Consider the following 72,089-nt stretch of genomic DNA (forward strand, 5'->3'; position numbering starts at 1 on the left):
TTCAGTTCTCTTGGGTGGTACCTAAGAGTGGAATTGCTGGGTCATGGGGTGACTCTTGTTAATCACTCCCAAGAGCTGCCTGCCTCTTTTCCAAAACTGCTGCACTGGTTTATGTCCCCACCAGCGCCGTGTGAGTGTTTTATTTTCTTCATAACTTCACCAACACTGGCTTTTCGTATTTTGAATTATAAACATCCTGGTGGGAGTGGTATCTCATTGTGGTTTTGTCCTATACGGTAATGAAGACATAGCTAATGCTGTTTCAAAATGACAGGTTCAAATGAAATTGTCAGCTGGATATGAAAATAAATGTTCTAGAAAAGACAGATAGGCAATTAAAAATAAAATAGTGTGACAGTATTAAAATCACATAGGGCAGAACAAATGGGTAAATGTAAAGCACATGACAAAGAGGAATAGTTTATAAAGATAAAACAGAGTGCACATCCCTTTTTATACACATGGCACATAGAGTGAGTGGAGAGAATAATTAGCTGCTCTTATCTTTCTGTTGTGTCAGAGTTTTCCAGGTTGGATGTAAGATGTTTGCATATTTTCAAAGGAACTGAGAGACACGTCCCCAGTAAGTTATTGAAAGTGGCACTTGGGGCTCCTACACATAGACCCATGCTGTGTGTTTTTGAGTGAATGAATAAATAAATGAAATAAATATGTGAATGAAAGCTTGGAGGCAGCTTTGAGGATGGCTCAAAACTGCTATTTACTGCCGGGATCCAGCCTCGGCAGGTACAGGTGTCCCCGAAGGAGGGGTGGCATTGGCGAGATGAATGGGAGAGCCACACAGTGAGTTCTGGTTAGTAGTCAGGCATCTCCATCTTTATTCTGCTTATCGAGCTTCTTATATAGGCAGTTTAATTGGGGTGGGGATTCCAAGCATTCATCATATAATTTCTTTTTGTTCACCACACGTTATTTTAGTTAAACCATAATGGTACAGACTGGTGTCAGGGTTGGGAGACAGGGTCTTGCTTCTTGACTAATCATGTCCCTCAGAAAGCCATGGAAGGTAGCACAGCTATGTGCTTTTTGGTAACTTATTTTGGGGTCTGCAGTAAAACAAGATATAGGTTAATGGAAAATGTGAAGCTATAGGGATGAACTAGATAATAAAGAACTGTAGGAAAACAGGATATAGGTTAATGGAAAACAAAAAGATTTAGGGATGAACTAGATAGTAAGGAACTGCAGGAAAACAGGAGACAGATTAATGGAAAAAGAGAAGCTATCTGGAGAAACCAAGTATATAGGAGGGAAGTAGGAATGAGAAGGCATTACCTTTGTAGGAGGCAGGATATATTTTAATGGCTCAGTTTGTGAAAGCCTTGGACAAACATCAACTTAGATAGGAAACTGTCTATTGCGGTACACACCTAAAGTTCTCCCTTGTTCTAGGTACAGAATAATTTACCTCCTTGGAGTTGCTCCGGTCCTTAAGCCTGAGAGATGTTTGCGGCAGATTAGCAAGGGGCTCTTTATTTGAGAGAGATAACGGGGATCAGAGGAAAAGGTAAGAGACTAACAGACCATGCTTATCTGCAGGGCTATCCCACCCTCAGCAGTCACCGGCAGGGCAGGTGTTAGGCCTGCATTAGTTCAAACCTTAACCTAGAGGTGCAATGCCCCCGACCAGGCCTCATGGCTCCCAACAATTTACTAGTTGATGTACTTGTATAATCATTCAACCTGAGTGCCTTTTCTTTGTGAAAAAGGGTTAATAGTAAACTATGTTTTCAAACAAAGAAGGCTGCTGTGAAGACTACATGAAATTAGTTGATCCATTGTGGGAAAGTGTTCTGCAAACTGTAAAGAAGTCTTTAAGGTTAGATGTTGTTATTACCCTACTCCTTTGGGGTAGAAACAGTGGAAATTGGCTTAAGTTCAAGCCCTTTTCTGTGACTACCTCTTGCATATCTTTTCTTACTGGAGGAGTGCTTCAGTCTGAATCAGTGGCCATTGTTGTTCAAGGGTGAAGTAATAGCTCCTTTTGGAGAAAGTTTATAGTCTCTGTTCTTGAGTAAGTGTTCAAGCATTACTCTTAGGATGGCTTGTCCCACACATGGACTGACTTCCTGCAGGTCTGCTGCCCTGCCCAGTGCTCACTTCTCTGGTAGGATGAGCTCATGGCGTTGCTTAAGGCCTGAGCAGACTTCTAAGACTTCCAAGGTGGACTCATGCAAATTTTTTGAGGTCATTCTTCATATCATGGTCCAGGATATTTGATACATAGGTCCAGAGACTATCTTATACTGCTGACCAGCCACATCATGAATCAAGTATTAAGCATCTGTCATGTGCAGAGTTCCTGTACTAGGCTCAGAGAAGGTACAAAATGAACATGGATCAGCGTTCTTATACTCAAAAGTGTGCATTTTTTAAAAGATTTTATTTATTTATTTGACAAAGGGAGAGAGATCACAAGTAGGCAGAGCAGCAGGCAGAGAGAGGGGGAAGCAGGCTCCCTGCTGAGCAGAGAGCCTGATGTGGGGCTCCATCCCAGGACACTGAGATCATGACCTGGGCTGAAGGCAGAGGCTTAACTCACTGAGCCACCCAGATGCCCCCAAAAGTGTACATTTTTGTTAGATGGGCAAATGATAAAATTTAAATTAGATTTAACTGGTTATTTTGAGCTACTTTTCTGGGGCATTTTCTAGGACTATTTTCTTCCTTTCCTAGAAAGAAAACTTTGCTGCATAATTAGATCAGTTTTTCCCTGTGTATGTCATATCTCAAAGCCTGTTTCCTTTGTTATCTCTTTTGCTTGTCATGGCATGCTGTGACTTTGTGAATCAACAAAATGCTATGATTATTACTACTTTTAACTTGAAGAATTGAAGCAGAGTGAGCTTTCACAAGTTCCTCAAGATTGTGTAGAGATTCTGGAACAGAGCAAGAGGAACAGGGAGAATAGTGTAAAGGTTTTTTTTTTTTTTTTTTTTTCCCTAAAGATTTTTTATTTATTTATTTGACAGAGAGAGATGACAAGTAGGCAGAGAGATCACAAGTAGGCAGAGAGGCAGGCAGGGAGAGTGAGAGGGAAGCAGGCTCCCTGCCAAGCAGAGAGCCCGATGCGGGACTCGATCCCAGGACCCTGAGATCATGACCTGAGCCGAAGGCAGCAGCTTAAACCACTGAGCCACCCAGGCGCTCTAGTGTAAAGGTTTTGAAATCAGACTTCCAAGGAGTAGAATTGCAGCTGGCGGAACAAGTTCTGTAACCCCCAGTGCCTAGATCCCTTAGCTATACATTGGGAATAATACTGTTTGCGCCTCACAGGATTATTGTGAGTATTAATTCAGACCGTGTGTGTGTGTGTGTGTGTATCTCAGTTCTTTGGCCTATGAGAAGTACTTGGCACTTGTTAACCATTTATTAATTAATTGATTATTATTATATTATTATTATTGAGATCTGGTACGAGATTAAACTTTTTTCTGTCTTAAAATAGACATTTATTTTCTTTTCTGTATTATGAAAATGACATGTAAAACACATAAATATGTGCAAGTTAGAGTTAATTCATACAGTTTTAAAGTCTTCATTTTCTATTAGTATTAATGAATTTTCTTGAATACATTTTTGCTTACATTTAGACTCTTTCCTTTGGATGTTTTTCTAAATATAGCATTACTGGATAAAGGATTTGAACATTTATGAACATTTCAGTGAATTTTATCAAATTGTTTTTTTGGTACATTTGGGCCACTTTATGTTCCTACCAGGTGTATGTAAAGAGTATCAGTCTCAGAATGGCATCCGTAGTCAGCAACATTTCACTTTTCTATTCTTACTTATTTTAGTAATAAGAAATTTTATAATACTTTTCATATGTATATTTTGGTCAATGAGACTGACAGTTTTCATGATTTTATTGGCCATTTTTTTTCCTAGTGAGAGATAAAGGCAGATTACAACCCAGGTCTAGTGAGATCTAAAGCCTCTGTCCTTTCCTCACACTTTAATGGCCTTCTAAAGCTCAAGTTATTTAGTGGGTGTATCTTCACTCAGCCCAAGCAGTCTCTGGAAGCCCAGTCTGAGCTCCTGCATCCTGAGTGCGTAGATCATGGGATTGAGTGCGGGGGATGGGGGGGATAAAGTTGTGCAGTACATTAAGGAGTACAGGGATCAGGGGGATCTTTTTCTCTGCAAGGTGTGTGCCAGACAGTACAATGATACCTGTGTAGAAGAAGAAGATGAGGATGAGGTGGGAGCTACAGGTACCCAGAGCTTTTGACATTGCTTCTGGAGTTCAATCGGAGTGCAGAGCGAAGGATTAATACATAAGAAGAGAAAACCAGGGCCATATCACTCCCAATCAGGACCCATGCTAAGGTCAGTTGGTAAAATTTGTTCACAGTAATGTCATCACAAGCCAGACTGGTGACTCCCAAGGTAGAGCACAGGCAGTGATCAGTTTCATTCTTGGAGCAGTGGCGTTGCTGGGCAGCCAGTATAGGTACTGGGGTAGTAAACAGGCCATTCCTGAGCACCATATATCCTGCAGTTTTGATCACAAAAGCTTCAGTGACTATGGAGGGGTACCAAAGGAGGGGGGGCAGATGGCTATATTGTCCACCGCCATGCAGAGGAAGATACCAGATTCCATGCACAAGAAGCAGTGGATGGCATAGGTCTGAGCAAAACACTCAGGGAGACTGATGGCTGTGGCATCAAACCAGAGGATAGCCAGGATCTTTGGCATGATGGTGGTGGCCAGCCCCATGTCCACAACTGCCAGTATGCCCAGAATACATAGGCATCATGTGCAGTGTGGCCTCATGTTGGATGGTGATTATGACAAGGAGATTGGCACAAAGAGCTAAGAAGTACAGCATAGGCGGGGCAGGGAGAGCCAGTGCTGCCACTAGTGAATGCCTGGGAGCCCCACGAGGATGAAGTGGGAAATCCGGAGGCTGGAAAGGTTGGTAAGGCTAGTGGAGGGATCCGTGGTATAGGTGCTCCGTTCTTAGTGTCTGTCCATAAAACTGAAATAAGAAGAAGACTGCATTTGAAAGTTTAGCTCAGGGTCCTCATAAAGCACTCTCCCACCAATGATCCAGTTTCTTTCATGTGTGACTTTTTTTTTCTCCTGGAAATATTCCACAGGGGAGTAATAAAACAAGCCAAAATTTTTCTAAACATAACAATTGGAATAACCATTTATCATTACCCTTGTGTATCTAATAAGCATGTTCAAATATATATATCAAGAATAATCTTCTTACTAATAGATAACAACTATTAGTATTTGGTTTCCTTCCATTTTTCCATTTTATATTTAAGCAGTTTATATCATTACATGAGGATAATGTATCTTGCCTTCGTATTTTAGTATTGTGTTGTAGGACATAAAGTAGGCGCTCAGTAAAAATTTATGACATGGATGAATAAATAAACCACAACTTTCCATTATCATTAAAAGTAAGGTAGAATCTTTTAAAGATTTTTTATTTATTTTGACAGAGAGAGAGATCACAAGTAGGCAGTGAGGCAGGCAGAGAGGAGGAAGCAGGCTCCCTGCAGAGCAGAGAGCCCGATGCGGGGCTCGATCCCAGGACCCTGAGATCATGACCTGAGCCGAAGGCAGCGGCTTAATCCACTGAGCCACCCAGGTGCCCCAAAAGTAAGGTAGAATCTTAATTTGGACGACTGTTTTATATTTCTACATTTGGCTGTACCATAATTGACTCACCACTATCTTATTTTCAGATTATTTCCTTTAAGTAGAATTTTTAAAATGATACAGAAGTGATACATAAAAAGAACATAGCCATCTTAAAATTTTATTTTCTGTAATATTTTGATTTTAAGTATCATACATGTACATGGTTAAAGGTCAAATAAAATAAGAAAATGTAAACAACAGACAGTAAGACTTCTATGCTTGGGTCTCCTAAATCCCTTCCTTTTCACCAGAGGCAGCCAGTAACCCAGTTTCTTAGGAATCCTTCCAGAGATAGTTTTTGCATGAATAAGAATATATGTATATTTTTCTTATAAAAGACAAAAGCAAATGTTAGCATACTAATCATAGACTTTAGCCTTTGTTTCCTTTCCTTTTCTTTCTTACTTATTTTGGAGACTGCTCCATATCACAAACCAGATATGCCTCACTGTTAAGTACATGATTTTCTACCACATGGATATCTGATAATGTAATGAGAACTTCTGACTTTCAGTTTGTTTCCAGTATTTTGTTACTGTAAAAAATTATGTACTAACTGTACTGTTCATATAGCCTTATGAATATGTGTAAGTTTATTTATAGGGTAATTTAAAGGGTAATTTCTGAGTGAATTGGGGGGTGAAATGAAAAACAAAGATTTTGATTGATATTGCCAGATTGTTTTTCAAGAAGTTATTCTGCCCCTGTATGAAAATATGGGTATTTTAAGTGCTTTTGATGTATACTAAAATGTTGCTTCATAGATACACTGTAGCACTTTACGTATACATACATTTGCAAGTTTGCTCGGGACTGTGTTTATGTCACCACGTCCATCTATTTAATCACATCCCAAATTAAGAATTTTATTTTATTTTTTAAAAAGATTTTATTTATTTATTTGACAGAGAGAGAGATCACAAGTAGGCAGAGAGGCAGGCAGAGAGAGGAGGAAGCAGGCTTCACGCTGAGCAGAGAGCCTGATGCAGGGCTCCACCCCAGAACCCTGGGATCATGACCTGGGCTGAAGGCAGAGGCTTAACCCACTAAGCTCCCCAGGCACCCCCCAAATTATGAATTTTAATTTAAAAATCTTTATTAATAGAGTAAGCAAAAATAGATATTTCAATTTTGGTTCAGTTTTCACTTCACTGTTGAGTGACTGTTGACATTTTCTTTTTAAATTTTTTTTTGAACTTTGACATTTTCAAAGATTTATTTTCCACTTATGTGCTTCTTCACTAATTTTCTCTTGTCTTTATGTGCAACTTACAGTATTAAATTAAATAATGTTTTTCAAATGTTCACTGTTTGTATGGATTTCTCTATAACTTTTTTTTTTTTTAAATTTCATTTTATCTAAAGGATGTTACCTCTGTTGAGTTTTCTGGAAATATCTCCTTCAATTCATTTTCCATTAAAGTCTGTCTTTTCTAAAAAATGGTTTACACACATGCATACACAAACTTTTATGTAGTCATAGCAAACTCTACTTTTTATATTTTTTTGTGACTTTTAAACTTTCAGTGATGTAAAATCCATTCTTTTAATAAATATTTACTAGCATATCTTTATGAAAATTTATTTTAATTTAGCTTTTTTAAAAAATTGAAATTTCATGGGTGCTTGAGTGGCATAGTTGAGTGTCTAACTCTTGGTTTTGGCTCAGGTCTGTTCTTAGGGTTGTGAGATTGAGCCACAGGTCAGGCTCCACACTCAATGGGGAGTTTGCTTGAATTTCTTTCTCCTTCTTTCTCTGCCTCTCTCCCCAACCCCATTCTCTCTCTAAAATAAATAAATGAATAAATAAATAATAGAAAATTCACATGGAATGAAAAGTATCTAAATTAATTTCTCCCCGCTAATTTTTTTCCCTTTATGCCATCATTTATTTAGCAATTCAACCTTTTCCAATGAAATAGAAATACAATTTTGCCATGTGGAAAATGTTTTTATACATTGAGGCCTGATTACTAACTCATTTAACAAATAAAAACTGAGGATCTGCCACAGACCAGAACATTCTAGGAACACTATATGATATATTCTTTCATATCTAGGCTTTTTCCAGTTTAGTTATTAATCCACACTGATATCATTGATGATTACTATTTCATATCCCATTTCAGTTCATTTTGGTTTTTCATACAAATTTGCCTGGGACAGTTGCTCTGAAACTACTCATTTTACATTTTAACCTGGTTTTGTGATCACTTCATTTTTTTCATTCTCTAATTGTTCATATTCCTAGGTCTTTTTTTTTTTTCAGCGTAACAGTATTAATTGTTTTTGCACCACACCCAGTGCTCCATGCAATATGTGCCCTTTCTATTACCCACCACCTGGTTCCCCACCTCCCACCCCCCGCCCCTTCAAAACCCTCAGGTTGTTTTTCAGAGTCCATAGTCTCTCATGGTTCATCTCCCCTTCCAATTTCCCTCAACTCCCTTCTCCTCTCCATCTCCCCATGTCCTCCATGTTCTTTGTTATGCTCCACAAATAAGTGAAACCGTATGATACTTGACTCTCTCTGCTTGATTTATTTCACTCAGCATAATCTCTTCCATTCCCATCCATGTTGCTACAAAAGTTGGGTATTCATCCTTTCTGATGGAGGCATAATATTCCATCGTGTATATGGACCACATCTTCCTTATCCATTCATCCGTTGAAGGGCATCTTGGTTCTTTCCACAGTTTGGCGACCGTGGCCATTGCTGCTATAAACATTTCTCCCCAATAATTTTTAAACTATTATCTCAGCATCATTCAATAAATGAGACTTCTTTTTTCCTATTATTCTGAATGTCCTTTTTTGTTCATATATTAAATTTCAGCCTGTATTCAAAGATCACTGCCTCCCAGGACAATCTTTTCTGTTTTTAGTGTCACTACCAATTGAATCATGTATTTACCACATGATAAGGGAGATTCTTAGTAATAACTTCAAAAAATGTTTTAAATTAATGTTAATTTAAATGCCATTTTTGGAATATTATATTTAAAAATACAAATTGATTATGGAAGAGTTGATGTCTTTATCCATTGATTCTCTCCATTCAGAAATCTATATGTTTTTCTTTTTTTGTCATAGAATTTTTTTGGAATTTTTTCTATTATTATTACTTTTGTTTCTCTTTATATTTCCTAACTGGCTACTGTTACCTAAGAAACCTCCTGATGGCTATTGTTTTTTAAGACACTTTCCAAAATATAGCTCTTTTACACTATTGCTTTCCAAAGCTAATTGTATTTTAGGAAATTTTCTTTCATATTTTTTTTGGTAGAATATATTTTCCACAATTAGATAAGTTTGACTATTATAAGTTTTTTTTAATTTACTATTTTATTTTTTTTAAGAATTTATTTATTTATTTGACAGAGAGAGACAGCGAGAGAGGGAACACAAGCAGGGGGAGTGGGAGAGGGAGGAGCAGCCTTCCTGCTGAGCAGGGAGCCCGATGTGGAGCTCGATCCCAGGACCCTGGGATCATGACCAAGCAGAAGGCAGATGCTTAACAACTGAACCACCCAGGCGCCCCTATTTTAAGTTTTTATTTTGCATCATATTAAAATGTTTATACATTTTTAAACAATATAAGGAAACAGCGAGAGTCAACATCTGTGTCTAGGTTTAGACTTGAAGTAGAATATCTCTAGAACTTTCCCTTCAGTGTGTACTGGCTAATGCTTTTCTGATGAATGGTCTTTGTTTTGTTGACTGTTTCCTTTGCTGTGCAGAAGCTTTTCATCTTGATGAAGTCCAAAAAGTTCATTTTCACTTTTATTTCCTTTGCCTTTGGAGACATATCTTGAAAAAAGTTGCTGTGGCTGATATAGAAGAAGTTACTGCCTATGTTCTTCTCTAGGATTCTGATGGATTCCTGTCTCACATTGAGGTCTTTCATCCATTTCGAGTTTATATTTGTGTGTGGTGTAAGAGAATAGTTGAGTTTTATTCTTCTATGTATAGCTGTCCAATTTTCCCAGCACATTTATTGAAGAGACTGTTTTTTTTTACACTGTATATTTTTTCCTGCGTTCTTGAAGATTATTTGACCATAGAGTTGAGGGTCCATATCTGGAATCTCTACTCTGTTCCACTGGTCTATGTGTCTGTTTTTATGCCAGTACCATGCTGTCTTGATGATCACAGCTTTGTAGTAAAGCTTGAAATCGGGTAACATGATGCCACCAGTTTTGCTTTTCTTTTTCAACATTTCCTTAGCAATTCAGGGTCTTTTCTGATTCCATACAAATTTTAGGATTATTTGCTCAACCTCTTTGAAAAATACCAGTGGAATTTTGATTGGAATGGCATTAAAAGTTTAGATTGCTCTAAGCACTATAGACATTTTTTTTATATTTATTTTTATTTGTTTATTTACAGCATAACAGTGTTCATTGTTTTGGCATCACACCCAGTGCTCCATGCAGTACGTGCCCTCCCTATTACCCACCACCTGGTTCCTCAACCTCCCACCCCCCCCCCCACCCCCCTGCCGCCCCTTCATAACCCTCTGGTTGTTTTTCAGAGTCCATAGTCTCTCATGGTTCATCTCCCCTTCCAGTTTCCCTCAACTCCCTCTCCTCTCCATCTCTCCATGTCCTCCATGTTATTTGTTATGCTCCACAAATAAGTGAGACCATATGATACTTGACTCTCTCTGCTTGACTTATTTCGCTCAGCATAATTTCTTCCAGTCCCGTCCATGTTGCTACAAAATTTGGGTATTCGTCCTTTCTGATGGAGGCATAATACTCCATTGTGTATATGGACCACATCTTCCTTATCCATTCATCCGTTGAAGGGCATCTTGGTTCTTTCCACACTTTGGCGACCGTAGCCATTGCTGCAATAAACATTGGGGTACAAATGGCCCTTCTTTTCACTACATCTGTATCTTTGGGGTAAATACCCAGTAGTGCAATTGCAGGGTCATAGGGAAGCTCTATTTTTAATTTCTTGAAGAATCTCCACACTGTTCTCCAAAGTGGCTGCACTAACTTGCATTCCCACCAACAGTGGAAGAGGGTTCCCCTTTCTCCACATCCTCTCCAACACACGTTGTTTCCTGTCTTGCTAATTTTGGCCATTCTAACTGGTGTTAGGTGGTATCTCAATGTTGTTTTAATTTGAATCTCCCTGATGGCTAGTGATAATGAACATTTTTTCATGTGTCTGATAGCCATTTGTATGTCTTCATTGGAGAAGTGTCTGTTCATATCTTCTGCCCATTTTTGGATATGATTATCTGTTTTGTGTGTGTTGAGTTTGAGAAGTTCTTTATAGATCCTGGATATCAACCTTTTGTCTGTACTGTCATTTGCAAATATCTTCTCCCATTCCGTGGGTTGCCTCTTTGTTTTGTTGACTGTTTCCTTTGCTGTGCAGAAGCTTTTGATCTTGATGAAGTCCCAAAAGTTCATTTTTGCTTTTGTTTCCTTGGCCTTTGGAGACATATCTTGAAAGAAGTTGCTGTGGCTGATATCGAAGAGGTTATTGCCTATGTTCTCCTCTAGGATTCTGATAGATTCCTGTCTCACGTTGAGGTCTTTTATCCATTTCGAGTTTATCTTTGTGTATGGTGTAAGAGAATGGTCGAGTTTCATTCTTCTACATATCGCTGTCCAGTTTTCCCAGCACCATTTATTGAAGAGACTGTCTTTTTTCCATTGAATATTTTTTCCTGTTTTGTCGAAGATTATTTCACCATAATGTTGAGGGTCCATATCTGGGCTCTCCACTCTGTTCCACTGGTCTATGTGTCTGTTTTTATGCCAGTACCACGCTGTCTTGGTGATCACAGCTTTGTAGTAAAGCTTGAAATCGGGTAACGTGATGCCACCAGTTTTGTTTTCGTTTTCCAACATTTCCTTAGCAATTCGGGGTCTCTTCTGACTCCATACAAATTTTAGGATTATTTGCTCCAGCTCTTTGAAAAATATCGGTGGAATTTTGATTGGAATGGCATTAAAAGTATAGATTGCTCTAGGCACTATAGACATTTTAACAATGTTTATTTTTCTAATCGAAGAGCATGGAACGGTCTCCCATCTTTTTGTATCTTCAATTTCTTTCATGAGTGTTCCATAGTTCTTCAAGTACAGGTCCTTTCTTTTAAAAAAAAATTACTTATTTATTTTAGAGAGAGAGAGACAGAGCAAGCAGGGGGAGGGGCAAAGTGAGAATGGGGAAGGTAGAGAGAAAGAATCCTGAAGCAGACTCCCTGCTGAGTGGGGATCCCAATGTAGGGCTTGATCCCAGGAGCCTGATATCATGACCTGAGCTGAAACCAAGAGCTGGCAGTTCAACTGACTGAGCCACCCAGGCACCCTCTGTATCATTTATTTCTCCTCTAACCTTTATTATTTCCTTCCTTTAGCTGGTTTTAAGTTTTGTTTGTTATTTTTCTATTTCCTTTTGGTGAAACGTTAAGTTGTTTGAGATTTTTCTTGTTTCTTGAAGTAGGTTTGCACTGCTATAAAATTCCCTCTTAGAACCACTTTTGCTGCATCCCAGAGGTTTTGGATCATTGTGTTTTCATTTTCATTTGTTTCCATGTACTTTTTAGTTTCTTCTTTAATTTCCTGGTTAACCTGTTCATTGTTTAGTAGCATCTTATTTAACCTCCATATATTTGTGGTCTTTGCAGGTTTTTTCTTGTTGACTTCTGGTTTCATGGCATTATGATCAGAAAATATGCATGGTATGATTTCAGTCTTCTTGAATTTGTTGAGGTTTGTTTTGTGGGCTAACGTGATTCGTTTTGGAGAATGTTCCATGTGCACTTGAGAATACATATTCTTCTGTTTTAGAATGGATTGTTCTGAATATATCTGTTAAATCAAACTGTAAAGCATGCATGACAAAGCTTCAGCTAAGTAACTCAAAGTAGGGAACTGTGTCCACCACAGTTTAATTCACAAAAGACCAAAGTGTCCCAGCTGTCATATCCCCACTTCACACTGTCATTGTATGGGGTCTTCTTAGGGGTGGGTGTGACTTTGGGCTTTTGATACCCAAGGGAGTCCCTGAGAATAACAGCTGGAGGATGTCTGCTCTCTTACCAGCTGGCAGAAAGTTCTTCCTTGAAGAGGGATCTGTGTAGTCTGCTTGTGTACCCACACTTCACACTATTCAGTCAAATGGGAAGTTTTTTTTGTATTTCTCTTTCTTGAACATGGTTTCTCAAGTACATCCAGAGATGTTTTTTGTTTTTCACGAATTTTTTTTTATGTTCATGTGGGTAACTTTTAGAAGTCTTTGGATTCTAACCTAGGTATCACTTCTTCTAAGAAGCATTCCCTGATTTTCCAGGTCTTTTTTAGATCCCATTCCTGTGTACTACCATAATGCCCCAAACTTCTCCTTTTATCAGTCTTTGGATAGCATTATAATTGCCATTATGTGTCTCTTCTCTCCATTGCTTTACACTCTGTGAGAGCAGGGGCTATGCCTGTTTTATCTGTTATTTTATTCCTCATATCTCTGAATTGATGGCTGATAATAGAAGTTAACAAATGTTATATTGAATATTTTTTTCTCTCTGCTGCTATAACACCATACTCTCTGTACTCCATTATGTATATTAACATATAGTAAAAATATTAGTATAGAATCCAGCTACATTAATCAACTCTTATTAATTCAACTTCAGTGCTGCATATTTTCAGTGTCCTGAATTTTCTTTTTGTGTCCTATGTTTAATGCTTGTACTTCCCTGTGTTCTTTCCTCAACCTATCTCTTCTTAGTCTACATTATTTTCTTGGGTGATATCCACTACTGAGGTTTTGCCAGTGGACATCAACCCCAAAATCATCATTTAAACTTTTTTAGAGGTGTATTTATATATTAGTTTGTTTTTCACTTTCTTTCTCTTATTGAAGGTTGACCTTATGCATTTGTTCCTTGAAAGGCCCAAAGTTGTTCATGAGGCTGGAAATCAGATACTAAAACTTGTACATATGTAAGTGTTGAGGTTTTTTAGAAAAACAAATTCAGACTGGATGGTGAAGATTAAGAAGAACCTGACACAAGTTCTAAAAGAGGAAGGGTCAGGCCATTGGAAGCTAAAAGCATGTAGCAGAGAAGGTGAATTTAATAATGTCTTAAAGAAATTTTAGAGATACGGTAGTATGGCTGATAGTGACTTTTTGTAAAAGAGCTTATTCTTTTACCTTTCTATATAAGTACTATGGAAGTATATTCTATTCTAAGATTTATGATGTTATTGAGTGATGGGGCTCACATTCTCCAGTTCAGATTATAAAGAAAACTTCTAACCCTTTACAGATTAAAGGGTATCTCCTTATCCATATCACTCAGATTCAGTAGTATAATGAAAATTTGAAAATAAACTGGCTAAGATTTGATGACTATGCATCTTGATCCATGCCTTTATTAGCACAAGAGCTACAGGCAATGGAAAACAGGGAGTCTCTCTTATGAAATAGTAACGGGTAGTTTTATGAAACCCCAGTGCCTGCCCACCAGCAAAATATTTATGAATTTGATACTATCTAATGAGATTATTGCAAGGCAATAATCTCATTTATTCATAGGTTCAAAAAGCCCTACCGATATCTGAAGCTACAATGTGCAGCTTGTTGACTTGACTCACATCACAGTTTATCAAAGAAAAATATCACCTGAACTTTACTGGGAGTAACCATTCTAAATATACTTACTACAGTCCTTCCTCTCAAGCCTCATCCCTCTGCACTGTTCCCTCAATATTGATCTCTTAGCTGATCATCCAAAATTCCACACTTTATGAACCTGAAGTTCCTTTTTGGGCTAGTAAGTCATTCTGGAATATTCTATTCCACTCTTAAACTTTCCTCTTTAATGTTGTCTTATTTGGGAAGCCTTCCCTGATCCCCTCAGGTATAATTAGATGCTCTCTCTCCAAGGTGTTCCCACCTCTCCATGGTGTGGCCACAAATTCTTGTCTATGCCTCTGCTTTGCCTTTGGTGATGCTTCGCCTTAGTTTGACGTATATCTTCCACTTGACCATGTTTAAAATCTCTGAATTGCCTTCCACAACCTTAAGGGGGAACTCAGGAAACATATTTTTTGATACAAATTATTGATCCCAGCCCTCTTGACTATTTGTGAAGCTTTAGCCCATTCCATTCTCTTGATATTTTACACAATTTCTGACTTTAGGCAAAGGTTCAGAGTTTCAGTCAAGCAGTCCATAGTCACACTAATCTAGAGTTCTGGTTCTGAGACTTTTCTTTATTTTCTGGACCTGAGTTTCTGTATCTATTACCAGTGCCTATTAGACTGGACTTTGTATTGTTCTTGCTACTTGTTCTGCCTACTCCTTCATCCTCCACTGTGGTTCTGGGCCAGTATTTTGTGCTTTATAATACCTCTCTCTGCGGTTTCAGAGACATCATGGTATCTTCTGCTCTATGCTCACTGTTATCTAACTTGACTTCTCTGTCAGGAAACTGAGTGTTTCATATTAGGGTTCCTAATGTTGGATCTACCTGAAACGACACCTGCTATGTCTTCTTCTTCCCTCTGGAACTGGTTTGGTACCCTTAGAGTATGGCTCTCAGAAAGGGGTGACCTGGTTTGGGTACTGATCCTTACCAATAAACCTCATGCTGTTGCCTGTGTTGCCCTTTGTCTTTCTGGTAAGGGAGTATCATTCTGAAGACACAGGTCTTACTGAGTCTTGAGCTATAAATTTGCAGAGTTTGTTCTTGTTCCCCTGCCTTTGGCTTTCTAAAACAAATAATTTTTCCCCTGCAGGGACTTTCTTCCTAGACTTGAAGAATCCATCAAAAATCATGCGTGTCACCACAAGTGTTCTCTTGTGTAAGCTGTACACACTCAGTTTTTTGAATCCCTCTTAATCTATCAACTCCCTCTCAATCCAGATCCTTCATAATCTTGAATATCCTCCCATAGATTAACATGGCACCATTTTCAGGAGTGATTTTGGTGGCTGAGATGAGACTCAAATGTCAAGAAATTGGTTAAGTAGGACAGAGTTGTAGGTAATTTCACCTAAGGTGAGATAATATATGGATGGTAGCACCTTCAAAACTTGGCCTACATGGGTACCCACCATTTTTGAGTTTAGGCATTTGATATTATCTTCACTCTTATTCCCTGGCAGGTTATCTTTTTCTCATCTTTTCTGCTTATTCATTCTTCCTCTCATGGTTCCACCTACGTCATGTGGGGAGGGTCATTTAGGTAATATTGTATGTTGGTCCTGGTGTTGGTCCTCCCCATCCCTGCCTTCTTCCTCACTCACCCTAGATCATATCTTGCTTAGGCCAGAAAATCAGGTAGTCCCATTCCCCATGGCAGGAAGCTTTACCTTGTTTCTGGATGTAAGGCCTCTCTTGACATGGCACCCTTGAGTATGCGATCCAAAATATTCCCTGCTGGGGATGTTCCCTGGAGTCCCAGTAAGAAGAAGAAACCTTGTTAAACCTTTGTCTGGAGAAGAGGCGGAAGTACTAATTGGTGTCTTGGTGGTGGGAGCTTCATTTTGGATCCCTATAGGCAATGCCCGAAAAGCTGTCTATTAAATACTCTGTTCTTGGAAATTGACTGGTAGCTTAGCTTCTTCTCATCCTTCTGTAGGTTAAACAGTGCAGCTCTTTGGTGAGTAATGGCCAAACATAGGGCGAAGCAAAAGAGATACATACAGACTTCATTCACAAATTAACTTTTCACCAACCTTTCCAGATCTGGATAATCCGATAGACTGTCTGGGGTAGAAATCATGGTCTTGATATCACTGGGAAAAATTGGAAATACCACCAATATTGATGATGTGTAGATCATCAAAAGTCTATTTGGACCTTTTGTGTTATATGGACCCAGGCAAGGGAGGGGTCAGATGTGTGAGAATTACCTCCTTCCAAGCAGGCAAACATCTTTCTAGTCTTGGCTCAACAAGTAAGCTATTTGTAAGTCTGTTACTCTTTGAAGCTCACAGGGTGAGTCATAGGGAAACATTTATGGAGACATTTCAATCTGTGCCCTGGATTCTTCTGGTTCCAGGACCCCCTACCTTTCTTTTTTTTCTTTTTTTAAAGATTTTATTTATTTATTTGACAGAGAGAGATCACAAGTAGACAGAGAGGCAGGCAGAGAGAGAGAGAAGGAAGCAGGCTCCCTGCTGAGCAGAGAGCCTGAGGCGGGACTCGATCCCAGGACCCCAAGATCATGACCTGAGCCAAAGGCAGCGGCTTAACCCACTGAGCCACCCAGGCGCGCCCCCACGCACCCCCCCCTTTCTTAACCTTCTTCCCTGATGGAAGTAAAAGAGCTGAGCTTACTGCATCAGACCTCTCCTTGAGGCACAAGGGTTATAATGAGGGACACTTGCTAGGTCTTGAGGGGCATTGGAGGTAATTATTTCTTCAACTGTTCTGAAGATAATAGTCATTTTCCACAACGTGGGCTGAGGCTTAAAGATGGGCAGCTTTGAGGATAATGTGAAGCAGATGCTAAGGTGGTCAGAAACACCTTTCTTGACACCATTCAAGCCCTCCTCCCCCACCACCAACACACAGCTGTATTCCCTGGGGGTGCTGTGGGGAACAGTGTGTGGTTAGGAAGGAAGAGGGGAACAATATTGAAGAGGATATGGTATTTTTGACCATGTGGCTTTGGGTCACTACTACATAATAGCCATCCATTGGATGAATATATCATCCTTTGTCAAATCAAATACATTTTTCTGAATCTCTGAAGTTTCTGTTGCTCATAAACAGATTCCTCCAAATGCATTATTTATTTTTTTAATTCAATGAAAATAATATTACTATTTTCAGCTCTTGACAAAGGACTTTCATGTATTATATCTCATTGGATTTTCACAATGATCCTGGGATGGGTTTTAGTATATTCATTATACATCTGAGGAAGCTAAGGCTTGGAAATGGTTAGATGATTTCCTTTAAGTCACAGAGGTGACATATGGCAGAAATAGTACCTAAAATCAGGATCTTGACTCCTGGCCCAGAGTTTATTCCTTGATACCAGAAGTGTGGGTCTGCTCTAATCTCCCATCTTCCCAGTTCTCATGCCTTCTACTGAGGTTACACAGTCTCCTTAGCAATAATCACAGAGTTTCTCTTGGAGAGAATAGCAAAACAGTCTTGGCCATTTTAAGCCGCGCTGTTTCTTCTTTCTTGGATTATACTCCTGGCTGACTTCTGCTCCTTTCCCTCATGCTTTGAGACCACTTATTTCTGTTATTGGAATTGTGAGATCAACCTAGCTGCATCTTTTCTGCCAGGAATGCGAATAACTTATTTTATGCCCCTAAATCTAGGTCTCTCTGTATCCTTGTGTTTTCTTTCATGTGAAAGAACTGTGGCACTGGAGATATTGAGGGATGTTGGAGAGACCTATGCTCTCTAAACTGTTCCTTATCTGCCTTGCTATTTGATCCCTCTATTGCCCACCCTTGGCCACCCAGGTCTGGATGTTCTTCCTTGGCTCTGCAAGCAGTCACTGCTAACACACAGAGAGCGTGATGACTTCCTAGCTCAGGAATTGGGGTTTGGTTTGATGTGAGCTCTTGGTTTGATGTGAGTCTGATTCTGTCACTAAGTGGATCTGTGACTCTTAGATATTTACTTCATTTTAGACCTCAGTTTTCTAACCTACAAAAGAATAGTATTGGGCACAGGATGTATTGCAGATCTGAATAATTTTGTATGCTTTTTGTGATCATGTATGAGAAATGAAACTGTAGGGAATGTCTGCCCATTTTTTCTCTGTTCTCATTAATTTGGCATGATTTAGAGTTCTTTGGCTTTTACATGACAGTTATTACCAAAAGCTTCTGTTTTTTACAGGTGACCACAACTCTGGACTTTGTGTCTACCTCTCTACACCACTACCTTGAAGGAGAGGGAGATACAAGATTGAGATACTGGGGAGAGAAACAAGATAAGCATTTGTGATATAGCTGGAGAATAACAGCAGAAAGAACCTAATCAGTTTTGGAGTCATCAGGGACCATTTATTCTGTGACCTGGCAGTCAAGTCAACTTTGGAGGAGTGTGATGTCTCCAAACTAGGGGAGTTTCCATATGTCAGGATTTTTGGCAGATTCAGATGAAGATTGGTGATATAAGACTAAAGGACCAAGTGAGGTCAGTGCTGATTAAATCCAGTCCAGAATTCATCATTTGGGAATGTGAGCCTGATGGGAGGGATTTTTATTTAACCTTAGTTTTTGGGCATCTTCTTGAATCTGGTTATGTCATAGATATATTGGGATATTCAATTCTGGAACCTGGTTTCTGAACTTCTTCACAAATGCACTCCCCATGGGACCAAGCTGACTTGCCTCTTCTGTGTTTGAAGATCTTGCAGAAATATTAACAAAACTGAAAAATTTTTTTGAGTATTTACTGAGACCTATGGGGGTAGAGTGATGGTGACAGTATTGTTAGTGGGACCATATATCTGGAGCTCGCAATCACTGAATTTAACTTGCCTCCTTTCTTTGCAGTAGCTCTTCACTCTTCTAAGTGAGATGATCATCATGATTCTTTCCAATAATTCTCATCACTTCCCACATACTTTCTTCTTGGCTGGCATACCAGGACTGACTGCTGCCCACATTTGGATCTCACTTCCCTTTTGCTTCATGTTCTTCCTGGCAGTGACTGGGAATTGTGTCCTGCTTTTTCTTATCTGGACTAAGCGCAGCCTTCACCAGCCCATGTTTTTCTTTCTTGCCATGCTTTCCTTTGTTGACCTCGTTCTCTCCCTCTCCACTCTGCCCAAGATGCTGGCCATCTTCTGGTTTGGCGCTATAGCTATCAGCTCCCACTCCTGTCTTTTTCAGATGTTCTTCATTCATGCATTCTCTGCAATGGAGTCAGGAGTGCTGGTGGCCATGGCTGTGGATCGTTTTGTGGCCATCTGTAACCCACTACATTATGCAACCATTCTTACCCCAGTTGTTGTTGCTAAGATTGGAGGCCTGGTGGTGCTGCGAGGTGTGGGGTTGACCATCTCCTTTCCAAGCTTGGCCCGTCGGCTGCCCTACTGTGGTTCTCACACAATTGCCTATACCTACTGTGAGCATATGGCAGTAGTAAAGTTAGCCTGTGGGGCCACCACTGTGGATAACCTCTATGCCTTTGCTGTAGCAGTCTTCCTTGGTGTGGGGGATGTGGCCTTTATTGCTTACTCCTATGGGCAGATTGTGAGGACTGTGATTCGTTTTCCGTCACCTGAGGCACGTGCTAAAGCCGGCAGCACATGTACAGCTCATGTCTGTGTCATCCTCTTTTTCTATGGACCAGGCTTTCTTTCTGTGGTCATGCAGCGCTTTGGGCCACCCACAGCCTCTGCCGCTAAGGTCATCCTTGCCAATCTCTACTTGCTCTTTCCTCCTGCACTAGACCCCATTGTCTATGGAGTCAAGACAAAACAGATCGGGGAGCTACTGTTTAAAATGCTAAGGCCCAAGCAGATTGACCCGAACTGAGTATAGTTCTCATCAGCTGGATCTGAGGGCAATGGTGGTCCTCCCCTGTGGGGTGGGAGCCCCACAGCCCAGGTCATTTACCTGGCAGGGCCAGTCAAGAGAAAAGCAAATAAAGTTTTCTTGAATGTTTGGAAGTTGGGAAATCTCTTCTGAGGTCATATATAGTGTTTAGATATTGGGATGGAAAACAGAAGTAGTGGGTGGGGTATCTCAAGCAAGTAATTTTTTGAATACATCTTCCTTCTAAGAGTTTATGACTTGTGTTGACAAGATGAATGTATCAGGGAATTGAGAAACAATGAGGACTTCTATGAACCTGGAAAAAGTGACTTGGAAGATCAGGGAGAGATGAACTGGGTGCCTATTTGTACATATGAGAACATGGGCCACTTCCCACCATCATGACCCTGACACATAGGCAGTGTGTGGGAGCCAATAGGTAGGCCTTCTCTATCAGTAAAACTGTGGCATCATAGAAATAAGGGTGGCAAACTATGGAAATTCTTTAGAGTTTCAGGTTCATGGGAGAAACTCTTTAAAATATTCATGTTCCATCTGATTCTAGAAGTGCTTTAGTTCATGTGCTTTCATCCTGTTTTTGAGATGGATGACCTTCTCTGACTCTATTATGTATTTTTAACCTCTGAGAGTAATGATAATTTTTCTTTCATTTCACTTTTAGTCTCGAGTGCAGAACCTTGAGTTAAATTTATTGCATGCAATAATTATTGTTTATTTAGTCTTCATTTGTAATTCTTTTGGCCATTTTCTTCTAATTCTTACTATTGGCACTCACTTTTTAATGTTTCTCATATTTTCTTAAGTATTTGCATATCCTTTTTTGTTTGTTTTTTTGTGTGTGTGTTTTTTAATATTTTTTAAAAGATTTTATTTATTTATTTGACAGACAGAGATCACAAGCAGGCAGAGAGGCAGACAAAGAGAGAGGAGGAAGCAGGCTCCCTGCCAAGCAGAGAGCCCAATGCAGGGCTCGATCCCAGGATCCTGGGATCATGACCTGAGCTGAAGGCAGAGGCTTTAACCCACTGAGCCACCCAGGCGTCCCTTTTGTGTGTGTTTTTTAAATTTTTATTTTTTTAATTTAATTTTATTTTTTCAGTGTTCCAAGATTCATTGTCTATGTACCACATCCAGTGCTCCATGCAATACATGCCCTCCTTTATACTTTGCAATGTATGTAGTGTTGATTAAGTGTTATGTATTTCTAATATACATAAATATGCTTCTCTAGTTCCTCAAGTCTATGCTTCCTCCACACATGGGTAGTCTGGGATCTTCCTAATGGGAATGACCTCCTTGTCTTTATCCTTGCTTTTCTTACTCATGCTCTCTCTCTCTAAAATAAATAAATAAATAAATCTTTAAAAATGATATATATATATATATATATATATATATATATATATAATGATTGGTTGAAGTATCTGTCCTCCAACTCTACTAAGTGGTGAATTGCACTGTATGTATCCTTAGCATAGCACTTGGTACAAGATAGGCACTCAATAAATGTTTACTTAATAAATAAATTTTATTATTTTAATGGACTGTGTTATTGTCAACATATTTCCTCATCAGTCACATTGACATATTTGTATTTTGGATTAAATGAATACATAAATCTCAAATTGTGATATAGGCACTCAATAACTTTTTATTGAAGAAATGAAATAAGTTGTCACAAAATCAGCATTGCAGTTTCATTTAAAAAAAAATTTCAACTGGTGATATTTTAGACACAGTGCAGAAGCCCTGGAGAACGTGATTACTCTCATAAGGTAATCTCACTGCTTGGTAAAACATAGAACAAGCAGAAAAATAGCACTTATCTTCCTCCTTATCTTCATTTGCTCTTCTTTTCTTCAATATTTTCTTCCTCATCCTGAGTATTTTCTAGGCTCTCAGTGTGATGATGAAATGAACTTGAAAATATAGAAGCTATGATAAAATGTGATAGTGCTGTGATGGATGTTGGTTCTAAGTCACTGAGACTAATTCTGCATAGGAGGTAAGAGTCAGCAAAGGGACATGGGTTGGATTAGGTTAAAGAGATGCTATGAATGACCAGGGTTTATAAGAATATGGGCCTAGGTTGTCAAGAGGGTATTGGAGAGTTAAGGCTAAACTTATGGTCCGTAAGGGAAGTCTGGTTCAGTCTTTCTCCTAAGTGGCTTCTGCTCTATGCCATGCTCAATGGTCCCATGTTTCCTCTGTTAAATATTAATCTTCAATATTATTAGTAAGAAGATATCACAGCAGCCATATTCATAGTAGTAAAATGTAAAGACAACTCATGTGTCAGTCAGCTAATGAATGGATTAACAAAAATGTAGTATACACATATTAATATTCAGCCTTTAAAGAAATAAAATTCTGGCACATGCTACAGCATTGATGAACCTTAAACATTATGCTAAGTGAAATAAGCTGGACACAAAATGACAAGTATTCTATGATTCTTCTTATATGAAGTATCTAAAATAGGCAAATGCATGGAGACATAAATAGCACAAAGGTTGCCAGGGGCTTAGAGAAGAGACAAATGGGAATTACTATATAACAGGTACAGAGCTTCTATTTGGGATTATGGGAAAATTCTGGAAATAGATATTGGTGATGGCTGCACAATATTGCGAATGTACCTAATGCCACTGAATTGTGACTTAAAATGCTTAAAATGTAAATATTATATTAAATATACTTTGCCACAATTAAAAATGACAACAACAACCCCAAAGAGATAGCTCTTCAAAGAAAAGGCAAAAAGTGGAGACCTCTCTCTTCTCCTATTTCTGCTTCATAGGTCTGAGTAGAAGAAAGGGCTACTGCACAGTAGCTATAGGATTGCAGATGAAGATTCCTTAGTAGGAGGATGAGTGACATTTACAACCAAGGGGTGTAGAGTTCTCTGTGTGCTTTAGTTAAACTTGTTTTAAACTATCTTAGTCCGAATATGCTGCATTAATGCAATACATTATTTATTTGAGAGCAAGAGAGAGCACAAGCAGGGGGAGAAGCAGACTCCCTGCTGAGCAGGGAGCCTGATGCAGGTTTGATCCCAGGACTCTGAGATCATGACCTGAGCCAAAGGCAGGCAGTTAATTGTTTGAGCAGGCAGGTGCCCTTAGTGTAAAATATTTTTTTTTAAGATTTTAAAGATTTTTTTTTTATTTTTTTATTTTTATTTATTTATTTGACAGCGAGAGACAGGAGATCACAAGTAGGCAGAGAGGCAGGCAGAGAGAGAGAGAGGGGGGAATCAGGCTCCTTGCTGAGCAGAGAGCCCTACGTGGGGCTTGATCGCAGGACTCTGAGATCATGACCTGAGCTGAAGGCAGAGGCTTAACACATTGAACCACCCAGGTGCCCCTCTAGTGCAAAATCTTGATGATATGAACATCTCCTATTGTTCAGCTATTACTCCATGGTACCTTGAGCCTTTGAGAAAAAAAACTTCACACATAGGCTCTGTTGTTTAATGTCTACAAAATGTATATGATGCTGGTACTCTCATTATATCCATTTTTTGTTTCTGACAAAAATGTTTTACTTCCTACTAAGTGGGGAACATTCATTGTCTCACACTTCTCATGCCTCTTGTTTGATAGTGAGTTCACTGTTCTTTTCCCCTGAAGCAATTTTCAGGGTTTTTTTCCACCCTGGAACAAGAGACAAGCAAACAAATAAGCTTGGACTGGTGCTTTGCTGTTCATGTCATTCATGCAAATCATTCTATACTACTCCCAGTTACTGCTATCTCTCCTTGCTGCTCTTCTTCATTAAATGATGACTAAGTGGATATATTCTCTATTTTTTGCCTCCATTACCCTGGTACAGGACTACAGGATTTATGCTTATGACCCATTGAACACTCTGTGTTTTCATATTCTTGATTTATTTCTCCCAAGATCCTTACCTCATTACCCATTCCCATGACATATCCTCAAACCTCTCTGGAGATCACTGTATTTGTCTCTAACACATCTCCCAGCATCTGTACTTCACCTCTTATGCATACTCCTAGCATATTTGATAATGAGATTCTGTCATGTCTTGGTCTTCTGCTTAAAACTTCATGATTTCCACTTTTCACAGTCCTATGGTTCCTGCTTATATACCAGGTTCCACATCTTCTATGGTTCCTGCTTATACACTAGGCTCAGTTCCTGAGTACTACATATCCAAATGTCATGATTCTTTCAAGTTGTTGGCAATACCAAGCTCCCTTCCCTCTTGCCTCAGAGTTTTTGTATCCTCAGCCTACCCCCCACACCTCCCTTCACTTTAACCCATTATTCTGGTCACTAACTTGAATTAGGAGGGCTTTCCTGCATTCCCCAGAATGAGAAGTTTCTCTTATTACATGCTTGACCTCCTGTAGTTTTAATTTATAATACTTGTAACTTTTATTAGGTTTCTTTGATCACATACATAATATATACCATCCAGTGAGCCATGATGGTAGGGATTGTTTATCATATTGCTTGTTTTGTATCATCTAGTAGAGTATATGGATATGACGGATATTTAATACCTACTGAATGAATGCATGAATGAATGAATAAGTGAGGCTTCCCACCAACTATGAATTAAATACTTCATTGCCTGGATAAATGAAAAAGACTGTGCAACCGATACATTATTCCAAAAGAGAATGTGGCCACTGAGGTGTACTGTAGCTGCTTATCAGAGATGTGGCCTAGAGAAGGGTCTGTTTGGTAATAGGGAGTTATGATGGAGGAGGTCTTAGCCATCTCATTGGAAACTTGCTGGGATGGACTGTGTGAGAATCAATACCTATCTCATACTTGCTATGGTATTGGAATTGATATCCATGGACCTATTACAATTTCTCAGAAGAGAAGCAGAGTGCTTAATTCACTTGAGAGAGATGGTGTTCATCTCAGATTGGATTCTCTAGAATACTGAGGGAGAGATTTGCCTGCAGGAAGCTTATTGTATACTTGGGTATACAAGTATACCAAGTATACTTGGGAATGACATCTGTCCGGGAGTGCAGGAAGAATTTTGGAAAAGAAGAAGAAGTTAAACTATCATCTATTTACCCCAGATGCCTGAGCTGATTCCTTGGGGGTGCTCTTGAGTGGAGATGGTTCTTCGATGTTGTTTCTAAAGAGAGAGGTTCAGGTTTTTGTATTTGTACTTAAATGGGTCATTGGGTGAGAGCTGCACTCAGAAAGGAAAACTAATCATGGGTGAGTCAGCTGTCTTTGTCCAAGGGAGAGTGACTCAATTATGAGCTTTTAGCAGCTAACACTCAGCAGATGGAGGAATGAACAAGTTTCACCAGAGTCCCCTAAAGAATTTATTGCTCTGAGTTTGACTTGTGAGAATGAGAAATCTGAACTGACAGAGAAATATGAGCTTTCCCAGCTCACCGAACATGCAACTTCCTCTGACAGCCATCAAGGTGGACAGCCTTAGAAGTGATGACCAACACTGGACAGACATGAGCCACATGGTCTGGTGCAGGTGCCACTCCCTGCTCTGCCTCTCTGCCCAACCAGCTATCCCTGGGGCAGTAGACTTAGCTCTCTGGGTCTCCAGCCAGTCTGGATGCTAACTTTAGCCCTGTTCAAAGGTGTCTGTGTGTCCTCTGGGACCTGCCAATTGGTAATAACATCTTTCCCGCTCACTGTCTTATTCGCAGTTACTGCACCTACGTTGGAGAAGTATCAAGAATGGACTTGTCTTTCATGGTAGGATTACAAAACTCGGTGTAAATCTGTGCATTATTTATAGAATAATCTATATACCAGAAATTTATACACATCATTTAATTAATATTTATAATATATCAGTAAAATTAATATTATTTGCTCTACCATCAGGTCAGGCAGTCTATACTCAGAGAGTTTAAGTATCCTACCATGGTTTCATTTGTTGAATAGGAAGGGGACAGAATTTAAGCACAGTTGTCTGCCTGCAAAGCTTATGTTTATCTCCTGTACTGTGAAGACTCTACCAGCTAGTTTATAATTATGAAGTTTAATGAGAAATTGTTCTTTACGTGAGACAAACTATTAAAGCACTGAAAGGATTTCTATAATTAGATAAAATAAAATTGTGGATGAACAAAAAAGATAACAAAATAAAGTGCTCTTAACATGATTAGTGTGGTCCAACAGTTAATCAGTCCTTCTAAGAGACAGTAACCAGTGGACTCTGAATTTTGAAGGACGAGAAAGACCAAGTCAGATAAAGGAGGAGGAAGAAAGAACACACAAAAGGCACATGTAAAATCAGTTGTTGCACTCATATAATTCCAAGAACATTGGAACAGTTCAAGCAAGATATATATGTGGAAATTTGTTAAGTCAAAGTAATACAAAGAGTAGCCTTTGAAAGCCTTGTTTGCCAGTCTTAAATGTGTAGTTTTATTCTGTGGACTAAATGGAAGAACATATTTTAATCTTAGAAGTGACATGAAGACATGTGAATTTTAGATATATTTTATAATCCTCTGCCTTAAGAATGCACAGTGGATAGGAAGTAGTTAATAGCAAAGCCAGAGAGATCTAAGGACATAATCCACATGATAGAAGTTCGGAGTGTGCACTAGGCAGTGACACTAAGGGGTGGGAAGAATGAGTGGGTCAAAAGGGTTTAAACTGTAGTCAAAAGGAACTGGTCCCAAGTAAAAGGGAGGAGATACAAGAATGAGAAAGGATCCTTTCAGGCTTCTACATTGGGTTGAATAGGTACATATAGTGATTTAACTCACAAAGCTATGAGCATGAAGGTGGTAGAGTGGATCTGGGAAGAGTAAGCAAGTTAATTCAGTCTTGAATTCCGTGAGCGTGTGGTATAGATATTTAGATATAGATAAATGCAAAATAGATCTGGGTTGCAGAAATTATTTGACTCAGAAACCTGGATATGGAAGAAATTAAAGGATGTAATTGGTTACAATATTAATAAATGGATGAACTCAATTAGAGATAATGTACAGAATGGGGAAGAGAGGAGAGATGGGACCCTGGAATCAACACCATATAAGGGAGAGGTAAATGGGGAAGGGGGTGGGATGGGAGACATAGGAGGAACAACTGTAGGCTGCTGTGTTATGGAAACTGAGGGAGAATAATTTAAAGAGAACAGACTGATTTACAGTGTTCAGCAATGGCAAGATGGGCTGCAGAAGATCCTTTCCAGTGGACATTCCAAGTGAGAAGTAATTGAATGGTAGATTTTAAACATCTCTCTAAAAGCAGCGTGTTTACCCTTATCTGTAAATGAAACTAGACCCATCGTAGTTCAGACGTGTGGATGTCTCACCTTAAAGACATTATCTCAAGACCAGGGGATTCTCTTCTTTGTATCTCACTTTATTTGCTTGTTTTCACTTTCAGCTTCTTTCTTCTCATGAAGATGGTAGCCAGATCTAGACACTGGGATAACCCACCAGGAATGGAGAGATCATGATTTAGGTTTCTTTTCTCTCTTCTGTGTTCAAGCCATTGATGATGGCCCTTAGTAATTCGAGCTGGAGGCCACTCCATCCTTCTTTTTTCCTGATGGGCATCCCCGGTTTGGAGGAAAGCCAGCACTGGATAGCATTGCCACTGTGTGTCCTTTATCTCCTTGCTGTAATGGGCAATGTCAGCATCATCTTCATCATCTGGACTGACTCATCCTTGCACCAGCCCATGTACCTCTTTCTGGCCATGCTCTCTGGCATTGACTTGGTGCTGGCCTCCTCCACTGCGCCCAAAACCCTTGCGGTGCTCCTGGTTCATGCCCGTGAGATTGGGTACACTGTGTGCCTGATCCAGATGTTCTTCATCCATGCGTTCTCTTCCATGGAGTCAGGTGTACTTGTGGCCATGGCTCTGGATCGCTATGTAGCCATTTGTCACCCTCTGCACCATTCTACCATCTTGCATCCAGGGATCATAGGGCGCATTGGGATTGCAGTGCTGGCACGGGGGTTGCTCCTCCTCCTCCCCTTCCCTATCCTGTTGCAGAGACTCATCTTCTGCCGGGCCACCATCATAGGCCATGCCTATTGTGAACATATGGCTGTGGTAAAACTGGCCTGCTCAGAAACCACAGTGAACCGAGCTTACGGGTTGGCGGTGGCCCTGCTTGTGGTTGGGATAGATGTTGTGGCCATTGGTATTTCCTATGGTCTCATCCTTCAGACTGTGCTGAAGGTACCAGGGAGTGAGGCTCGTCTTAAGGCCTTTAGCACATGTGGGTCTCATATTTGTGTCATCCTGATCTTCTATATTCCTGGAATATTCTCCTTCCTCACTCATCGCTTTGGCCACCATGTACCCCACCATGTTCATGTTCTTCTGGCCACCCTCTACCTCCTTGTGCCACCTGCCCTCAACCCTCTTGTCTATGGGGTGAAGACCTGGCAGATCCGCCAGCGAGTACTGAGGATTTTCTCCATGAAAGGACAGATCTGAACATATCCCTACTATTTTCTTCTGAGGTTGCTGCCAAAGATACAGCCAAGAGTCCCTGGCTGGTCTAGGCTATGTGGATAGAGACCATTCCACAGTGAGGAGTCCTTCCCGTCCTGGTAGTCTGATGGCAAAGAATGTTGCCTGGGCACTGGCTTCATCAGTGATTGGTTTACTTAGATAGCAGAATTTGTGATTATTTTCCCCATCCTTTTTTGCTCTTGATCCCAATATTTCTCTACTCCTTGTGATGTGGGACTTGGAGTAAGATCAATAGATGATACCTCTGGATATGCGATTTTTTCCTGCCTCCACCTGGGCACTATGAACATCATCTAGTAAAGGAGTGGGAAGTCCCAACCTTTGCATGGTTTTAGTTTTAGTGTCTTCAAACTCTCAAAATTCTGTGGGCTCTAGGTCACTGGGTTCCGCTGTAGTAAGAGAGTATTTCTCAAAGCATTTGAAATGTCCACTATGTGAAAAAACACTTTTTATTACAATATGAATAATAAACAGTTTTTATTACAATATGAGTGTTACTTATTTATTTAAAATAGATGTAACTGGGGAGGTAATGTAATAGGCTCTAGGAGTAATCTGTTATGATTCTTACTTTCAAAATATAAACTTATATAGTGGATTTCTTTTTTAAAAATGTCTTTTTGGATTTTGGATTTACTGTATCTTAATTTATATGTTTTGCTTAGGATAAAGAAGAAATAAGACCAAGTATTGAGTATATGTATGCTTTATAAGTATTGATTTCAGAAAGCAGAAGTAATAATGTAATTATTATGATCTAGTAGTCATACCATTTGCTAGTCTGGTGTTGATAAATTTTTTTATTAAATTTATAAATTGTTATATTTATTAATAAATATAGAGCTAGTTATGCCACTTGGAAGAAGAATTTCTCTTTCTGAAATGTGGATATGGGGGTGATATCAATTAGATCCTCCCCATTTCTGGTAACATGAACTGGGTAAATCTTACAAGAGGATTGTCACAGTTGATATATTGCATCCTATTTGTTGGATATTGCCCTAAAATCCTAAAAAGTAGTACAATCTGATCAGCCCTAGAAGAAGAAAGTCATCCTGACTCACTGTAGGTGCCCTCATGTTGAGAGGCTCCTATCCTGGTAATCCATAGTGGTTGAAAGGAGGGACTGGATGGGTTAGTCTTCCAGTTTCTTTTTTCTTGATAAATTTTACTCCTAATAAATAGTTTTCAGGTACAGAGATGGAGTATAAAGTATACAGTTTGGTTGGCACATGTGGGTGAATTAGGGAGGAGTCCTATGAGTTCTTATTGTAGGAACAATTACATGTTCTCATCAGTTTAGTTGTAGGCCTGGACTTGAACTCTGGTGAGTTGTCCTGGGGAAGCCCAGGCTGTGCTCTGTCTTGTATCACAACCACAGAAAAACCATCGTGGCCCTAGAGGTAGTTAGTTTAGGGAGGTTATTCCAAGTAGCAGTTTGTTCTCTCCTCCTGTTTACATCACTTGCTGGGATCTGAAGCCCTTCCTTGGGTCACAAGATAGAAATGTGTGCTGAAGCTGGCAGAGCAACACTGTAGAAGAGCCTGTGTCCCTGATGCCATCTGGGCCATCAACCCTGACTTAAACCTGGGACAAAAGCTTGTATCTGGGTTAAGCCACTATGCATGGGGGGAATCTTTTTGTAGTGGACTAACCTATAACCTAAGGAGTAGATGTTTTTCCTTTCAGATCATCCAAGTGGGATATGTCTTCTACCTGAAGGAAGTCTTTTAAAATTCCCTTTTGAAATGGTTTTCAGTTATTGTTTGTCTAAAAATCTGTTTATTTTACTCAATAAAGAGAGTAAATTCAAATTTACTCTCAGAAAGTGTTTATGTCATTTTCTTACTGTTTTATTTTCTATTGTGGCTATAGTATATCTCCATATATCCCCTGTTTCATTCCTAGCAGTGTTAATTTGTGCCTTCCCTGATTTCCTGGCTTATCCATGTTAAACATTTATCAGTAGCATGAAAATATTTAAATGTTATACTTATATCCATGTAACTTAATGTTAGCACTGGCTACTTGGCTTTAACTTTTCTTGTTGCATTTTGCACTGACACAGCTCCTCTGGTAATAGAAGAACAACTCCCTCATCAATTCACTAAAGGATTGATTTCAATTTCTGTTATCAGTTCTGATGATTGTAAACTTGGATTATTTCCTGAATCTCTTAATAAGAACATTTCTCACATCTGCATCAAGCTTTTCCCAGTCCTTTCCCTAGCTTATAATTCTACCCTCCACACATACATACCTACACTGGTTTGTAGCCTCTTCATTCTGTTTTTCCTATAAAGCCAATCCAATGTGAATTATGAATTCCAGAAATTTCTCAAAGTATTTGTACCAGTCCTTGTCCATTTCATATATCTAGTACTGAATTGAATTATCTTATTTTTATATTTCTGTAGTCATCAAAGGGAAACTTTGGCAGATAGGGGAAGTAAATAATATTTTTAGTCTAACATCTTGAATCATAATAATTACAATTTTAACTTAATCTTGTGGTATCACTTGTGATGTATGTATCTTCCATGGTAGACTAGAGTCCAGAAAGACAGTAGTTGTCGTTGTCTTCTTTTTATTCTTTTTTAAAAAAGATTTTATTTATTTATTTAAAAGAGAGAGAGAGCATGCAAGCAGAGGGGGAGGGAGAGGGAGGAAACAATTTCCAGCAGACTCTGCAGTGAGACAGATCCTGACAGGGGGCTAGATCCCATGGCCCTGAGATCATGACCTGAGCCAAAATCAAGTCTGACACTCAACCCACTGAGCTACCCAGACACCCCAAAACAGGAATCTTCTGTATGTTATTTACTTCTCAATACCAAGTGGCTGACTTACTTCTCAATACAATAAATATCTTAATAATTATTTGTGATACAGGATGAATGCACAAACTTGATATCTCTGCTTCGAATCCCCTTTCTTTTTTCTTTCTTTCTTCTTTCTCTCTCTCTCTCTTTCTCTTTCTTCTTTCTTCCTTTCTTTCCTTGTTTCTTTTTAAATTAATTAAATTATATTTAAAAAAGATTTTATTTATTTGCCATAGAGAGAGAAGAAGTGAGTAAGTGCACAAGCAGGGAGAGTGGCAGGTTTAGAGGGAGAAGCAGGCTTCCTTGTGAGCAATGAGCCCAATGGGGGACTTGATCCCAGGACTGGGATCATGACCCGAGTCAAGGGGAGATGCTTAACCAACTGAGCCATCCAGGTGTCCCTCTTCTTTTTCAGTAATTTTTAGTGTGATTTTCTGTTTAGGGGGACAGATCTTCCATTCTAGAATTAGATGCTAATGATCTGATGGAGACAGGGTACCACTTGATAGAAAAAAGCTCAGGAATGCTGTAGGTGATTGAAAGTGCAGATTTCTCTCCTTATCTGCTCTGTGTTCTTACTAGTTGAGACTGCTTATGAGGCATTATAGACTGATCAAAGTAATGATGGTTAGAACCTAGTAAATTCCATTTGCAGTAAGTCATGACTGCAAAATATACATGGGATCAGTAGACAAAGAGGAGGTCTTCAACATCATTCTCTTAATTCTACATCTTGGGATCCATTCCTACTTCTTCCCCTCTCCCTCCACCTTAACATAGGGAGGTTTGATGTGAAAATTTGGCTTCAAATACAATTACCCAGCCATCTGCAAGGAGGACTGCAGAACCCCCACAAACAGAGTCCTAGCTAAATGTAAAATGCCAAAAGAATGGTTGGCTTCTAGAGGTTTCGCTCCAGGAAGCAGATCTCAGGGTTCTTATGCAGGTGTGTATGAGATATTGGAATACAATGTCCAAGAGTCCACTGCTGTACTTACAGATCCTCCAGGCAGGCAGTGAAACAGACAGAACGTATTTCCTATGCTTGAGATGCATTAACCCTGCCCACTGCTCCAATCATCTCTGTCCAGTGGTATTAGTGATCCTTCTTCCCATATGGAAAACCAAGCAAGGGAGAGGAGGAGGGAAAGATAGAGGTTTCACTCCTATTATGTCCCTCTTGGGGTGAAGGGAATAAAGCCTTTCCCTGGAAGCAGAGTGGAGGAAATATGGTTCTTCCCCAACAGGCAGCAGATGGCTCCTTTCACATTCTTTTGAATGAAGTTGATAATGTTACATGAACTGGGGGATGGAAAAATGGCTTGGAGGATAGGGGCAGAAAATTTTTTTTTGTGATGCATCATAAATTATGTCTCAGTAGTTTCCAGAGAACAAAACCTTGCAGAGTATATTATCTTACCAACACAGAATTAGGTTGGGAAACAATACCAATGAGTTGTCATGAAAAGCCCTTAAATACTTGGAAACTAAATATCACACATCTAAATGATCCATGGCTTAAATAAGAATCACAGCAAATGTTAGAAAATATTTCAGACTGATTGTTAATAACATAGAACAAAAGTTATGGGACATAGCTACAAAGAAATTAGAGGTAAGTTTATATTTTTCACTGATTACAATAGAAAAGAATGAAGATTTAAAAGCAATTATTTAAGTTGACAACTTGGGAATTTATAGAAAGAAGAATACATGAAGCCGAGGTAAACAAGAGTAGAGTAAGGAGTTAATAAAGATAAGAATAGAATCAATACAATTGATTACAGAAACAATTGAGAAAAGCAACAAATTAACAAAAGAACAAAGTTGGTTCTTTGGGAAGATTAATAAAATTAATAAAGCTCTGATAAGACTTAGAAAAAGAGAACAACACAGAAGATCAATATGATTATTGAAGAAGTTATACCACAATACAAAATACTAAAAAATAATAAAGGAATGTTACAGTTTTAAGCCAACAAAACCAACATTTACCTATGAGATTTTAGGGCACATGTTGTGTGAATTCCAGCTCCCAAACATCCTAAATACAGATTTATGATTAGGAATTCTCAAGGGATATTCTTTCCTTTTTTAAGGAAAATCTTTTTTTCCTTTTCTTCCATTTCCTTCCTTCCCCTTTCCATCTCCTCCCCTTTTTGCTCCTCTCCTCTACCTTCTTTCCCTTCCTCTCTCCTCATCTCCCTGCCTTTTCTCCATCTCACTTTCCTTTCTTACATTTTTTTCTTTTCTATGAGTTTCCCCTTAATGATCAACTAAGGATGTCTCCTTCTCAAGTTCTCCCCTTAAGGGAGACTATACTGTAATAGAGTTCTCCAGAGAAACTGAATTAATAGGAGATAGATAGATACATAGATAACTAGATATAAGAAGAGATTTACTATAGGAATTGGCTCATGCTGTTAGGGAGGCCAGTAAGTCCCACAGTCTGTCCACAAGCAAGAGAACCAGGACAGCCAGTAGTATAATTCATTCTGAGTCCCAAGGCCTGAGAACCAAGAGATTCCTGATGTAAATCCCAGTCTGAGGCCAAGGGTATGAGAATTTGAGTACTGCTAGTGTAAGTCTTGGAGTCTGAAGGCTCAGGAACCAGGTGCTCTGATGTTTAAAGGCAGGGAAGAAATGGACAGCTCAGCTTAAGAAAAAATTATCCCTTCCTTTTGTCTTCTTGTGTTCTAATAAGGCTTTCAATAGATTGGCTGATGTCTACCACACTGGTGAGGGTGTGTCTCTACGCAGTCTACTGGGCCAAATGCTAATAACTTCCAGAAACACATTCAGATGCATTCAGATATAATTTTGCCAGCTATCTGGGCATTCTGCTGTCCAGTTAAGTTGATACATAAAACTAACCATCAAATATATGAACTCCCAGCAGACTCCTTCATTCCCTTCCCACACTTTATTTTTTTCCTCTGACAATGTGATCTATAAACCTAGCTTGGACTCTCTCTTTATGACAATATAATGAGAAAAAATATATAAGTGAAATAAGTAGGCATTAGCTAGCAGTCAAGGTTTACATTTTTGGTTGATTCTAACTTGGAAAGTCTGAAGAGCATTGGAGGACATGAAAGAATTAATTTATGTATAATATATGAGTCCAGCACTATTTAAGTGGTATTTATATATTGATTCTTCTAATCCTCACAAAAATCCCATGACATGGGTATGCTATTATTATGTTTATGTTAAATAAGGAAACTGAGACTCGGAGATGTAAGGTGATTTAAAAAAAAGATTTTATTTATTTATTTGACAGAGAGAGATCACAAGTAGGCAGAGAGACAGGCAGAGAGAGAGGGGAAGGAGGCTCCCCACCAAGCAGAGAGCCTGATGCAGGGCTCGATCGCAGGACCCTGAGATCATGACCTGAGCCAAAGGCAGAGGCTTAAAGCGCTGAGCCACACAGGTGCCCTTGATTTTTTTTTAAAGTAACATAGCTTCTAAGTGATGGGATTTTAACTCCAGTAGCCCATTCTACAGTCTTTTTCATCATAGCACACTGCTCCCCATTCTACATTACACTGGTGGTAATTTGCGTTACTGAGATGTCACTCCAGGCTACATTTCAGTGATGTTTCATTTTGTGCTGATTAGGTTTTCTACAGGTGAGCCAATTCTAGAGACCTATTTTGAGGATCTGTTCGTGGGTCCCGTTCTAGTACCAATACTGTATCGTGCAGGATGTAAGGAGGAAACAGTACTAGAGAAGGATTTAACTGAAAGGCGTTTAAAAAGAGAGTATTTATAGAGGTGTTGGCAGGATCAAGGAAACAAGAAGAAGAACCTAAGAGCTAACAACATCAGGAAACCACTACCACCCAGGTCTTCACTACCTCACCCAGAGTAAGCGGGTAGTATTACTCCAACTTGTAGAGCTCTGAAACTAGAAGAGGGGCTACTTACTAGGATCTCTGGCTAGGGAGAAACACAACATGGTTAGAAATATATTAAATGAAAAGGGGATTGGAATAAGTATACCCTCCTCTCTCTCCTCCTACATTTGATCTCCCGTAGGTGACTCCTGTTGTCTGAACTTGAAGTTCAAAAGTCAGGTCAGGGAACCTAGCTGAAGCAGGACATAGATATCAGCCTCAATGAACACAGAGCAGGGCAAAGAAAGAGGAAATGGATTTGTGGCTAAATAAAGAATAAATAGCCAAACTGTTTGCGTTTTCTGCAGTTGGACCCAGGATGTAAACGAGAAAAATATCACAAATTGAATTTGGCGGGTTTTACATTTAACTTCTTCATCTCAAATCTCCAAGAGATATTAAAAAATGACTGTGACTAGAATATACACTCAGAAATGTGGTTTAAAATACACTGAGGAGGTAGGAAATCTGATTATGTATGACCTTGATTTCATTTATTAGGTAAATATGTTTTGAACCTACTGCATTCTTTTTTTTTAAACTTTATTTATTATTTCTTTTCAGCATAACAGTATTCATTGTTTTTGTACCACACCAGTGCTCCATGCAATACATGCCCTCCCTGTTACACAGCACCTGGTTCCCCAACATACCACCCCATGCCCCTTTAAAACCCTCAGGTTGTTTTTCAGAGTCCATAGTCTCTTATGGTTCATCTCCCCTTCCAATTTCCCTCAATTCCTTCTACTCTCCATCTCCCCATGTCCTCCATGTTATTTGTTATGCTCCACAAATAAGTGAAACCATATGATAATTGACTCTCTCTCCTTGAATTATTTACTAGGCATAATCTCTTCCAGTCCTGTCCATGTTGATACAAAAGTTGCATATTCATCCTTTCTGATGGAGGCATAATACTCCATCATGTATATGTACCACATCTTCCTTATCCATTCGTATGTTGAAGGGCATCTTGGTTTTTCCACAGTTTGGCGACCGTGGCCATTGCTGCTATAAACATCGGGGTACAGATGGCTCTTCTTTTCACTACATCTGTATCTTTGGGGGTAAATACCCAGTAGTGTAATTGCAGGGTCATAGGGAAGCTCTATTTTTAATTTCTTGAGGAATCTCCACACTGTTCTCCAGAGTGGCTGCACCAACTTGCATTCCCACTAACAGTGGAAGAGGGTTCCCCTTTCTCCACATCATCTCCAACACACGTTGTTTCCTGTCTTGCTAATTTTGACCATTCTAACTGGTGTAAGATGATATCTCAATGTGATTTTATTTTGATCTCCCTGATGGCTAGTGATGATGAGCATTTTTTCATGTGTCTGATAGCCATTTGAATGTCTTCATTGGAGAAGTGTCTTTTCATATCTTCTGCTCATTTTTTGATATGATTATCTGTTTTGTGTGTGTTGAGTTTGAGTTTACAGATCCTGGATATCAACCTTTTGTGTGTACTGTCATTTGCAAATATCTTCTCCCATTCCGTGGGTTGCCTTTTTGTTTTGTTGACTGTTTCCTTTGCTGTGCAGAAGCTTTTGATCTTGATGAAGTCCCAAAAGTTCATTTTTGCTTTTGTTTCCTTGGCCTTTGGAGACATATCTTGAAAGAAGTTGCTGTGGCTGATATCGAAGAGGTTACTGCCTATGTTCTCCTCTAGGATTCTGATAGATTCCTGTCTCACTTTGAGGTCTTTCATCCATTTCGAGTTTATCTTTGTATACAGTGTAAGAGAATGGTCGAGTTTCATTCTTCTACATATCGCTGTCCAGTTTTCCCAGCACCATTTATTGAAGAGACTGTCATTTTTCCACTGTATATTTTTTCCTCTTTTGTTGAAGATTATTTGACCATAGAGTTGAGGGTCCATATCTGGGCTCTCCACTCTGTTCCACTGGTCTATGTGTCTGTTTTTATGCCAGTACCACGCTGTCTTGGTGATCACAGCTTTGTAGCAAAGCTTGAAATCGGGTAACGTGAGGCCACCAGTTTTGTTTCTGTTTTTCAACATTTCCTTAGCAATTCGCGATCTCTTCTGACTCCATACAAATTTTAGGATTATTTGCTCCAGCTCTTTGAAAAATATCGGTGGAATTTTGATCGGAATGGCATTAAAAGTATAGATTGCTCTAGGCAGTATAGACATTTTAACAATGTTTATTCTTCCAATCCAAGAGCATGGAACAGTCTTCCATCTTTTTGTGTCTTCTTCAATTTCTTTCATGAGTGTTCTGTAGTTCCTCGAGTACAGGTCCTTTAGCTCTTTGGTTAGGTTGATTCCCAGGTATCTTATGGTTCTTGGTGCTATAGTAAATGGAATCGATTCTCTAATTTCCCTTTCTGTATTTTCATTGTTAGTGTATAAGAAAGCCACTGATTTCTGTACATTGACTTTGTATCCTGCCACGTTACTGAATTGCTGTATGAGTTCTAGTAGTTTGGGGGTGGAGTCTTTGGGGTTTTCCATATAAAGAATCATGTCATCTGCGAAGAGAGAGAGTTTGACTTCTTCCTTGCCAATTTGGATACTTTTTATTTCTCTTTGTTGTCTGATTGCCGTTGCTAGAACTTCTAATACTATGTTGAACAAGAGTGGTGAGAGTGGTCATCCTTGTCGTGTTCCTGATCTCAACGGGAAGGCTGCAAGCTTTTTCCCATTGAGGATGATACTTGCCGTGGGTCTTTCATAGATAGATTTTATGAAGTTCAGGAATGTTCCCTCCATCCCTATACTTTGAAGCGTTTTCATCAGGACCGGATGCTGGATTTTGTCAAATGCTTTTTCTGCATCAATTGAGAGGACTATGTGGGTCTTCTCTCTTCTCTTATTGATTTGTTCTATCACATTGATTGATTTGCGAATGTTGAACCATCCTTGTAACCCAGGGATGAATCCCACCCAGTCATGGTGGATCATCTTTTTAATGTGCTGCTGGATCCTGTTTGCTAGGCTCTTGTTGAGAATGTTTGCATCCATATTCATCAACGATATTGGTCTGAAATTCTCCTTTTTGGTAGGGTCTTTGCCTGGTTTGGGGATCAGGGTAATGCTGGCTTCCTTAAAAGGGTCTGGAAGTTTTCCTTCTGCTTCAATTTTTTGGAACAGCTTCAGGAGAATTGGTGTTATTTCTTCTTTGAAAGTTTGGTAGAATTCCCCAGGGAACCCGTCAGGTCCTGGGCTCTTGTTTTTTGGGAGGTTTTTATCACTGCTTCAATCTTGTTACTGGATATCAGTCTATTCAGGTTGTCAATTTCTTCCTGGTTCAATTTTGGGAGTTTATAGTGTTCCAGGAATGCATCCATTTCATCTAGGTTGCTTAGCTTACTGGCATATAACTGTTGGTAATAATTTCTGATGATTGTTTCTATTTCCTTGGTGTTAGTTGTGATCTCTCCCTTTTCATTCATAATTTTATTAATTTGGGCTTTCCCTCTTTTAGTTTGGATTAGTGTGGCCAATGGTTTATTGACCTTATTGATTCTTTCAAAACACCATCTTCTGGTTTCTTATTTATTTATTTATTTATTTTTATTTGTTTATTTACAGCATTAACAGTGTTCATTGTTTTGGCATCACACCCAGTGCTCCATGCAGTACGTGCCCTCCCTATTACCTACCACCTGGTTCCTCAACCTCCCATCCCACCCCTCACCCCCCCGCCACCCCTTCATAACCCTCTGGTTGTTTTTCAGAGTCCATAGTCTCTCATGGTTCATCTCCCCTTCCAGTTTCCCTCAACTCCCTCTCCTCTCCATCTCCCCATGTCCTCCATGTTATTTGTTATGCTCCACAAATAAGTGAGACCATATGATACTTGACTCTCTCTGCTTGACTTATTTCGCTCAGCATAATCTCTTCCAGTCCTGTCCATGTTGCTCCAAAAGTTGGGTATTCATCCTTTCTGATGGAGGCATAATACTCCATTGTGTATATGTACCACATCTTCCTTATCCATTCATCCGTTGAAGGGCATCTTCATTCTTTCCACCGTTTGGCGACCATAGCCATTGCTGCAATAAACATTGGGGGTACAGATGGCCCTTCTTTTCACTACATCTGTATCTTTGGGGTAAATACCCAGCAGTACAATTGCAGGGTCATAGGGAAGCTCTATTCTTAATTTCTTCAGGAATCTCCACACTGCTCTCCAAAGTGGCTGCACTAACTTGCATTCCCACGAACAGTGGAAGAGGGTTCCCCTTTCTCCACATCCTCTCCAACACACGTTGTTTCCTGTCTTGCTAATTTTGGCCATTCTAACTGGTGTCAGGTGGTATCTCAATGTTGTTTTAATTTGAATCTCCCTGATGGCTAGCGATGATGACCATTTTTTCATGTGTCTGATAGCCATTTGTATGTCTTCGTTGGAAAAGTGTCTGTTCATATCTTCTGCCCATTTTTTGATATGATTATCTGTTTTGTGTGTGTTGAGTTTGAGAAGTTCTTTATAGATCCTGGATATCAACCTTTTGTGTGTACTGTCATTTGCAAATATCTTCTCCCATTCCGTGGGTTGCCTTTTTGTTTTGTTGACTGTTTCCTTTGCTGTGCAGAAACTTTTGATCTTGATGAAGTCCCAAAAGTTCATTTTCGCTTTTGTTTCCTTGGCCTTTGGAGACATATCTTGAAAGAAGTTGCTGTGGCTGATATCGAAGAGGTTACTGCCTATGTTCTCCTCTAGGATTCTGATAGATTCCTGTCTCACGTTGAGGTCTTTCATCCATTTCGAGTTTATCTTTGTGTACAGTATAAGAGAGTGGTCGAGTTTCATTCTTCTACATATCGCTGTCCAGTTTTCCCAGCACCATTTATTGAAGAGATTGTCATTTTTCCACTGTAACTTTTTTCCTGTTTTGTCGAAGATTATTTGACCATAGAGTTGAGGGTCCATATCTAGGCTCTCCACTCTGTTCCACTGGTCTATGTGTCTGTTTTTATGCCAGTACCACGCTGTCTTGGTGATCACAGCTTTGTAGCAAAGCTTGAAATCGGGTAACGTGAGGCCACCAGTTTTGTTTCTGTTTTTCAACATTTCCTTAGCAATTCAGGGTCTCTTCTGATTCCATACAAATTTTAGGATTATTTGCTCCAGCTCTTTGAAAAATACCGGTGGAATTTTGATCAGAATGGCATTAAAAGTATAGATTGCTCTAGGCAGTATAGACATTTTAACAATGTTTATTCTTCCAATCCAAGAGCATGGAACAGTCTTCCATCTTTTTGTGTCTTCTTCAATTTCTTTCATGAGTGTTCTATAGTTCCTCGAGTACTGGTCCTTTAGCTCTTTGGTTAGGTTGATTCCCAGGTATCTTATGGTTCTTGGTGCTATAGTAAATGGAATCGATTCTCTAATTTCCCTTTCTGTATTTTCATTGTTAGTGTATAAGTAAGCCACTGATTTCTGTACATTGACTTTGTATCCTGCCACGTTACTGAATTGCTGTATGAGTTCTAGTAGTTTGGGGGTGGAGTCTTTGGGGTTTTCCATATAAAGAATCATGTCATCTGCGAAGAGAGAGAGTTTGACTTCTTCCTTGCCAATTTGGATACCTTTTATTTCTCTTTGTTGTCTGATTGCCATTGCTAGAACTTCTAATACTATGTTGAACAAGAGTGGTGAGAGTGGTCATCCTTGTCGTGTTCCTGATCTCAACGGGAAGGCTGCAAGCTTTTTCCCATTGAGGATGATACTTGCCATGGGTCTTTCATAGATAGATTTTATGAAGTTCAGGAATGTTCCCTCCATCCCTATACTTTGAAGCGTTTTCATCAGGAACGGATGCTGGATTTTGTCAAATGCTTTTTCTGCATCAATTGAGAGGACTATGTGGGTCTTCTCTCTTCTCTTATTGATTTGTTCTATCACATTGATTGATTTGCGAATGTTGAAACAACCTTGCAACCCAGGGATGAATCCCACCCGGTCATGGTGGATCATTTTTTTAATGTGCTGCTGGATCTGTTTGCTTGGCTCTTGTTGAGAATGTTTGCATCCATATTCATCAGTGATATTGGTCTGAAATTCTCCTTTTTGGCAGGGTCTTTGCCTGGTTTGGGGATCAGGGTAATGCTGGCTTCCTTAAAAGGGTCTGGAAGTTTTCCTTCTGCTTCAATTTTTTGGAACAGCTTCAGGAGAATTGGTGTTATTTCTTCTTTGAAAGTTTGGTAGAATTCCCCAGGGAGTCTGTCAGGTCCTGGGCTCTTGTTTTTTGGGAGGTTTTTGATCACTGCTTCAATCTCGTTACTAGATATCGGTCTATTCAGGTTGTCAATTTTTCCTGGTTCAATTTTGGGAATTTGTAGTTTTCCAGGAATGCATCCATTTCATCTAGGTTGCTTAGCTTACTGGCATATAACTGTTGGTAATAATTTCTGATGATTGTTTCTATTTCCTTGGTGTTACTTGTGATCTCTCCCTTTTCATTCATAATTTTATTAATTTGGGCTTTCTCTCTTTTCTTTTGGATTAGTGTGGCTAATGGTTTATTGATCTTATTGATTCTTTCAAAAAACCAGCTTCTAGTTTCATTGATACGTTCTCCTGTATCTCTGGTGTCTACCTCATTGATCTCTACTCTAATCTTGATTATTTCCCTTCTTGCATGTGGAGGTCTTTTGATTTGTTGTTGATTCTCCAGTTCTTTAAGGTTTAGAGACAGTTGGTGTATTCTGGATTTTTCATTTTTTTGGAGGGAGGCTTGGATGGCTATGTATTTCCCCCTTAGAACCGCCTTTGCTGTATCCCATAGGTTTTGGACCGAGGTGTCTTCATTCTCATTGGTTTCCATGAATTGTTTAAGTTCATCTTTGATCTCCTGGTTGATCCAAGCATTCTTAAGCAAGGTGGTCTTTAGCTTCCAGGTGTTTGAGTTCCTTCTGAACTTTTCCTTGTGATTGAGTTCCAGTTTCAAAGCATTGTGATCTGAGAATATGCAGGGAATAATGTCAGTCTTTTGGTATCAGTTGAGTCCTGCTTTGTGACCCAGTATGTGGTCTATTCTGGAGAAGGTTCCATGTGCACTTGAGAAGAATGAATATTCTGTTGTTTTAGGGTGGAATGTTCTGTATATGTCTATGAGGTCCATCTGGTCCAATGTGTCATTCAATGCTCTTATTTCTTTATTAATTTTCTGCTTCGATGATCTGTCTATTTCTGAGAGAGGCGTATTAAGATCTCCTACTATTATTGTATTCATATCAATATGACTCTTGATCTTGATTAATAGTTTTCTTACATAATTGGGTGCTCCCATATTGGGGGCATAGATATTCACAATTGTTAGATCATGTTGGTGGTTAGTCCCTTTAAGAATTATGTAGTGTCCTTCTGTATCTCTGACTACAGTCTTTAGTTTAAAATCTAATTTATCTGATATGAGAATCGCTACCCCGGCCTTCTTTTGAGGCCCATTGGCATGAAGGATCCTTCTCCATCCTTTCACTTTCAGTCTGAGTGTATCCTTAGGTTCAAAATGGGTCTCTTGTAGACAACATATGGATGGATCCTGTCGTTTTATCCAATATGCAACCCTGTGTCATTTTATGGGCACATTTAGGCCATTCACATTGAGAGTGATTATTGAGAGATAGCTTTTTATTGACATCGTGTTGCCTTTGAAGTCTTTCTGTCTGTAGATTGTTTCTATATTTCTGTTCAATGATATTCTTAGGATTTTTTCTCTTTTATAGGACCCCCCTTAATATTTCCTGCATTGTCAGCTTGGTTGTTGCATAGTCTTTTAAGCCTTGCCGGTCTTGGAAACTCTTTATCTCTCCATCCATTTTAAATGTCAGTCTTGCTGGATGGAGTATGCTTGGTTGCATGTTCTTCTCATTTAGTACTCTGAATATATTTTGCCAGCCCTTCCTGGCTTGCCAGGTCTCTGTGGAAAGGTCTCACGTTATTCTAATGGGCTTTGTGAAAAACCCACAGCAAATATTATCCTCAATGGGAAAAAGCTGACAGCCTTCCTGTTGAGATCAGGAACAGGACAAGGATGCCCAGGTGGTGGGTAATAATAGTTTAAAAATTATTGGGGAGAAATGTTTATTGCAGCAATGGCTATGGTCGCCAAACTGTGGAAAGAACGAAGATGCCCTTCAACGGATGAATGGATAAGGAAGATGTGGTCCATATACACAATGGAGTATTATGTCTCCATCAGAAAGGATGAATACCCAACTTTTGCATCAACATTGATGGGACTGGAAGAGATTATGCTGAATGAAGTAAGTCACGCAGAGAGAGTCAATTATCATATGGTTTCACTTATTTGTGGAGCATAAGGAATAACACGCAGGACATGGGGAGATGGAGAGAAGAAGGGAGTTGAGGGAAATTGGAAGGAGAGATGAACCATGAGAGACTATGGACTCTGAGAAACGATCTGAGGGTTTTGAAGGTGCATGGGGTGGGAGGCTTGGGTGCCAGGTGGTGGGTGTTATGGAGGGCACGTATTGCATGGAGCACTGGGTGTGGCGCATAAACAATGAATTCTGTTACACTGAACATAAATAAATAAATAAATAAATAAACAAACGAATAAATAAATAAATAAAATGAAGGCCATGTGTTGGGATGAGCACTGGGTGTTAGATGCAACTAATGAATCATTTTACACTACATCAAAAACTAAAGATGTACTAAATATTGACTATAATTGAACATAATAATATAAAAAAGTGAAAGGCAAGAAAAAAAGAGAGAAAGAATATGTTTTCTGAGTGATTATTCGAGATACAGACATTGTTGAATATCTCTTGGGGGTCCGTGATGAGGAATTAAGGTAAAACCAGCCGGATTCATCTTGTGATTTTTTCCCCCTCCTTTACCAAACAAGAAGGAAAAGGAAGGAAAGTGAAGAAAAGACTGTTTAATTTTTTTAACCATTTCTTTGCTAATATCTCACTTTGTTCATGCATTGTTAACCTAGTTTTATTTGCTTGTTTCTTTATGTGTTCTTGTAGTTCACTGAACTTCTTTAAAAGGATTATTCTGAATACCTTGTCAGACAGTTCCTGCATCACCATTTTCTTATTGCAGTTTTATTAGATTCCTTTGGTGATTTTGTGCTTACCTGAACATTTGGGATCCTCATATCCTTGCACTGCTGTCTGTGCATTGCAATAATCAGTCTCCTTTCCATACTCTACAGCTTTGCTATTCAGCTCAGTTTGGGGTATTGAATAGGTCAGCTGGTAGCAACAGTGGCACAAGGCTTGCTATTGTGGTCAGGTGGAGCCACTGTCCAGGCGTCCTGGTTGCGTAGGTCCATAGGCTATGCTCTTTGATTGGGAAGAGTTACTGGCTGGGCTCTCTGCATGGGAAAGACCACAGGCTGTATTCAACAATCAGGCTGGAACACAGGCTGAGTGAGATTTTAGGCTAGGCTCCAAGGCTAGACTAGATCCAGGGTCATTGTTAGGTTATGTAGCCTAGAGGCTATGCTCAACAGTTGCACAGGGCTGCTGACTTTCAGTTTGTTTAGGGTGGAGTGTTTTTTATCATTTTTTTCTGTTTTTCCATTTTAATATTCTTTGAAAATCACATCCTCGCCAGCATCTGTCATTTCCTGACTTGTTAATTTTAGCCATTCTGACTGGTGTGAGGTGATATCTCATTGTGGTTTTGATTTGTATTTCCCTGAAAATCATTTTTTATCGTTTGATCAGGACAAGGCTTCCTGGTCAAGCCCAACAGTGAATTTGGTTCCCTGCCTGGATGAGGTCATAGAATAGACTCCAAAGCTAGTAATGCCTAATTACTGTGGACTCAAATCAGGCAGAAGTGCCAGCTGAGCTCACTGGCCAGATGGATCCATGAGCTCAGCTCTGCAGATGGGGCGATCCACTGGCTGAAGTCTGCACAGGTTCAACTGCAGCAGGAAGGCTGTTCTCTAGCATCTGAGCACTAGTTGTGGTAAACCCTTAACCCTGTTTTCCATCTCTGTATTATGCCCTGTGGTCAAGCCATGCAGATTAACTCATAATCCCTATCAGGCAAGACCTGAGTGAACCTCCCTGAGAGCACCCTGCAATGTTGGTGGAGCTGGATGTCCATACTGGGCTCTCCTTCTCCCTGGAGAAACTGGACAGGACCTTTCAGTGCAGTTCTGTGTTATCCTGGTAGAGGCACAAAGCAGGCAAAGTGAAACCTCTCCTCTCACTCTTCTAACACAGTCTTTCTGGGTCTTTGTGGTCCAAGAGAATGCTACAGCCTCACCCCGTGGTTATGGGATTTTCGGAACAGTGTCTTGTCTATGGATAACTGCTAGTTTGTCTTCTAGTGAAGAGGACTAATGTCAGGCAACTTCTCTTACCATCTTGATGATATCATCCCCTTTTCTTTGTCCTTGGTAAGTGTTATTAGGGCTTTTGGACTGACAACATGCTTTACTTCTTCCCTCTCAAAGTTACCTTTTTTTTTTCTTTCTCTTTTTCTTTTTTTCACATCTGCAGACGTTATCTTATAACTGGAAGTTTGTACCTTTGACCACCTTCATCCATTTCCCCCACCCCAGCACTATACCATGCCTATGGAAATCACCAATTTGTTCTCTGTTTCCATGAGCATTTTTTTTTTTCAGATTTTTACATACAGTATTTCTTTTTCTGACTTACTTCACTTAGCATACTGCTTTCAAGGTCTATCCACGTTGTTGCAAATGACTGGATTTCCTTATTTTTTTCATTTTTAAAAAATTTTATTTATGTATTTAATTTTTAATTCCAGTATGATTAACATATCATGTTATGTTAGTTTCAGGTGTACTACATAGTGATTAAACAATCCCATAGCTTACTTAGTGCCAAGATAAGTATACTTTTTAAAAAATAAACATATAATATATTATTAGCCCCAGGGGGACATGTCGGTGAATTGCCAGGTTTACATACTTCACAGCACTCACCAGAGCACATACCCTCCCCAATGTCCATAATGCCACCAACCTCTCCCAACCCCCTCCCCCCAGCAATCATCAGTTTGTTTTTGTAAGATTAAGAGTCTCTTATGGTTTCTCTCCCTCTGGGTCCCATCTTGTTTCATTTATTCTTTTCCTCCCCCCCAAACCCCCCACATTGCATCTCCACTTCCTCGTACCAGGGAGATCATACGATAGTTGTCTTTCTCTGACTGACTTATTCACTAAGCATAATACCCTCTAGTTCCACCACATCATCACAAATGGCAAGATTTCTTTTCTTTTGAAGGCTGCATAGTATTCCATTGTATATATACACCACATCTTCTTTTTTTTAAAATTTGTTTATTTATTTTTATTTGCTTATTTACAGCATAACAGTGTTCATTGTTTTGGCATCACACCCAGTGCTCCATGCAGTACGTGCCCTCCCTATTACCCACCACCTGGTTCCTCAACCTCCCACCCCACCCCACCCCACCCCCCCCCCGCCGCCCCTTCATAACTCTCTGGTTGTTTTTCAGAGTCCATAGTCTCTCATGGTTCATCTCCCCTTCCAGTTTCCCTCAACTCCCTCTCCTCTCCATCTCCCCATATCCTCCATGTTATTTGTTATGCTCCACAAATAAGTGAGACTATATGATACTTGACTCTCTCTGCTTGACTTATTTCGCTCAGCATAGTTTCTTCCAGTCCTGTCCATGTTGCTACAAAAGTTGGGTATTCGTCCTTTCTGATGGAGGCATAATACTCCATTGTGTATATGGACCACATCTTCCTTATCCATTCATCCGTTGAGGGGCATCTTGGTTCTTTCCACAGTTTGGCGACCGTAGCCATTGCTGCAATAAACATTGGGGTACAAATGGCCCTTCTTTTCACTACATCTGTATCTTTGGGGTAAATACCCAGCAGTGCAATTGCAGGGTCATAGGGAAGCTCTATTTTTAATTTCTTCAGGAATCTCCACACTGTTCTCCAAAGTGGCTGCACTAACTTGCATTCCCACCAACAGTGTAAGAGGGTTCCCCTTTCTCCACATCCTCTCCAGCACACGTTGTTTCCTGTCTTGCTAATTTTGGCCATTCTAACTGGTGTTAGTTGTTATCTCAATGTTGTTTTTTTTTTTTTAAATTAATTTATTTTTATTTGCTTATTTACAGCATAACAGTGTTCATTGTTTTGGCATCACACCCAGTGCTCCATGCAGTACGTGCCCTCCCTATTACCCACCACCTGGTTCCTCAACCTCCCACCCCACCCCACCCCCTCCCGCCGCCCCTTCATAACCCTCTGGTTGTTTTTCAGAGTCCATAGTCTCTCATGGTTCATCTCCCCTTCCAGTTTCCCTCAACTCCCTCTCCTCTCCATCTCCCCATGTCCTCCATGTTCTTTGTTATGCTCCACAAATAAGTGAGACCATATGATACTTGACTCTCTCTGCTTGACTTATTTCGCTCAGCATAATTTCTTCCAGTCCCGTCCATGTTGCTACAAAAGTTGGGTATTAGTCTTTTCTGATGGAGGCATAATACTCCATTGTGTATATGGACCACATCTTCCTTATCCATTCATCCGTTGAAGGGCATCTTGGTTCTTTCCACAGTTTGGCGACCGTAGCCATTGCTGCAATAAACATTGGGGTACAAATGGCCCTTCTTTTCACTACATCTGTATCTTTGGGGTAAATACCCAGCAGTACAATTGCAGGGTCATAGGGAAGCTCTATTCTTAATTTCTTCAGGAATCTCCACACTGTTCTCCAAAGTGGCTGCACTAACTTGCATTCCCACCAACAGTGTAAGAGGGTTGCCCTTTCTCCACATCCTCTCCAACACACGTTGTTTCCTGTCTTGCTAATTTCGGCCATTCTAACTGGTGTCAGGTGGTATCTCAATGTGGTTTTAATTTGAATCTCCCTGATGGCTAGTGATGATGAACATTTTTTCATGTGTCTGATAGCCATTTGTATGTCTTCGTTGGAGAAGTGTCTATTCATATCTTCTGCCCATTTTTTTGATATGATTATCTGTTTTGTGTGTGTTGAGTTTGAGAAGTTCTTTGTAGATCCTGGATATCAACCTTTTGTCTGTACTGTCATTTACAAATATCTTCTCCCATTCCGTGGGTTGCCTCTTTGTTTTGTTGACTGTTTCCTTTGCTGTGCAGAAGCTTTTGATCTTGATGAAGTCCCAAAAGTTCATTTTTGCTTTTGTTTCCTTGGCCTTTGGAGACTTATCTTGAAAGAAGTTGCTGTGGCTGATATCGAAGAGGTTACTGCCTATGTTCTCCTCTAGGATTCTGATAGATTCCTGTCTCACGTTGAGGTCTTTTATCCATTTCGAGTTTATCTTTGTGAACGGTGTAAGAGAATGGTCGAGTTTCATTCTTCTACATATCGCTGTCCTGTTTTCCCAGCACCATTTATTGAAGAGACTGTCATTTTTCCACTGTATATTTTTTCCTGTTTTGTCGAAGATTATTTGACCATAGAGTTGAGGGTCCATATCTGGGCTCTCCACTCTGTTCCACTGGTCTATGTGTCTGTTTTTATGCCAGTACCACGCTGTCTTGGTGATCACAGCTTTGTAGTCAAGCTTGAAATCGGGTAACGTGATGCCGCCAGTTTTTTTTTTTTGTTTTTCAACATTTCCTTAGCAATTCAGGGTCTCTTCTGACTCCATACAAATTTTAGGATTATTTGCTCCAGCTCTTTGAAAAATATCGGTGGAATTTTGATCGGAATGGCATTAAAAGTATAGATTGCTCTAGGCAGTATAGACATTTTAACAATGTTTATTCTTCCAATCCAAGAGCATGGAACAGTCTTCCATCTTTTTGTGTCTTCTTCAATTTCTTTCATGAGTGTTCTATAGTTCCTTGAGTACAGGTCCTTTACTTCTTTGGTTAGGTTTATGCCCAGGTATCTTATGGTTCTTGGTGCTATAGTAAATGGAATCGATTCTCTAATTTCCCTTTCTGTATTTTCATTGTTAGTGTATAAGAAAGCCACTGATTTCTTTATCCATTCATCTGTTGATGGACATCTAGGTTCTTTCCATAGTCTGGCTATTGTAGACATTGCTGCTATAAACATTCGGGTACACGTGCCCCTTCGGATCACTATGTTTGTATCTTTAGGGTAAATACCCAGTAGTGCAATTGCTGGGTCATAGGGTAGTTCTATTTTCAACATTTTGAGGAACCTCCATGCTGTTTTCCAGAGTGGTTGGACCAGCTTGCATTCCCACCAACAGTGGAGGAGGGTTCCCCTTTCTCCACATCCTCGCCAGCATCTGTCATTTCCTGTGGTATATATACACAATGGAATACTATGCAGCCATCAAAAGAAATGAAATCTTGCCATTTGTGACGACGTGGATGGAACTAGAGCGTATCATGCTTAGTGAAATAAGTCAATCGGAGAAAGACAACTATCATATGATCTCCCTGATATGAGGACATGGAGAAGCAACATGGGGGGGGTAGGGGGATAGGAGAAGAATAAATGAAACAAGATGGGATTGGGAGGGAGACAAACCATAAATGACTCTTAATCTCACAAAACAAACTGGGGGTTGCTGGGGGGAGGTGGTATTGGGAGAGGGGGAGCGGGCTATGGACATTGGGGAGGGGAGGTGAACCATAAGAGACTATGGACTCTGAAAAACAACCTGAGGGTTTTGAAGGGTCAGGGGTGGGAGGTTGGGGGAACAGGTGGTGGGTAATGGGGAGGGCACGTTTTGCATGGAGCACTGGGTGTTGTGCAAAAAGAATGAATACTGTTACGCTGAAAAAATAAATAAAATGGAAAAAAAAAAAAGAAAGCCACTGATTTCTGTACATTGACTTTGTATCCTGCCACGTTACTGAATTGCTGTATGAGTTCTAGTAGTTTGGGGGTGGAGTCTTTGGGGTTTTCCATATAAAGAATCATGTCATCTGCGAAGAGAGAGAGTTTGACTTCTTCCTTGCCAATTTGGATACCTTTTATTTCTCTTTGTTGTCTGATTGCCGTTGCTAGAACTTCTAATACTATGTTGAACAAGAGTGGTGAGAGTGGTCATCCTTGTCGTGTTCCTGATCTCAACGGGAAGGCTGCAAGCTTTTTCCCATTGAGGATGATATTTGCTGTGGGTCTTTCATAGATAGATTTTATGAAGTTCAGGAATGTTCCCTCTATCCCTATACTTTGAAGCGTTTTCATCAGGAACGCATGCTGGATTTTGTCAAATGCTTTTTCTGCATCAATTGAGAGGACTATGTGGTTCTTCTCTCTTCTCTTTTTGATGTGTTCTATCACACTGATTGATTTGCAAATGTTGAACCAACCTTGCAACCCAGGGATGAATCCCACCTGGTCATGGTGGATAATCTTTTTAATGTGCTGCTGGATCCTGTTTGCTAGGATCTTGTTGAGAATCTTTGCATCCATATTCATCAGTGATATTGGTCTGAAATTCTCCTTTTTGGTCGGGTCTTTGCCTGGTTTGGGGATCAGGGTAATGCTGGCTTCATAAAAAGAGTCTGGAAGTTTTCCTTCTGCTTCAATTTTTTGGAACAGCTTCAGGAGAATTGGTGTAATTTCTTCTTTGAAAGTTTGGTAGAATTCCCCAGGGAATCCGTCAGGTCCTGGGCTCTTGTTTTTTGGGAGGTTTTTGATCACTGCTTCAATCTCGTTACTAGATATCGGTCTATTCAGGTTGTCAATTTTTCCTGGTTCAATTTTGGGAGTTTGTAGCTTTCCAGGAATGCATGCATTTCATCTAGGTTGCTTAGCTTATTGGCATATAACTGTTGGTAATAATTTCTGATGATTGTTTCTATTTCCTTGGTGTTACTTGTGATCTCTCCCTTTTCATTCATAATTTTATTAATTTGGGCTTTCTCTCTTTTCTTTTGGATTAGTGTGGCCAATGGTTTATCGATCTTATTGATTCTTTCAAAAAACCAGCTTCTAGTTTCATTGATACGTTCTACTGTATCTCTCGTTTCTACCTCATTGATCTCTGCTCTAATCTTGATTATTTCCCTTCTTCCATGTGGAGTTGGTTTGATTTGTTGTTGATTCTCCAGTTCTTTAAGGTGTAGAGACAGCTGGTGTATTCTGGATTTTTCAATGTTTTTGAGGGAGGCTTGGATGGCTATGTATTTCCCCCTTAGAACCGCCTTTGCTGTATCCCATAGGTTTTGGACCGAGGTGTCTTCATTCTCATTGGTTTCCATGAATTGTTTAAGTTCATCTTTGATCTCCTGGTTGATCCAAGCATTCTTAAGCAAGGTGGTCTTTAACTTCCAGGTGTTTGAGTTCCTTCTGAACTTTCCCTTGTGATTGAGTTCCAGTTTCAAAGCATTGTGATTGGAGAATATGCAGGGAATAATGTCAGTCTTTTGGTATCGGTTGAGTCCTGCTTTGTGACCCAGTATGTGGTCTATTCTGGAGAAGGTTCCATGTGCACTTGAGAAGAATGAGTATTCTGTTGTTTTAGGGTGGAATGTTCTGTATATGTCTATGAGGTCCATCTGGTCCAATGTGTCATTCAATGCTCTTATTTCTTTATTAATTTTCTGCTTCGATGATCTGTCTATTTCTGAGAGATGCGTATTAAGATCTCCTACTATTATTGTATTCATATCAATATGACTCTTTATCTTGATTAATAGTTTTCTTACATAATTGGGTGCTCCTATATTGGGGGCATAGATATTCACAATTGTTAGATCGTCTTGGCGGATAGTACCTTTAAGAATTATGTAGTGTCCTTCTGTATCTCTGACTACAGTCTTTAGTTTAAAATCTAATTTATCTGATATGAGAATCGCTACTCCGGCCTTCTTTTGAGGCCCATTGGCATGAAAGATGCTTCTCCATCCCTTCACTTTCAGTCTGGGTGTATCCTTAGGTTCAAAATGGGTCTCTTGTAGACAACATATGGATGGGTTCTGTCGTTTTATCCAATCTGCAACCCTGTGTCGTTTTATGGGCGCATTTAGGCCATTCACATTGAGAGTGATTATTGAGAGATAGGTTTTTATTGACATCGTGTTGCCTTTGAAGTCTTTCTGTCTGTAGACTGTTTCTATATTTCTGTTCAATGATATTCTTAGGATTTTTTCTCTTTTATAGGACCCCTCTTAATATTTCCTGCAGTGTCGGCTTGGTGGTTGCAGTCTTTTAAGCCTTGCCGGTCTTGGAAACTCTTTATCTCTCCATCCATTTTAAATGTCAGTCTTGCTGGATAGAGTATTCTTGGTTGCATGTTCTTCTCATTTAGTACTCTGAATATATTTTGCCAGCCCTTCCTGGCTTTCCAGGTCTCTGTGGAAAGGTCTGACGTTATTCTAATGGGCTTTCCTCTGTATGTAAGAAGCTTCTTTGTCCTAGCTGCTTTTAAGAGGGTCTCTCTTGAAACATAATTCCCCATTTTAACTATAAGGTGCCGTGAGGACTTTCGAGAATCTAAAATCTTGGGAGGAAATCTTTCTGCCTCTAGTATATGAACATTGTTTCCATTCGTGAGATTGGGAAAATTTTCATAGACAACTTCTTCCACTATATCTTCTAGACTTCTTTCTTTTTCTTCCCCTTCAGGGATTCCAATAATTCTGACGTTGGAACGTCTCATGGCATCGTTTATTTCCCTGATTCTGTTTTCGTGGCTTCTGAGCTGTTTGTTCCAGGCTTCCTCCTGATCCTTTCTCTCTATCTGTTTGTCCTCCAGATCACTAATTCTATCTTCTGTCTCAGTTACCCTAGCTTTTAGGGAATTTAGATTGGATTGGAACTCATTGAGAGCATTTTGAACATCATCCCTGGTGGCTTTCAGTTCTGCCCTAACATTGTGAACATCATCCCTGGTGGCTTTCAGTTCTGCCCTAATCAATTCTGTTTGGTCATCCATGGCTTTCTCCAACCTAGCTATTGCCTGGATAATTGTTAGTCTGAATTCCTTTTCTGACATATTGTCTATGTCAATAGCCATTAGTTCTGTTGCAGAAGGCCCATCCTCTGTATTTTTCTTCTGTTGGGTATTCCTCCTCCTCGTCATTTTGGTAAGAGATGACTAAACAGATGCAGCTGGACTTATCGATTGTGGTGCAGTCAATGTGCACCCTGGAACGCTTCTGTGCAATCAGGATTCCCCACCCAAATGAGAGAAAAAAGAAAAGAAAAAGAAATAGAGAAGAAGAAAGAAAAAAAAAGGGGAAAGAAAAAAGGAAAAAAAAAGAGAGAGAGAGATAGGAAAAAAAGGGAAGATACAAGAGAAGGCTCAGCCCAAATGGGCCACAAGGTAAGATTTGTGGAGTATACAAACAAAAACAGACAGACAAAAAGAGTGATAAAAGTATATGACAAGAGAAAAAAATATGCATATATAAGCAAAAAAAAGGGAAAAACCTCCTCAGAAAGAACCCCACGTATAAGATTTATATATTATCAGGACAGACACAAATTCACAGAAACACTGACAGAAGGAAAAATTGGGAGAATGGTTATAGATTCTCAGTGTGGGTGAGGAAGGTTATTTTGATTCTTCCTGAGGGTATCTTGATGTTTTTGTTAAGGGACTCAACTTTCCTAAGTTACAGGGGGATTAGAAACTGGTTTGCCTATAGGGGTAGCATTGATTGGGGAAAGGGCATTACCTTGAAGTTTAACTCTATATGTATAGTAGAAAATAAAAATTAAAAAAAGAATAAACTAGACTAAACTAAGTTAAAATTAAAAAAGAATTAAAAAAATAGAAAAACAAAAGAAAAACACGGGTGTATGTATCAAAAAGTTCAGGTTAGAAGGTTATTAAAGAATTTGATGTACTGGACATCTCGGTGTGATGGTAAATAGGTTAAAAAATTATTTGTTTGTATAAAAAAAAAGAACCAGAATATTGGTAAAGAGTTAAAAATAAAAGTTGTATTTATGAAGTAGTGGTGGTTGTTCTCTTGTAGTCTTTTTTTTTTTTTTTCTTCCTTCCTGGTTGGTTTTCTGGGGGAGGGGCCTGCCACGTGGGTTTTCAGACAATGATGTTCCCTGAGTTAGGTCCTCCCACTCCCCTCAAGGGGGTGAGCTCTTTTTTTTTCAGGAAACTTTTTTTTTCAGCCTTTTGTTCTCTGGGGGTTTTTATGTTCTTTCATCTGCTTTCTCTCGCCTTGACAGCTTTTGATGGTTTTTGGAGGTTTAGAGGAGAGCAAACAGCACCCCAACCTCCCTCTCAAAGAGAAGCCTCAGACTGTTTTGCAAAAGCTGCTGGCAGAGTTGGTTCTGAGTCACTGTCCCTGGGGATGCAGGAGCTCCTCGTTGTGCCCAAAACCAGGGCAGCGGTGGCTGTCTAGGCAGCTCCAGACCGCCAGAGAGGTTCCGAGCAGAGATCGCGCACTGAGATTTTCCCGAGGTCCCGGGCTGGGAATGTCTGGTTTTTCCGGCTGCCAGAGCTCCAGGCTAGCGCCTATGAGCACCTATCCCAAGGGAGGGTGTGGGACGCGCGCGTTTCAGGATTGCCGTCTGGCCAGGCTCCCAGCCCCTCACGGGAGCCAGACCCCACTCGTTCTCGGGCGCGCTGGGATTCAGGCACACTGGCAGCTCAGGGACGGAGACCTGATTTCTCCGCCGCACTCTCTCTGGCTCCGCGCCAGGGGAGGCTGTCCTGGGTCCGAGGACTTAGGTCCCTGACCCTAACCGCCCAGGTTCCCACTATTACCCCCCCTCCCCCCGCGATCCTTTGCTGTTTGTGTTTTGAGTGCTTTCAACCAGACTCCAAGTTAATGCTGGTCCCCAGACGCAGAGCACTCTCGTGTTGGGGTATTACTTTCCAATCGGTCACCTCTGGTGGCTCCGCCCCCCTTTTGTTTATCTTCCGATATCAGTCTGATGCTCCCAGTCTGCTTTACCTGCCACTGGCATCTTCTGTTCCAGTAGAGATCCAGACGTGTATAATTCTGATCTCAGGCTGATTTCATCGGTGGTCGGAGTTCTTTGGTAGGTAATCAGCTCACTTTAGGGTACAGGTTGAAATGGTGCCTCCTCCTACTTCCCCGCCATCTTGACTCCCACATCTTCTTTTTTTAACATTTTTTCCCTTATTTCTTTTTTCTTCTTTTTTAATTAATTATTTTCAGAGTACCAAGATTCATTGTTTTTGCACCACACCCAATGCTCCATGCAATACATGCCCTCCCTATTACCCACCACCTGGTTCCCCAACCTCTCACCCCCGCCCCTTCAAAACCCTCAAGTTGTTTTTCAGAGTCCATAGTCTCTCATGGTTCATCTACCCTTCCAATTCCCTCAACTCCCTTCTCCTCTCCATCTCCCCATGTCTTCCAGGTTCTTTGTTATGTTCCAGAAATAAGTGAAGCCATATGATACTTGACTCTCTCTGCTTAACTTATTTCACTCAGCATAATCTCTTTGAGTCCCTTCCATGTTGCTACAAAAGTTGGATATTCATCCTTTCTGATGGAGGCATAATACTCCATCCTGTATATGTACCACATCTTCCTGATCCATTTGTACGTTGAAGGGCATCTTGGTTCTTTCCACAGTTTGGCAACCATGGCTATTGCTGCTATAAACATTAGGGTACAGATGACCCTTCTTTTCACTACATCTGTATCTTTGGGGTAAATACCCAGTAGTGCAATTGCAGGGTCATAGGGAAGCTCTATTCTTAATTTCTTGAGGAATCTCCACACTGTTCTCCAAAGTGGCTGCACCAACTTGCATTCCCACCAACAGTGTAAGAGGGTTTCCCTTTCTCCACAACCTCTCCAACACACCTTGTTTCCTGTCTTGCTAATTTTGGCCATTCTAACTGGTGTCAGGTGGTATCTCAATGTGGTTTTAATTTGAATCTCCCTGATGGCTAGTGATGATGAACATTTTTCATGTGTCTGATAGCCATTTGTATGTCTTCATTGGAGAAGTGTCTGTTCATATCTTCTGCTCATTTTTTGGTATGATTATCTGTTTTGTGTGTGTTGAGTTTGAGAAGTTCTTTGTAGATCCTGGATATCAACCTTTTGTCTGTACTGTCATTTACAAATATCTTCTCCCATTCCGTGGGTTGCCTTTTTGTTTTGTTGACTGTTTCCTTTGCTGTGCAGAAGCTTTTGATCTTGATGAAGTTCCAAAAGTTCATTTTCACTTTTGTTTCCTTTGCCTTTGGAGACATATCTTGAAAGAATTTGCTGTGGCTGATATCGAAGAGTTTACTGCCTATGTTCTCCTCTAGGATTCTGATAGATTCCTGTCTCACGTTGAGGTCTTTTATCCATTTTGAGTTTATCTTTGTGTACGGTAAGAGAATGGTTGAGTTTCATTCTTCTACATATAGCTGTCCAGTTTTCCCAGCACCATTTATTGAAGAGACTGTCATTTTTCCATTGTAACTTTTTTCCTGTTTTGTTGAAGATTATTTGACCATAGAGTTGAGGGTCCATATCTGGGCTCTCCACTCTGTTCCACTGGTCTATGTGTCTGTTTTTATGCCAGTACCGCACTGTCTTGGTGATCACAGCTTTGTAGTAAAGCTTGAAATCAGGTAAAGTGATGCCACCAGTTTTGTTTCTGTTTTCCAATATTTCCTTAGCAATTTTGGGTCTCTTCTGATTCCATACAAATTTTAGGATTATTTGCTCCAGCTCTTTGAAAAATACCAGTGGAATTTTGATCAGAATGGCATTAAAAGTATAGATTGCTCTAGGCAGTATAGACATTTTAACAATGTTTATTCTTCCAATCCAAGAGCATGGAAATATCTTCCATCTTTTTGTGTCTTCTTTAATTTCTTTCATGAGTGTTCTGTAGTTCCTCAAGTACAGATCCTTTACCCTTTTGGTTAGGTTTATTCCCAGGTATCTTATGGTTCTTGGTGCTATAGTAAATGGAATCAATTCTCTTATTTGCCTTTCTGTATTTTCATTGTTAGTGTATAAGAAAGCCACTTATTACTGTACATTGACTTTGTATCCTGCCACATTACTGCATTGCTGTATGAGTTCTAGTAGTTTGGGGGTGGAGTCTTTGGGGTTTTCCATATAAAGAATCATGTCATCTGCGAAGAGAGAGAGTTTGACTTCTTCCTTGCCAATTTGGATACCTTTTATTTCTCTCTGTTGTCTGATTGCTGTTGCTAGGACTTCTAATACTATGTTGAACAAGAGTGGTGAGAGTGGGCATCTTTGTCATGTTCCTGATCTCAACGGGAATGCTGCAAGCTTTTTCCCATTGAGGATGATACTTGCCATGGGTAGATTTTATGAAGTTCAGGAATGTTCCCTCTATCCCTATACTTTGAAGCGTTTTCATCAGGAACGGATGCTGGATTTTGTCAAATGCTTTTTCTGCATCAATTGAGAGGACCATGTGGTTCTTCTCTCTTCTCTTATTGATTTGTTCTATCACATTGATTGATTTGCGAATGTTGAACCATCCTTGTAACCCAGGGATGAATCCTACCCGGTCATGGTGGATCATCTTTTAGTATATGTGCTGCCGAAGCGAGCACAATGGTGGATCATCTTTTTAATGTGCTGCTGGATCCTGTTTGCTAGGATCTTGTTGAGAATCTTAGCATCCATATTCATCAGTGATATTGGTCTGAAATTCTCCTTTTTGGTAGGGTCTTTGCCTGGTTTGGGGATCAGGGTAATGCTGGCTTCATAAAAAGAGTCTGGAAGTTTTCCTTCTGCTTCAATTTTTTGGAACAGCTTCAGGAGAATTGGTGTTATTTCTTCTTTGAAAGTTTGGTAGAATTCCCCAGGGAATCCGTCAGGTCCTGGGCTCTTGTTTTTGGGGAGTTTTAGATCACTGCTTCAATCTCGTTACTGGATATTGGTCTATTCAGGTTGTCAATTTCTTCCTGGTTCAATTTTGGGGCAATTCATGGAAACCAATGAGAATGAAGACTCTTCGGTCCAAAACCTATGGGATACAGCAAAGGTGTTTCTAAGGGGGGAATACATAGCCATCCAAGCCTCCCTCCAAAAAATTGAAAAATCCAGAATACACCAGCTCTCTCTACGCCTTAAAGAACTGCAGAATCAACAACAAATAAAACCAGCTCTACACTCAAGAAGGGAAATAATCAAGATTAGAGCAGAGATCAATGAGGTAGACACCAGAGATACAGTAGAATGTATCAATGAAACTAGAAGCTGGTTTTTTGAAAGAATCAATAAGGTCGATAAACCATTGGCCACACTAATCCAAAAGAAAATAGAGAAAGCCCAAATTAATAAAATTATGAATGAAAAGGGAGAGATCAAATCTAACACCAAGGAACTAGAAACAATCATCAGAAATTATTACCAACAGTTATATGCCAATAAGCTAAGCAACCTAGATGAAATGGATGCATTCCTTGAAAACTATAAACTACCAAAATTGAACCAATGCTCTTATTTCTTTATTGATTTTCTGCTTCAGTGATCTGTCTATTACCAAGAGAAGTGTATTAAGATCTCCTACTATTAATGTATTCATAGTAATATGACTCTTTATCTTGATTAATAGTTTTCTTATGTAATTGGATGCTTCCATATTGGGGGCCTAGATAGTTACAATTGTTAGATCACCTTGGTCAATAATCCCTTTAAGAATTATGTAGTGTCCTTCTGTATCTCTGACTACAGTCTTTAGTCTAAAGTCTAATTTATCTGATATGAGAATCACTAACCTGGCCTTCTTTTGAGGCCCATTGGCATGAAAGATGCTTCTCCATCCCTTCACTTTCAGTCTGGTTGTATCCTTAGGTTCAAAATGGGTCTCTTGCAGATAACATATGGATGGATCCTGTCGTTTTATCCAATCTGCAACCCTGTGTCATTTCATGGACGGATTTAGGCCATTTACATTGAGAGTGATTATTGATAGATACGTTTTGATTGATATCTTGTTACCTTTGAAGTCTTTCTTTCTGTAGATTGTCTCTATATTTCTGTTCAGTGATATTCTTAGGATTTTTTCTCTTTTAACCCCCCCCCCCCCCCGTTAATATTTCCTGCAGTGTTGGCTTGGTGGTTGCATAGTCTTTTAAGCCATGCCAGTCTTGGAAACTCTTTATCTCTCCATCTTTTTGAATTTCAGTCTTGCTGGATAAAGTATTCTTGGCTGCATGTTCTTCTCATTTAGTACTCTGAATATATTTTGCCAGCCCTTCCTGGCTTGCCAGGTCTCTGTGGAAAGGTCTGACGTTATTCTAATGGGCTTTCCTCTGTATGTAAGGAGTTTCTTTGTCCTCACTGCTTTTATGAGGGTCTGTCTAGAATTGTAATTCTTCATTCTAACTATCAGATGTTGCAAGGACTTTCGAGAATCTAAAATCTTGGGGGGAAACTCTTCTGTCTCTAATACATGAACATTGTTTCCATTCGTGAGATTGGGAAAATTTTCATATACATGTTCCACTATATCTTCTTGACTTCTTTCTTTCTCCCTCCCTTCAGGAATTCCAATAATTCTGATGTTGGAACATTTCATGGCATCATAAATTTCCTAGATTCTGTTTTCGTGGCTTCTGAGCTGTTTGTTCCAGGCGTCCTCCTGATCCTTTCTCTCTATCTGTTTGTCCTCCAGATCACTAATTCCATATTCTGTTTCAGTTACCCTAGCTTTTAGAGAATTTAGATTAGATTGGAATTCATAGAGAGCATTTTGAACATCATCCCTGGTGGCTTTCAGTTCTGCCCTAACATTGTGAACATCATCCCTGGTGGCTTTCAGTTCTGCCCTAATCAATTCTGTTTCGTCATCCATGGCTTTCTCCAACCTAGCTATTGCCTGGATAATTGTTGGCCTGAATTCCTTTTCCGACATATTGTATATGTCAATAGTCATTAGCTCTGTTGCAGAAGGCCCATCCTCTGTATTTTTCTCCTGTTGGGCATTCCTCCTCCTAGTCATTTTGGTAAGAGTTGACTGAATGGATGCAGCTGGATTTATCGATTGTGGTGCAGTCAAGGTGCACCCTGGAATGCTTCTGTGCAATCAGGATTCCCCACCCAAATGAGAGAAAAAAGAAAAGAAATAGAGAAAAAAAAAGAGAGAGAGAGAGAGAGAGGGATAAATTGGAAGATAAAAGAGAAGGCTCAGCCTTAATGGGCCCCAAGGTAAGATTCATGAAGTATACAAACAAAAACAGAGAAACAAAAAACTGATAAATGTATATGACAAGAGAAAAAATATATATATAAAAGAAAAAAAGGTAGAACCTCGTCAAAAGGAACCCCAAGTATAAGATTTATATACTATCAGGACAAACACAAATACACAGAAACACTGGCGGAAGGAAAAGATGGGAGAGTGGTTATAAATTCTCAGTGTGGGCGAGGAAGATTATTTTGATTCTTCCTGAATGTATCTTGACATCATTGTAAAGGGACTCAACTTTCCTAAGATAAAGGGGGATTAAAAATTGGTTTGCCTATAGGGGTAGCCCTGATTGGGGAAATGGTATTACCTTGAAGTTTAACTCTATATGTATATTAGAAAATAAAAATTTATAAAGAATAAACAAGACTAAACTAAATTAAAATTAAAAAATATTTTGGGGCGCCTGGGTGGCTCAGTGGGTTAAGCCGCTGCCTTCAGCTCAGGTCATGATCTCCGGGTCCTGGGATCGAGTCCCGCATCGGGCTCTCTGCTCAGCAGGGAGCCTGCTTCCCTCTCTCTCTCTCTCTCTGCCTGCCTCTCTACTTGTGATCTCTCTCTGTCAAATAAAAAAAAAATATTTTAAAAATAGAAAAGCAAAAGAAAAACACGGTGTATGTTTCAAAAACTTCAGGTTAGAAGGCTATTAAGGAATTTGATGTACTGGACATCTCACTGTGATGGTAAATAGGTTAAAAATTATATGTATAAAAAATGAACTAGAATAGTGGTAAAGAGTTAAGAATAAAAGTTGAATTTATGAAGTAGTGGTGGTTGTTCTCTTGTCGTCGTCTTCTTCTTTTTTTTCCTTCCTTCCTTCCTTCCTGGTTGGTTTTCTGGGGGAGGCGCCTGCCTCGTGCTTTTTCAGTCAATGATGTTCCCTGAGTTAGGTCCTCCCGCCGCCCTCAAGGGCCTGGGCTCTGAGGAAACCGGTTTTTTCAGGCTTTTGTTCTCTGGAGGTTTTTTTTTTTCTTCCATTTTATTTATTTTTTCAGCGTAACAGTATTCATTCTTTTTTTTTGTAGTTTTTTTTTCCATTTTATTTATTTTTTTCAGCGTAACAGTATTCATTCTTTTTGCACAACACCCAGTGCTCCATGCAAAACGTGCCCTCCCCATTACCCACCACCTGTTCCCCCAACCTCCCACCCCTGACCCTTCAAAACCCTCAAGTTGTTTTTTCAGAGTCCATAGTCTCTTATGGTTCGCCTCCCCTTCCAATTTTTTTTTTTAATAAACATATAATGTATTTTTATCCCCAGGGGTACAGGTCTGTGAATCGCCAGGTTTACACACTTCACAGCGCTCACGATAGCACTTACCCTCCCCAATGTCCATAGCCCCCTCCCCCTCTCCCAATCCCACCTCCCCCCAGCAACCCCCAGTTTGTTTTGTGAGATTAAGAGTCATTTATGGTTTGTCTCCCTCCCAATCCCATCTTGTTTCATTTATTCTTCTCCTATCCCCCTACCCCCCCATGTTGCTTCTCCATGTCCTCATATCAGGGAGATCATATGATAGTTGTCTTTCTCCGATTGACTTATTTCACTAAGCATGATACGCTCTAGTTCCATCCACGTCGTCGCAAATGGCAAGATTTCATTTCTTTTGATGGCTGCATAGTATTCCATTGTGTATATATACCACATCTTCTTGATCCATTCATCTGTTGATGGACATCTAGGTTCTTTCCATAGTTGGGCTATTGTAGACATTGCTGCTATAAACATTCGGGTACACGTGCCCCTTCGGATCACTATGTTTGTATCTTTAGGGTAAATACCCAGTAGTGCAATTGCTGGGTCATAGGGTAGTTCTATTTTCAACATTTTGAGGAACCTCCATGCTGTTTTCCAGAGCGGTTGCACCAGCTTGCATTCCCACCAACAGTGGAGGAGGGTTCCCCTTTCTCCACATCCTCTCCAGCATCTGTCATTTCCTGACTTGTTAATTTTAGCCATTCTGACTGGTGTGAGGTGATATCTCATTGTGGTTTTGATTTGTATTTCCCTGATGGCAAGTGATGTGGAGCACTTTTTCATGTGTCTGTTGGCCATCTGGATGTCTTCTTTGCAGAAATGTCTGTTCATGTCCTCTGCCCATTTCTTGATTGGATTGTTTGTTCTTTGGGTGTTGAGTTTGCTAAGTTCTTTATAGATTTTGGATACTAGCCCTTTATCTGATATGTCGTTTGCAAATATCTTCTCCCATTCTGTCAGTTGTCTTTTGGTTTTGTTAACTGTTTCCTTTGCTGTGCAAAAGCTTTTGATCTTGATGAAATCCCAATAGTTCATTTTTGCCCTTGCTTCCCTTGCCTTTGGTGATGTTCCTAGGAAGACGTTGCTGCAACTGAGGTGGAAGAGGTTGCTGCCTGTGTTATCCTCAAGGATTTTGATGGATTCCTTTCTCACATTGATGTCCTTCATTCATTTTGAGTCTATTTTTGTGTGTGGTGTCCAATTTCATTTTTCTGCATGTGGCTGTCCAATTTTCCCAGCACCATTTGTTGAAGAGTCTATCTTTTTTCCATTGGACATTCTTTCCTGCTTTGTCTAAAATTAGTTGACCATAGAACTGAGGGTCTATTTCTGGGCTCTCTGTTCTGCTCCAGTGATCTATGTGTCTGTTTTTGTGCCAGTACCCTACTGTCTTGATGATGACAGCTTTGTAATAGAGCTTGAAGTCTGGAATTGTGATGCCACCAACTTTGGCTTTCTTTTTCAATATTCCTTTGGCTATTCGAGGTCTTTTTTGGTTCCATATACATTTTAGGATTTTTGTTCCATTTCTTTGAAAAAATGGATGGTATTTTGATAGGGATTGCATTAAATGTGTAGATTGCTTTACGTAGCATAGACATTTTCACAATATTTGTTCTTCCAATCCAGGAGCATGGAACATTTTTCCATTTCTTTGTGTCTTCCTCAATTTCTTTCATGAGTACTTTATAGTTTCTGAGTATAAATTCTTAGCCTCTTTGGCTAGGTTTATTCCTAGGTATCTTATGGTTTTTGGGTACAATTGTAAATGGGATGGTCTCCTAAATTTCTCTTTGTTCTGTCTTGTTGTTGGTGTAGAGAAATGCAACCGATTTCTGTGCATTGATTTTATAACCTGACACTTTACTAAATTCCTGTACAAGTTCTAGCAGTTTTAGAGTGGAGTCTTTTGGGTTTCCCACATATAGTATCAGATCATCTGCAAAGAGTGATAGTTCGGCTTCTTCTTTGCTCATTTGGATGCCTTTAATTTCCTTTTGTTGTCTGATTGCTGAAGCTAGGACTTCTAGTACTATGTTGAATAGCAATGGTGATAATGGATATTCCTGCTGTGTTCCTGAGCTTAGAGGAAAAGCTTTCAGTTTTTCTCCATTGAGAATGATATTTGCAGTGGGTTTTTCATACATGGCTTTGATAATATTGAGGTATGTGCCCTCTATCCCTACACTTTGAAGAGTTTTGATCAGGAAGGGATTCTGTACTTTGTCAAATGCTTTTTCAGCATCTATTGAGAGTATCATATGGTTCTTGGTCTTTCTTTTATTAATGTATTGTATCACATTGATAGATTTGCAGATGTTGAACCAACCTTGCAGCCCTGGAATAAATCTCATTTGGTCGTGGTGAATAATCCTTTTACTGTACTGTTGGATCCTATTGGCTAATATTTTGGTGAGAATTTTCACATCTGTGTTCATCAAGGATGTTGATCTGTAATCCTCTTTTTTGATGGGATCCTTATCTGGTTTTGGGATCAAGGTAATGCTGGCCTCATAAAATGAATTTGGAACTTTTCCTTCCATTTCTATTTTTTGGAACAGTTTCAGGAGAATAGGAATTAATTCTTTAAATGTTTGGTAGAAGTCCCCTGGGAAGCCATCTGGCCCTGGGCTTTTGTTTGTTTGGAGATTTTTGATGACTGTTTCAATCTCCTTACTGGTTATGTGTCTGTTCAGGTTTCCCATTTCTTACTGGTCCAGTTGTGGTAGTTTATATGTCTCTAGGTATGCATCCATTTCTCCCAGATTGTCAAATTTATTATCATAGAGTTGCTCATAGTATGTTCTTATAATTGTTTGTATTTCTTTGGTGTTGGTTGTGACCTCTCCTTTTTCATTCATGATTTTATTTATTTGGGTCCTTTCTCTTTGATAAGTCTGGTCAGGGGTTTATCAATCTTATTAATTCTTTCAAAGAACCATCTCATAGTTTCTTTGATTTGTTCTACTTTTTTTTTTTTTGTTTTCTATTTCATTGATTTCTGCTCTGATCTTTATTATTTCTCTTCTGCTAGGTTTAGGCTTTCTTTATTGTTCTTTCTCCAGCTCCTTTAGGTGTAGGTTTAGGTTGTGTATTTGAGACCTTCCTTGTTTCTTGAGAAAGGATTGTAGCGCTATATATTTTCCTCTCAGGACTGCCTTTGCTGTGTCCCACAGATTTTGAGTCATTGTGTTTTCATTATCATTTGTTTCCACGAATTTCTTCAATTCTTCTTTAATTTCCTGGTTGACCATTCATTCTTTATAAGGATGCTGTTTAGTCTCCATGTATTTGGGTTCTTTCCAAATTTCCTCTTGTGATTGAGTTCTAGCTTCAGAACATTGTGGTCTGAAAATATATAGGGAATGCATATTTTGATCAATGCTTTTGATACCAGTTGAGACCTGATTTATGACCCAGGATGTGATCTATTTTGGATAATGTTCCATGTGCACTAGAGGAGAATGTGTATTCTGTTGCTTTGGGATGGAATCTTCTGAATATATCTGCAATGTCCATCTGGTCCAGTGTGTCATTTAAGGCCTTTATTTCCTTGTTGATCTTTTTCTTGGATGGTCTGTCCATTTCAGTGAGGGGAGTGTTAAAATGCCCTACTATTATTGTATTATTGTTGATGTGTTTCTTTGATTTATTAGTTTATATAGTTGTCTGCTCCCATGTGAGGGGCACAGATATTTAAAATTGTTAGATCTCCTTGTAGGACAGACCCTTTGAGTATGATATATTGTCCTTCCTCATCTCTTATTATAGTCTTTGGCTTAAAATATTATTGATCTGATAGAAGGATTGCCACCCCAGCTTTCTTCTGATGTCCATTAGCATGGTATATTTTTTTCCACCCCCTCACTTGAAATCTGGAGGTGTCTTTGGGTCTAAAATGAGTTTCTTGTAGGCAGCATATTGATGGATTTTTTTTCCCATTCTGATACCCTGTGTCTTTTGATTGGGACATTTAGCCCATTTACATTCAGGGTAACTATTGAGAGATATGAATTTAGTGCCATTTTATTTCCTGTAAGGTGACTGTTACTATATATTGTCTCTGTTCCTTTCTGATCCACTACTTTTAGGCTCTCTCTTTGCTTAGAGGACCCCTTTCAATATTTCCTGTAGAGCTGGTTTGGTGTTTGCAAATTCTTTCAGTTTTTGTTTGTCCTGGAAGCTTTTTATCTCTCCTTCTATTTTCAATGATAGCCTAGCTGGGTTTAGTATTCTTGGCTGCAAGTTTTTCTCATTGAGTACTCTGAATACATCATGCCAGTTCTTTCTGGCCTGCCAGGTCTCTGTGGTAAGTTTGCTGCCAATCTAATATTTTTACCATTGTATGTTACCTATTTCTTTTCCTGGGCTGTTTTCAGGACTCTCTCTCTGTCGCTAAGACTTGTAAATTTTACTATTAGGTGATGGGGTGTGGACCTATTCTTATTGATTTTAAGGGGGGTTCTCTGCACTTCCTGGATTTTGATGCTTGTTCCCTTTGCCATATGAGGGAAATTCTCTACAATAATTCTCTCCAATATACCTTCTGCTCCCCTCTCTCTTTCTTCTTCTTCTGGAATCCCAATTATTCTAATGTTATTTCATCTTATGGTATTACTTATCTCTTGAATTTTCCCCTCGTGGTCCAGTATTTGTCTCTCTTTTGCTCAGCTTCCTTATTCTCTGTCATTTGGTCTTCTATATCACTAATTCTTTCTTCTGCCTCATTTATCCTAGCAGTAAGAGCCTCCATTTTTTATTGCACCTCATTAATAGCTTTTTTGATTTCAACTTGGTTAGATTTTAGTTCTTTGATTTCTCCAGAAAGGGCTTTTATTTCTCCAGAGAGGGCTTCTCTAATATCTTCCATGCCTTTTTCGAGCCTGGCTAGAACCTTGAGAATCGTCATTCTGAACTCTAGTTCTGACATATTACCAATGTCTGTATTAATTAGGTCCCTAGGCTTTGGTACTGCCTCTTGTTCTTTTATTTTGTGATGAGTTTTTCTGCCTTGTCATTTTGTCCAGATAAGAATATATGAAGGAGCAAATAAAATAATAAAAGCGTGCCAAAGACCCCAGGAAAATGTGTTTTAACCAGATCAGAAGAGACCCCAAATCATGGTGGGAGGGAGAAAGAGGATAGAAAAAAGTTCAGGAAAAAAAAATTAAAAAAAGAAAACAAATAAATAAAAAATATAAAAAAGAATATATATATATATTTTATATTATATATGTAACATATACATATTATATATATATATTTTTAATATCTATTTAAAAATATATATTATACATAAAATATATATATGAAAATATATATTTTATATAATATTTTTTATTTTATATTTATATATATGTGTGTGTATATATTAGACTGGTGTCTAGAACAGGTTCATCCACTTAATTTTGGGAGTATTTTGGTCTCTTAGAAGAAACTACCTCCCAACATTCTAAAGAATGACAAACATATATAAGGGTAAACACAATCAAGGGATGGAATATGCCTATAAAGATGAAAAAGAATTTTTTTAAAAATTTCTAAAAAAGGAGTTGATAAAGTAAATTGGTTGGGAGAGTAAAAAAAAAAAGAAAGTGGAGAGAATTTGTTCAGGCTGGAGACTAGAACAAGCCTGGCACTAGATTTAGGGTATATTTTCATCTATTAGAAGAAGTTGTACCCCAAATCTTTTAGAAGAAAAAACCCTATGTGTATACAAAAAATAAAGTTCGATAAAATGAAGGATAAAATATGACTATAATAATGAAGTTTCAAAAAAGTTTATTATTATTATTTTTTTAAGGAAAGCTATTGTTAAGATAAACTAGGTAAAAAACATTAAAAGAGGAAAGGGTAAAAGTTAAAAAAATTAGCAGAAGGAAAAAAAGTTAAAAAAATTAATTAACTGCAAGACTAAAGACTCATGGGGAGAAAGCCATGAATTCCATGCTTTGCTTTCTTCTCCTCTGGAATTCTGCTGTTCTCCTTGGTAAGTGAACTTGGTCTTGGCTGGATTTCTTGTTGATCTTCTGGCAGAGGGACCTGTTGTAGTGATTCTCAAGTGTCTTTGTCCAAGGTGGAATTGCACCACCCTTACCAGGGGCCAGGCTAAGTAATCTGCTTGGGTTCACTTTAGGGAGCTTTTGTTCTCTGAATGCTTTCTGTACAGTTCTGGAGGATGGGAATGAAAATGGCAGCCTCCCCATCTCTGGCCCAGAGGAGCTGAGAGCTGGGGACCCCACTCCTCAGTGCGCCCTTGGAGAAAAGTGCTCAATCACTCCTGTCTCCCTGGCCTCCAGCCATGCTCTGAGCTCATCCAGCCTGTGACCAAGCTTCTTTGTCTGTGGCACATAGCTCCGCCTGGAGTCTCTGAACCCCACAGATCCCTGAGCTCTTCCAGAGGAGTCTCCCTGGATCTTGTGGGGACCCCACTCACAGAGCAGTGGTCTGTGCCACGGATTACGGTTCAAGGTAACCCCGAGTTGAGAGCTCACTCCTCCACTCTGTCTCTGTAGCCGGCTTCCCCACTCTAATACCTGCAAGCTCTGCGACACTCAGACACCCCTGATCCTTCTGTGACCCTGCAGGACCTGGGGCCATGCTGACCCCGCATGGGCTTCACCTCAGTTTAGCCTCTGGAGTGATGTCCCTCAGTGGAGCAGACTTTTAAAAGTTCTGGTTTTGTGCTCCATTGCTTGCCGGGAGCCAGACCCTCCCCCTGTGGTCTATCTTCCCGTTGCTTTGGATTTACTTCTCTGCTGGTCCTACCTTTCAGAAAGTGGTCAATTTTCTGTTTCTAGAATTGTTGCTCTTCTTCTCTTCCATCTCCTGTTGGATTTGTAGATGTTCACAATGGATTGATAAGCTATCTAGCTAATCTCCTGCTACCTGATGTCGTCTCAGCCTGCTACTTCTCTGCCATCTTGACTCCTCCCCAATACCTGGATTTCCTTTTTTATGGCTAAAAAATAATCTAGTGTGTGTGTGTATATATATTATATGGAAAACATATATTGCACAATATAGCATGCACACATACATATGTGTGTGTATATATATATGTGTGTGTGTATACATACACACACACACACAATTTGCTATTCATTCACCTGTTACTCATTCATCTATTGAGGAACACTTAGGCTATTGCCATGTCTTGCTATGATGAATTATGCTGCAATGAACCTAGGGATGCAGATATCTCTTTGAGATACTGATTTCATTTCCTTTGGATATATGTCTAGATGTGGGATTGCTGAATCATGTGGTAGTTCTGCTTTTACTGTTTGAGGAACTTCTATGGGGCTTTCCATAGTAGCTGCACCAATTACAATACCCATTAACTTATTTTTCAATTCCCATTAACAGCCCAAAAGTGTTTCCTTTTCTGGGACACTTGAGTGGCTTAGTCAGTTAAGCATGACCTTGGCTCAGGTCATGATTCCAGCATCTTGGGATCAAGTCCTGCATCAGGCTCCTTGCTCAGTGGGGAGCCTGTTTCTCCCTCTCCTTCTGTTGCTACTGCTGCTTGTGTGTGCTCTCTCTCTCTCTGACAAATAAATAAATAAAATCTTTTTAAAAATGCTTCCTTTTCTCCACATTCTCACCCACACTTGTTATCTCTTGTCTTCTTGATGATAGCCATTCTAACAGATAAGAGGTGATACCTCATTGTGGTTTTGATTTGCATTTCTCTGATAATCAGTGATGTTGAGACCTTTCCATGCACCTGTTGGCCACTAGTAATGTCTATTCAGTTCCTCTGTCCAAGGCTAAGAATCTATATGCAGAAAACTATAAAGTACTCATGAAAGAAATTGAGGAAGACACAAAGAAATGGAAAAATGTTCCATGCTCCTGGATTGGAAGAATAAATATCGTGAAAATGTCTATGTTACCTAAAGCAATCTACACATTTAATATAATCCCTATCAAAATACCATCTACTTTTTTCAAAGAAATGGAACAAATAATCCTAAAATGTATATGGAACCAGAAAAGACCTCAAATAGCCAAAGGAATATTGAAAAAGAAAGCCAAAGTTGGTGGCATCACAATTCCGGACTTCAAGTTCTATTACAAAGCTGTCATCATCAAGAGAGCATGGTACTGGCACAAAAACAGTTCCTCTGTCCATTTTTAATCAGACTATTTTTTTTTCTATTAACTTGTATAAAATCTTCATATAATTTTGGACACCGGGGTGGCTCAGTGGGTTAAAGCCTCTGCCTTCGGCTCAGGTCATGATCCCAGGGTCCTGGGATCGAATCCTGCATTGGGCTCTCTGCTCAGCAGGGAGCCTGCTTCCTAGTCTCTTTCTGCCTGCCTCTCTGCCTACTTGTGATTTCTGTCTGTCAAATAAATAAATAAAATCTTAAAAAAAGAGATCTTCATATAATTTGTATAATAATCCCTTATCAGATATATGGTTTGCAAATATTTTCTTCAGTTCCAAAGTTGCTCTCCACTTTGTTGATGGTTTCCTTGCTATGCAGAAGCTTTGTGGTTTGATGTTCTACCACTTGTTTAGTTTGGACTTTGATGCTTTTTCTTAAGATATCAAATCCAAAAAATCATTAAGAATACCAAGGTCAAAAAGTTTACCTCTTCTGTCTCCTTTGAAGAGTTTTATGGTTTCATGTCTTGCATTCAGGTCTTTAATCTATTTTGAGTTGATTATTATGTATGGTGTAAGATTAGGTCCAGTTTCAGTCTTCTGCATATGGATATCCAGTTTTCCCAACTCTATATTGAAGAGATAATCCTTTTTCCACTGCATATTTGTAGTTGCCTTGTTCTAATTAAATTGTCTATATATGCATGTGTTTATTTCTAGAGACTCTATTCTGGTCCACTGATCTGTGTATAGGTTTTATGCCAATACCATATTGTTTTGATTACTATCAAAGCTATTACTATTACAAAACCATTAGCTTTGTTATATAGTTTGAAATCAAATAACTAAAGAGATACATAAATAATAATAATTCAATAAAATTTCTAGAATATGGGGAAATGTCCTAGGATTGGGTCAAACTTTCAAATATCTCTGGAATTTATAAATCTACTGCATTGACTTTATAGAAAAACCCAGAATGAAGAAATCTATAAACCAATGAACATATGTATGTGTGGAGGGTAGAATTATAAGTTAGGGGAAGGACTGGGGAAGTTAAAACTCAAGGCAGATGTGAAAAACATTCTTAGTAAGAGATTCAGGAATTGGGAATGCAAGCTGGTGCAGCTGCTCTGAAAAACAGTGTGGATGTTCCTCAAAAAGTTGAAAATAGAGCTATGCTATAACCCAGCAATGGTGCTACTGGGTATTTACCCTAAAGATACAAATGTAATGATCTGAATGATATGGAATGATGTCAATTAGATGCCCCCCCCCTTTCTTTCTAGTAACATGAACTGGGTAAAGCTTACAAGAGGATTGTCATGATTAGTAAAGTGCATCCTGTTTATATGTCATAATTAGTAAAGTGCACCCAAATGTTTATAGCAGCAATGTCCACAGTAGCCAAACTATGGTAAGTACCTAGATGTCCATCAACAGATGAATGGATAAAGATGTGGTATATAGATATACAATGGAATACTATGCAGCCATCAAAAGAAATGAAATCTTCCCATTTGCAATGATGTGGATGGAACTAGAGCATATTATGTTGAGCAAAATAAATCAGAGAAAGACAATTATCATCTGATCTCTCTGATATAAAGAATTTGAGAGGCAGGGCAGAGAGTTGTGGGGGATAAGGAGGGAAAAAATGAAACAAGATGGGTTAGGGAGGGAGACAAACCATAAGGGACTCTTAATCTCACTAAACAAACAACTGAGGGTTGCTGGGGGGTGGGGAGGTAGGGATAGGGTAGCTGGGCTATGGACATTAGGGAGGGTATGTGCTATGGTGAGTGCTGTGAAATGTGTGAGCCTGACGATTCATATACCTGTACCCCTGGGGCAAATAATACACTGCATGTTAATAGACTCTGCAAATTAAAAAAGAGAGAGAGATTCAAGAAATAATCCAAGTTTAGAATCATTAGAACTGATAACAGAAATTGAAAGCCATCCCTTAGTGACTTGATGAGGGAACTGTTCTTGTATTACCAGAGCAACTGGGTCAGTGCAGTCCTCTCTGTGCAAAATATGACAAGAAAAGTTAAGGCCAAAAGACAGTGTTAACATTAGGTTAAATGGATATAAGTTCAAACATTAAAATATTTTCATACTATTGATAAATGTTTAACATGGATAAGCAAGAAAATCAGGGAAGGCACAAATAAACAATGCTAGGAACAAACAGGGGATATATGGGGATATACTATAGCCAAAGTAGAA

General features: G+C 39.5%; 2 protein-coding genes and 1 pseudogene across 2 annotated transcripts; 2 read left to right on the forward strand and 1 right to left on the reverse strand.

Moving 5' to 3' along the window:
• Positions 1-4,002: 4,002 nt before the first annotated feature.
• On the reverse strand, positions 4,003-15,307 carry LOC123948707 (annotated as a pseudogene).
• A 3,921-nt stretch (positions 15,308-19,228) lies between these two features.
• Positions 19,229-20,182, forward strand: LOC123948127 (olfactory receptor 52K1-like). The gene has a single exon (XM_046014598.1). It carries the CDS (start codon positions 19,229-19,231, stop codon positions 20,180-20,182), a length of 954 nt encoding a protein of 317 aa, XP_045870554.1.
• A 7,460-nt stretch (positions 20,183-27,642) lies between these two features.
• Positions 27,643-28,638, forward strand: LOC123949739 (olfactory receptor 52L1-like). Its single transcript, XM_046017328.1, is given in 1 exon segment — positions 27,643-28,638. A coding segment is annotated over 1 exon segment (996 nt).
• Positions 28,639-72,089: the final 43,451 nt, after the last annotated feature.

The sequence above is a fragment of the Meles meles genome, chromosome 8 (genome assembly GCF_922984935.1).
Source record: "Meles meles chromosome 8, mMelMel3.1 paternal haplotype, whole genome shotgun sequence".
In the NCBI taxonomy this organism is placed as follows: Eukaryota; Metazoa; Chordata; class Mammalia; order Carnivora; family Mustelidae; genus Meles; species Meles meles.

Bases quoted from the DNA above. Each gene is read 5' to 3' on its own strand.
- LOC123948127 (XM_046014598.1), top strand. From the start codon at position 19,229: ATGATTCTTTCCAATAATTCTCATCACTTCCCACATACTTTCTTCTTG.